Source organism: Kogia breviceps, chromosome 4 (assembly GCF_026419965.1).
Source record: "Kogia breviceps isolate mKogBre1 chromosome 4, mKogBre1 haplotype 1, whole genome shotgun sequence".
In the NCBI taxonomy this organism is placed as follows: Eukaryota; Metazoa; Chordata; class Mammalia; order Artiodactyla; family Physeteridae; genus Kogia; species Kogia breviceps.
The window spans coordinates 41,317,438-41,376,882 of NC_081313.1; the positions used below are offsets into that span (position 1 = coordinate 41,317,438).

General features: G+C 42.5%; 1 protein-coding gene and 1 pseudogene across 3 annotated transcripts; both read left to right on the forward strand.

The window, feature by feature from the left end:
• The first annotated feature begins 23,590 nt into the window (after positions 1-23,590).
• Positions 23,591-50,694, forward strand: HSPB3 (heat shock protein family B (small) member 3). 3 transcript variants are annotated; one of them, XR_010840135.1, is made up of 3 exons: positions 23,591-24,218; positions 46,078-48,022; positions 50,448-50,694. XR_010840135.1 is itself a non-coding variant. In XM_059062874.2 (2 exons), the coding sequence occupies exons 1-2, from the start codon at positions 23,783-23,785 to the stop codon at positions 37,986-37,988; spliced, it is 522 nt and encodes a 173-aa protein (XP_058918857.1). In that variant the 5' UTR covers positions 23,591-23,782; the 3' UTR covers positions 37,989-39,314. The 3 variants fall into 3 exon arrangements, 2 of the variants coding, with proteins under 2 accessions (XP_058918857.1, XP_058918858.1); XM_059062874.2 differs by lacking the exons at positions 46,078-48,022; positions 50,448-50,694 and adding an exon at positions 37,903-39,314; XM_059062875.2 differs by lacking the exon at positions 46,078-48,022 and having other exon boundaries at positions 23,592-24,218; positions 50,448-50,576.
• Positions 25,615-36,990, forward strand: LOC131756079 (AP-2 complex subunit mu pseudogene; annotated as a pseudogene).
• Positions 50,695-59,445: the final 8,751 nt, after the last annotated feature.

A 59,445-nucleotide genomic window follows, 5' to 3' on the forward strand; every position in this document is an offset into this window, starting at 1 on the left:
ACCATCACCACCCAGAGCCCCTTTTAAGGTAGGACCTGCTGCCCAGATACAAGGAATGTGATAGCAGACTGTCTTCAGCTGTCTGCTTCTCCAGACTCTGCCTCAGCTGCAAAGAGCCTCCTTACCCTTCCATGAGCAACCCATCCAGTGGCTGAGCAAGGTGGGTATAAAGGACCCATCCTCTCGTCCAATCCTAACCATAAATACTTGCTCCAGAGCTCCTGAGTGGGTTGGTCCGGGCTTTGTTAAGTCTGCATCATTGTTTGACTTCTCCCTCTGTCCAGTCCTGTTTCATCCTCCTTTCACAGGTCTTGATCCCCAATCAACATCTTGTACCCCAGACTCTGTCTCAGCATCTGCTTCTATAAAACCAAACCTCTGACATTACGTAGATTAAAACACATGAAATTACTCTACTTTATGAATCAAGGATCCTTATGCAATGGATAGAATGTTTGTGTCCCCAAAATTCATGTTGAAGCCTATCTCCAATGTGATGGTATTTGGAGGTGGGGCCTTTGTGAGGTGAATAGGTCGTAAGGGTGGAACCTTCATGAATAGGATTAGTGCCCTTATAAAAGACCCCAGAGAGCTCCTTTGCCCCTTTTACCATGTGAGAACAAAGTGAAAAGTGGGTCCTCACCAGACATTGAATCTGCTGGCACCTTGATCTTAGACTTCCCAGCCTCAGAACTGTGCAAAATAAATGTTTATTGTTTAAGCCATCCAGTCTATGGTATTCTGTTATAGCAGCCTGACACCTTAAATGCCAATTTTACTGACATGCTATTAATTTTTAAGGTAGGAAGAGTTAAACCTTGTTAAATTACCTATAACCAAGCATTTAGTACCTAGGTTATTTATAAATCGAATACCTCCTATAATGTTATTCATTTACTCAATTATCTAATACAATTAATTAGAAGCAATGGGTCTATTTCACAATATATTTTAAGTTCTAATATAACAAAGTCCAGGGTACAAAAACTTGTTTGCCTCAAAGTGGCTGAAATACTTCACATATGTAAGAGTATACAGCAAAACTGATGAGTTACAAAAACCCAGTCTTCCCTCTTGAGTTTTCCCTTTATTCTCACATGATTACTACACTCAGAGTACTTCACTTCTAACACTTCCAGTCACCAAATGTGTGGGTTTTTCCCCCATACCAAGCAATTCTGTGATACAAGCTGGGTGTTTTATAATTTAACTCAATTCTGATACTCCCTGCCTAGAGATAGTGTCAGACCCCATAGGTTAAGGGCTCAGTCTCACGAGGCTGCCCCCCAACTCCACTTCAGATGTCAGTTTCAAGTAGTAGGTTCCCAGGTTACCCACAACTCTGTCTGACTTGGCTACAAATCAAAAGTTCCCATGCTTGCTCCTCCCTTGGATTCGATTAATTGCCAGAGCAGTTCACAGAACTCAGGGAAACATTTACCTATGTTTATAATTTATTAAAGGATGTGATAAAGGATGAGCAGATAAACAGCCTGATGAAGAACTACATAGGGCAAGGTCTCTGGGAGGGTCGTGAACACTGGAGCTTCTGTCCCTGTGGAGCTGAGGTGCATCACCCTCCTGGTACGTGGCTGTGTTCCCCCACCTAGAAGCCTGCTGAACCCCATACAATTGAAATTTTATGAAGTCTTCCTCATGTGGGCATGATCAATTATTAATTCCATTTCCAGCCCCTCTCCCCTCTCTGAAAAAGTATATGTGTGAGGGGGAGCTGAAAATTCCAAGCTTCTAATTATGGCTTGGAGTTTCTGGCCACCAGCCCCATCCAGGAGCCATCCACAAGGCTGTCCAGAGTCAAAAGATTGTTCTAGTGCTCTTATCACTTAGAAATTTACAAGGGTTTTAGGAGGTCTGTGTCAGGAAACAGGAGCAAAGATGAGTGTATACATATACACATATATATGTGTGTATGAAATTATTTCACAACAAAATTGTTAATATTATTACCTAAATAAAACAAATTCAAGCTAATGGAAAGTCTATCAACGAATTGGCCAAAGATCCCACTGTTGAACTAAAGCAGGTTTAATTTGAAGGAGTTCAGAGTCTTAGAAATATTTAAGAATGTGAAGAAAAATTCTAGACGTTTCAAAACAACTCATCCCATTACATTACGTGTTGATGGCTTGGGCACTTCTAATCCTTCTATGCTACTAATAACATAGCCATAATAAGAAAGAAGAAAATAATCGACTTCTTAGTGATGAAAAAATTCATATTTTAAGGCAAGACAAGAAAAATTTAAACATAAAATTTTTCTTTGCCCATTTGGACCTCCTTCCTCCCCTCTAGTGTGCATTGTACACCTGCATTATGCATTAACCAGACCTCCCCATGGCAGAAATACCTATCTAACCATAAAGATCGAATTTTCTTCTTCTGGCACCAGCCATGTAACTCCTTAGAAGATAACATTCCTTTCTCAATCCTGTAAGGGATCACGATGATCCACCACTTGCCTTGTACATGCACACATCTTTGGTGAACTTTATACAATGATATTATATCATTTCCCTTAAAGACAGCAATTGGTGCAGAAAAGACTTGTCAGGCTATCTAGGGAGATACTGGACCACATCTAATGGGAGTTCTTAGCTTAAATACTTACTTATGACTTTATTAATGTTACTAGCTATATTGCTTATATTCTGCCTATTTTACAAGATTATTGTTTCTTGCATTACCAAATGTGTGACTGAGTCTTTGATAAAAATAATGATGGCTAGGCGACTTGAAATGATTGACCAAATATATAGTTCTGTAAGATCAACGACTGTAATAGTGTAACTCTAGGTATGGGAAGAAGCAACAAGAGGGAACAATTTCCTGGACCATAACAGACTAGTAAGACAGGCAGTCCACAGGCTTTTGGCTACTGTTAACAGGGCCTAGTCCAATGATAGCACATTGAGTGGCCTACTGATAAAATCCTTGCCTGACCTGGGAATCAACATTCTTAGCACGATGGCACAAACCCATAACAAAATGCCTCCTTAACCTTGGTCAAAATTAAGACTGAAAAGGGAAGGACTGTAAAATAAAGAATGTTGTCCACCATCCAGTTCCATAAGAATCAACTCATTGGCCAATGCAGTTGCTGACCTACAGTAAACCCAGAAAGGGATTAAGGGTGAAGATCAGGATGATACATTTTGTGCTCTAGGAAAACAGCAGAACTGGCCCTCAGATAGTTAGGTGTTTTCAGGAAAAAGTTTTAGGAATCCAGTTTCTTGCATCTTCCCATACTTAGAAAAGCACTAAAGCCATTAACTAAGATATCTGTTCCTTGTGAATGCAGTAACCTTCCACCAAGATGCGTGCCTGATTGCATGTACCCTTTTGCCAAAATCACATATATACTGTCCTCCCCTTACCTCTTTGGAACAGTCCTCAGAGCTTTCTGAAAGACTGTCTCCCAGGTTATAATCCTCAGGTTGGATCAAATAAAAATTTCCTTCTCTTTTTAGATTGTCTACTGATTAATTTTTTGTTGACATTATAATAAATGAAACAAAATAAATGGAAGAATGTGAGTTGAAAAGCCAGAAGTAGAAATGAAAAGGGACTAAAAGAAAGATCTCCATACTGATACAACTTTAGCCTAAGCAGTTTAACCAAAGAGGACAAGAAGGACAATCAAAACATGCAAGGTTCTCCTACATAGGAAATAGGGAGGTGATAGTGAAGCGACATGGGGTCAGGAAACCCCCCAGGGGTCCCATCAAGGGACAGAGTTAGCAGAGGACAACCTGAATAGCATCTCAAAGGACTCCAGAGTGGATGGAAGGGACAGACAGCCTGCAAGCAGCCACTCATGGGTTTGGGACATTCATGTGTGTTTAAATCAAGAAAATAAAGCCCAGTAAAAATATCCCCTGATGTTCTTATGTTTCCACTCTCCAACCAAGTGGGAGCAGACATCAACAATTCATAGAATTAGATGGGAAAGCCATTGGGTTTCATGCCTTTTTTTTTTTGTATCTGCTGCTAATCCCAAACTCCTAATTTATCCCTCCCCCACTCTCTTTCCCTTTGGTAACCATAAGCTTGTTTTCTATGTCTGTGAGACTGTTTCTGTTTCATAAATAAGTTCATTTGTGTCATAGTTTAGATTCCACATATAAGTGATATCATATGATATTTGTCTGTCTCTGTCTGACTTACTTCAGTTAGTGTGATAATCTCCAGGTCCATCCATATTGCTGCAAATGGTATTATTTCATTCTTTTTAAAAATTAATTAATTAATTTTGATTTTTGGCTGCTTTGGGTCTTTTTTGCTGCATGAGGGCTTTCTCTAGCTGTGGTGAGCGAGGGCTATTCCTTGCTGCGGTGCGCAGGCTTCTCATTGTGGTGGCTTCTCTTGTTGCGGAGCACAGGCTCTAGGCATGTGGGCTTCAGTAGTTGTGGCTCACGGGCTCTAGAGCACAGGCTCAGTAGTTGTGGCGCATGGGCTTGGTTGCTCCACGGCATGTGGGATCTTCCTGGACCAGGGCTTGAACCCGTGTCCCTTGCATTGGCAGGCAGATTCTTAACCACTGTGCCACCAGGGAAGTCCCTATTTCATTCGTTTTAATAGCGGAGTAATATTCCATTTGAGATATATATATATATGGCATCTTTATTCATCTGTCCATGTCTTGGTTATTGTAAATAGTGCTGCTGTGAACATAGGGGTGCATGTATCTTTTTGAATTACAGTGTTCTCCAGATATATGCTCAGGAGTGGGACTGCTGGATCATAAGGCAACACTATTTTCAGTTTTTAAAGGAACCTCCATTCTGTTCTCCATACTGGCTGTATCAATTTATGTTCCCACCAACAGAGCAAGAGTTTCCCTTTTCACCACACCCTCTCTGGCATTTGTTATTTGTAGACTTTTTAATGATGGCCGTTCTGACTGGTGTGAGGTGGTAGCTGGGTAGTTTTGACTTGCATTTCTCTAACAATTGGCAGTGTTGAGCATCTTTTCATGTGCCTATTGGCCATCTGTATGTCTTCTTTGGAGAAATGTCTATTTAGGTCTTCTGCCCATTTTTGATTGGGTTGTTTACTTTTTTGTTATTGAGTTGTATGAGCTGTTTGTATATTTTGGAAATTAATCCTTTGTTAGTCGTATCATTCGCAAGTATTTTCTCCCAGTCTGTAGGTTTTTTCTTTTTTTTTTTTTATAGTTTTCTTTGCTGTGCAAAAGCTTATAAGTTTGATTAGGTCCCATTTGTTTAGTTTTGCTTTTATTTCTATTGCCTTGGGAGACTGACCTAAGAAAACATTGGTACGATTTATGTCAGAGAATATTTTGCCTATGTTCTCTTCCAGGAGTTTTGTGGTGTCATGTCTTACATTTAAGTCTTTAGGCCGTTTTGAGAGTTTCATGCCCTTTAATGACATGAAGTTGCTAAGGAGAAACAGTATGGAAATTACCATTTTATTGATTTTATTATTGCATAAGTATCTTTAATTAGTTTCATGTAATCATAATTTACATTTATTGCATTCTTAGTATGTGTCCACCAACATACATAAGTTAACTTTTTAAGTCAGGTTTTCAAGTGGTTTGATATCAGAGATACTCATCTCTCCCTCAAGCCTACCTATTTTCCTAGAGGGTTTCTTGTCTGTAGCCCAGGAAGAAAGACAAGTTAGGATGTTAGAGTTAAGTCCACAAATATATGGACTGAAGTATGGGGGATCAGGAAGGTGTGGGAACAGGGACCCATTTTCCAAAGCTGATTTCTGCAGAAACAGATAGCCAATGTTTCATGGATAATAGATGAAAGCACAGCACAGGGGAACCCATTTTTCCAAGATGGACAAACTGAAAGATATAAAAAGAAGTGAAGAGAAATGTCTATTTCATATTATTAAATAAAAGTATATACATGTATCATTTAAGTACACAGATAACTTATATGTGGAATGTAAAAAAAATACAACAAACTAGTAAATATAACCAAAAAGAAGCAGACTCACAGATATAGAGAACAAACTAGTGGTTACCAGTGGGGAGAGGGAAGGGGGAGGGGCAAGACAGCGGTAGGGGATTAAGAGGTATGATCTGTTATGTATAAAATAAGTTACAAAGACATATTGTACAACACAGGGAATATAGCCTATATATATATATATATATATATATTTTTTTTTTTTTTTTTTTTTTTTTTTTTTTTGCGGTACGTGGGCCTCTCACTGTTGTGGCCTCTCCCGTTGCGGAGCACAGGCTCCAGACACACAGGCTCAGTGGTCATGGCCCACGGGCCCAGCCGCTCCGCGGCATGTGGGATCCTCCCGGACCGGGGCACGAACCTGTGTCCCCTGCATCGGCAAGTGGACTCTCAACCACTGCACCACCAGGGAAGCCCGCCAATATTTTATAATAATGATAAATGGAGCATAACCTTTAAAAATTGTGAATCACTATATTCTACACCTGTAACTTATATAATATTGTACATCAACTATACTTCAATAATAAATAAATAAATAAATACACAGGTAAGAGACTAAGGGATTCCCATTGTTAAAAGAATTTTAGGGCTTCCCTGGTGGCGCAGTGATTGAGAATCCGCCTGCTGATGCAGGGGACACGGGTTCGTGCCCCGGTATGGGAAGATCCCACATGCCGCGGAGCGGCTGGGCCCGTGAGCCATGGCCACTGAGCCTGCGCGTTTGGAGCCTGTGCTCTGCAATGGGAGAGGCCACAACAGTGAGAGGCCCGCGTACCACAAAAAAAAAAAAAAAAAAAAAAAATTTTAACATGCAGAAACACCAAAATTCGCTGTAACTTGGCCTCTATTTTCAGATCTTTAAAATACCTTTGCATTTTATATATCTATAATTACACAGTTAAATATCTATTGAAAATGTGGAGCTTTTTCACATCTTAAATAAATGGTGTCATATTGCACATATTCTGCAACTTAAATTTTCACCCAGTATTTCTGGAACATTGTTCCACAACGTTCACATGAAAAACCAAACCAAACCAAAGTAAACCAAAAAATTTAGCATGCTATTCCACAGTATGAATGTACCATGACAAATGTCATCAGTTCCCTACTGATAGGCACTTAGATGATTTCTAAGATTTCACTTATCGGTACTGTGGTGAACATAATTGTACGCTCCTCTTTGTACATGTGAGCAACTGTTTCTCCAGAGCAGTGTTTCCTATCATATACTATTTCTAGCACAGTATATACATGTATCATTTAAGGATAAGGATCCAAATTCTACTCTGTCCCTTTTCAGCTGTGTGTTGGGCAAATTACTTAACCTCTCTGTGCCCTTGTTTCATTTCCTCAAATTAGGTAATAATAAAATGTCTTTATAGGATTCGAGTGATGATTAAATGAGCTGATATAATATCCTAAGAACAGTGCCAGAGACATTTTGAGGGTCACAGAGCATTAGGTATTACTGTTACTGAGACAAATTATACAAACCTCTTATGTTTTAAGTAGATGATTCTGGGAAGGTAGTCAGGGGCTGGCTGTGCAGGCTTTGTTTGTTCAGCACTCTCAGGACAACAACAAAAAACCCCTTCCCATGACACAAGATGTGAAAGGAGAGGTGGCTAGACTTATTTTAACAATACTAACATGATTTTATTTACTCTGCAACCAATATATGCCAGGCCCTTTGTTATTAGACATCTCAGTGAATTCTCGAAACAACCCTCTGTGATACGGCCTGTTTTATGCCCATTTTACAGATGAGATAAACCAAGACCCAGAGTATCAGGAATGACACTAATTTTCTTCTTGAAACTTACTTTCCCTGTGCATTTACACACATCCATACATATATACACACTCAGATATATATGTGTGTACATGTATGTAGATTTGTTTATGTGTATACACATAAGTGTAACTGTAATATGTAACCTGGTAAGTCAGATTCTTTGCAAAAAACTCTATTATTTCAGTGTTTTACCCCCACCCCACAAAGGGAACAGGAGTTTGTCTCTGACCTGAGTATTTGAATAAAGAATCAGACAAAATGAAGAACAGTGAGAAAAGTGTGAAGAGATGCTCTTCTACAAGGACTGGGATGACCCAGAGGTCTGGCCTTGAGGTGCATGGGCTCAATATGGGCTCTTAGAATTCTTGACTTTCTCCTGTGCTGTGGGCTGCAAAGCCCTAGTTGGAGCTCAGAGAAGCCAGGATTGAGGCATTAAAGGAGCTCAGGGCAGGACCCTGACTTGCCAGATTACTGATAAAAGTAGCTAAAAGATATGCTGGGCCTCTAGGCCTGAGAAACAAGCATAGATTTTCCTGATTGGAGATCCCTGATTCAGGGTGTCATAAGGATCAGAGGATGAGGCTGGAATTGAGGAATCTTGCCTAGAGAAGTTTAGGCTGGGTTACCAGTAGGGACAGACATCTCTGCCAGGTTGGGCTAATGTTGTAGGGCCAGGCAGAGGTGGAAGCAGAATTTGGGTAGAACACAGCCACCTTCCTCTTGGCTGGAAGAGTCTGGCCTTGCCTCCATAATGACTGCCCCATATGATGAATCTCCTGCTTTTGCATCCTTCATTCAATGTGCCAGTTCTTAAACCAAACCTGATTTTTGAGGCCAGTTCCTTTTGGGCAGTGTAACCTGGAAACATGACTTTCCTAAACAGGAAGGATTTTGTTTTGTCTGCAGATTGGCCTTGACTGAGGTGCCTTGTTAATTTCTGCTCCAAACATGAATAGAAAGATACTTTGTGTGATCTCAGAAACCAATAGATTGTAAATCACCTATACTTCAATAAAAAAATTTTAAAGAAAGAAATGAATAGATCTTTCCGGTATTGTATGAAGAATGATTCCTAAAAATATTTTTATTATAGCATATTTGGTGGATAGATAGAAGGAAAGCAAAAGTAATGATGATACAAAACGAAAACACCCAGACTCCTGTAATGATTAATTGCAACACATTATTTCAACGCTTAGTGGTTTAAAACACTTATTATCCAGTGTCTGTGGGTCAGAAGTTCCATGCTTAGCTGGGTGGTTCTGTCTCAGGTTCTCTCATGAGGTTGCAGGTAAGGTGCGATCAGGGCTGCAGTCGTCTGGAGACTTCACTGGGGCTGGTGGATTCTCTTCCAAAACGGTTCATCCACATGGTGATGGTTGTTGAAAGGAGGCCTCAGTTCCTCCCAGTGTGGGACGGTGGCAGGATTCCCTCACAGGGAGCAATTGAAGAGAGAGTAAGGTGAAAGCCTCATCACCGCTTGTAATCTAGCCTCGGAAATCACACACTGTCATTTCTGCAACGTGCTCTTAGTTACACAAGGCAGCTGGATTGAATGTGACAGATTACCAGCAGTCAAGGATCTTTGAGAGCCATTTTGGTGGCTGACTACCACACTAATCAAAAGAAACTGAGATGGAATTCAAACAGAGGAGGTAGATCACGGTGGCTAGATTGTGTCTCCGGTAGTAAGGCTGGAAGGAATTGATATGGAGAGGTCCGTAGAGGGCTCCGGTTCCAAGGTAACCTGACCAGTGGTGCAGCCCACGTACACTTCTCAGGAGGAATTTAGGCCAGGCTTGGAGCTGGTGCTCTTAGGAGACACGGCTCAGGATAATTTCCTGCTGACACTGATACCCGATCTTTTTCATTCGTCTCTTGATAGATCTCAGTAGTTACATTCAGTATATGATTCTTCTTCATCATTTCAAAATGTGCCTAATTTTCAAAGAATTCCCATTCTTCTTTGAAAAATGTTATATTTTCTTATTGCTCCAATGCTTCAGTAACTGGAAAACTTCTCTTGTCCCTGGCTACTGCCTTTCTTTACTAAAAAACGGTACAACCCAAGTCGAGGACATTTTATTCTGAGTGTTTATCTCTAGTCTTCTTTTTCATTATTTGTCTCCTGCACTTATCTGAGATTTTAAGAAATGAGTCTTTTATCTTTGTATAGCCAGTGCTTTTTCCAGACCTGGCACATAGTAGGTACTCAAGTAATATATGTTGCTAAAATATATTTGAACATTCGAGGCCACCAAACATGGAAATATATTCTGTAGTTTATTCCCTCTGCTGCTTATAGAGCCAGTGAAGCACATTAAAAACAAACAAAACAAACAAAAAAAAACAGTTTATTTTTAATTGCTTCAAAGTTATACCTTTACATTTTTTTCTTTTTTGGTTTACTTAGCAGAAATACCCATTTCCTCCATAGAATAAGAGGATTTTCTCAATTAGTGTTAATGATCTCCTGCCCTGGCTCCCTTTTTCCACATTGTCTTGGGGAATTTTCTTGGTGATTTTCCATCCCTTTCAGACTTAATGTTGTGGATGGCGGGTGGGCTGGGGGTGAGTATTGGTAGAGCTATGTAGGGGGTATAATGAGGATGGTGGTTTCGTGGCCCTGACTCTCCCCTCTCTTTGAAGATGATATTAAAAAAATCTATGAATTACTTGTCCTTGTGGCAAAAGAGTAAAAGCATAGGTTAACTCAAGAAAAGATAAGAAATTTATTAATAGGCTCCCATGGAAGTCATGGATGAAAAAGAAGTCAGATCTCTGGAAGGGAGTGGAAACAGGTAGAGGGAAACCAACAATACCGGCCCCCCTCCCCCCCCACCGCAATCTCTACATAGACTGTTTTCCTCTTCTCTTCAACCGCCATGGATGGCCAAGTATGGCCACTGAGTTAATTGTGCCCTCTGGGAAGCAGACATTTAGATGCAGTTACGAGCATAAGAAGTTTATTGAGATGAAATTCCTGTGAAGGAGAAAAGGGAGAGGAATGGGGATTGGACAGGGAGAGCTTTCACAGCATGATGTAGATCTGACCCCTGCCACAGGAAAGTGGGGAGGAAACAGGATCAGGCAGGGAGAGCCTCAGACCAGGATGCAGACATGATGGGGGCTCCAGAGCGAAGACGATCTGTAAGATCCGTGTTCACAGAAACATCCAGGCTCTAGAGCCCCCATGATGCTTAGTCATGGGGGAGGGGTTGCCTAGAACAAGTGCAGCCCCAGCGCAAAAGCTGAAGGCTCTCAAAGTTCTCACTTCTGGAAGTCGTCAGCTAACTCCACGCTTGCATCTCCCAGCTCTGTCTTGGAGGGGAAATTGAATGGTACACTTCTGTGGCTGCCGCAGCCATCAAGAAATCAAATGTTTCCTTGTCATTGCAAATCAAAACTAAGACTATTCCTAAAGGTTGTAATAACTTTCTGCTCGGGTAGCCCTGGGGGCATTGCATTACTCTATACTTTTCCTCAATTCTGCCCACCTCTGTAGCAGTCTATTTTTTGAACTCTCCTTAAATGATTCAGCTTGCAGATGCCACATTTCCTGCTGGGAACTTGACTGACACATGTAAGGCAATGACTTGGGACAGTGTTTTGGAAATCTGGGGAAAAGTTTCAGTGGGTAAATGTCAAGCGGGGTGTGTGTGTGTGTGTGTGTGTTTGTGGGAAGGGTAGGAAGGAGGAGATGCAGGCAGTGAAGTTGTAAAGATAGGTTCCTTGGAGGTTACAGTCTTGAAGGCAGTAGAGTATCGAAGTCTACACTTTTCAGGGGTTGGGAAAAGTATCCTATAGTGTTGTGAGAAATGAAAGTAATACATTCCATAAAAGCACATCCTGTAACTACCATGACGTTATCACAAGGAGGTGCTTAAGAGATGGCTAGATTGTTGCAATGAGATGTGGTGACACAGTAAAGTTAATGTTTTGTAGAAGGAACGAAAGAAATGAACCCTTGAGTATTTGCCCTGTGCTGGTGTCCTGACATAGCATTTCTCTCAAGGAGACAAGCCTACTGACTTTGCTTCCTTTAAGCTATGAAGCCCATAGCTGGCCATGAGATAGTGCATCTTGCTCTGGGGCTTAGAAAAAGACATCTTCATAATAGTGTCCGCTGTGAGGATTCCCACTGACATATATAGAGGTAAAGAAACCATTGGGGTTTGTTCTGCCTTTTGACTATTACCGACCAATTGCTGTGGGTGGTGAGTTTCTAATATGAATTTTAATTAATTCCTACTGGGTCTCACTATCAAAACACTAAGCATGGCTTCTGCACATGTAGACACTCCACGCACCCATTTTCTTAGCTGTCTCTCTAGTTCCTCCTGTGACCAACAAACTGAGCACTTTATATGCACACAGGCCACCTTTTATTTTTACGTAAAACTACTTAGAACAGTGTCTGGTACTAGATGTTCTATATATGAACTCATTTGATGTTCAAAGAACTCAATGAGGTGGATAGTAAGTTACATGTCCAGGTCAGAGGTGGAGTCAGGATTTGAACTCAGGTAACTGACTCTGTAGCTTATGCTCTTGACCATCATGCAACGTGGCCTCTCCTGAGGTTTGAATGGGTGGGCCACATGAGCAGATTGCATCAGTTGGGTAAGCCTTCATTTTTCCTCCAAAACGGCCTCCAAAGAGGACTTTCTGAGTCTGGGCTATAAAAATACCAACTTGAGTGTTTTTTTTCACCTGCAAGATCTTTCACCTTAGATCTTAGTTGCTGTTTGTTTTGCAAGCAAAATAGAAAGTCTAGTCAAGTATGTACCTCTAGAATTCCCATCAAGGCCAGGAAAATAGCACAGGAAGCTGCTTATGGATTTGAGGAACCATAAGAAGATCATGCTGCCCCCAAATATGTCTCTAATAGCTTGGATTGTGTCTGAAATGCCCCTTTAGTCCGTCAAGTCATGGATCCATTGGGGTCTTGAGCCCCAGAATAAATTCCTCAAAGCTCCTTTGCCATAGGTATCTGCTTTTTAAAGGCTAACAGAAACCTACTCACACTAGCTCTAGAAATAAAGAGAATTTTATCCAAATGATACAAGTGTTGTTTGCCAAAGTACAAGGGCAGAAAGTGGCTTGGGAATTGGTTCTAAGCAATGTTTTGGTTTCTAGGGAATTCCTAATTCCAAGACAAATATTCTCGCTGAGGCTGCGGGAGCACCCTTCAGTGCAATTCCCCACAGGGAAAGGAGAGTGAGGTGAACACGAGGACTGGCCCTCTCCTCTTTGGCCCTGTCATGGCAGGAAATGCCATTTCAATGCCATGAACACCTCAGCCCAAGGGCCAACAGGGCCTGATGTCTCAGAATCCCAATTCCCCGTCTCTTAAAAATTCCGATTGGCTCAGCTCTTGTCAGGGGTCCACGCTGGGTCCACTCACCTGGCCTGGGAATCGGGCCACATGGTAGCTGCCAGGTCATGAGTGTGAAATGGACAGAAAGGGAGTTGCCAGGGCTGGGAAGTAGATGCACAAAAAACAGAAAATGTTAATGTTTTGGAGAACGCTTCAGCAGGCTGTATGGAATCAGCATCATACCTAAGCGTGTCTTCTTTTCTTCTCCATCTTTTTTCTTTTTAACTCGAAAGGGACCTTATAAATTTAGTTCAGTCCTTTTTTTCACTTTTCCAGCTGAGAACTGAGGTTCATGGATGTGGTGGTGACCTACCTGGGGTTACAGAGCTGGTTAGGACTCCCGGCTTCTATCTCTGCCCCTGACTGCTGGTCCTTCACACTACCGTCTGCCCTACTGTCTCCAATCCTGCATTTTCTCTAAGCTGACATCCTTATCTGACCTCTCAGTTAAACTATGTTGTGGAAGAAAGAACTCATACACACTCACCCCCTGCTAAGAACCAGTTGTGAGCAAGGTATATTTCCTTGGAATCTCCCTCAGGTTAAAAAAGCAGACTTGAGTTTCTCAAGATTAGTAGTTCAGCAACTAAAAAGTAATGTTAATACCACCAAAGGGCTTAAAAGCAAATTGTGGAAAAAGAAAAAATATCATTTGATCATAGCTGATAAAGACACTCTGGCATGATAGAGAAGCTTTAATACCTTCCTCCCAGGGTTTGGCTTGGTCTGAACCTTACCTGCACAGAATTAGTGGCTTGTATAGTTACCCAGTAACATCTCACATTTGCCAAGGCCTTGATTAATGTTTAAAGAAACTTGGGCAATGCCACATGCTATTCTCTTAAAATAGCCACTACTGAGTTGAAATGGGTCAATTTTTTCTCCAAAGAACTGTAATCCTATTGTGTATTACAAATAATAATATCTAATATTTACTGAACACTTTCTATGTGCCAGGTTGTAGTCTAAGTGTCTTATATCTCTTTTCTAATCCTCACAACAACCCTAAGAGACATAGGTATTTTCCCCATTTTCCTGGCAAAGAAGAAATTAAGCCTCAGAGAGGTTGTGACTTGCCCTATATCAAGCAGATAGTAAAGGGCAGAGTGAGGGTTCAAATTTAGGTCTTTATGTCCCTAAAAACTGTTCCTTCAGGACTTCCCTGCTGGCACAGTGGTTAAGAATCCTCCTGCCAACGCAGGGGACAGGGGTTCCAGCCCTGGTCCGGGGAGATGCAACATGCTGTGGAGCAACTAAGCCCGTGCACCACAACTACTGAGCCTGCACTCTAGAGGCCATGAGCTGCAACTACTGAGCCCACGCGCCACAACTACTGAAGCCTGCACACCTAGAGCCCATGCTCTGCAACAAGAGAAGCCACGGCAATGAGAAGCCTGTGCACCAAAACAAAGAGTAGCCCCCCTCGCTGCAACTAGAGAAGGCCCATGCACAGTAATGAAGACCCACCACAGCCATAAATAAATAAATAAACAAACAAATAAATAAATAGATAAATTCATTTAAAAGAAAACCGTTCCTTTAATCACACCGTTATGATGCCTCTTTAGGTGCTTTAATATAGAACTATCATAGTTTACGCTTGGTAGATTTCAATCAGAAAGCAAGGGTTTAAAATTTATTCTTCAAAAATTTCCCCATCCTTATCCCACCCCCTACCCCAATACAAATGATCTAAAAGCTGCAAGGGTGAGGACAAATAAATGGGCTCAGTGTATGAGGACCTTTATTTGGAATACAGAGTCAAAAGGCAAGAGGACTAAGAGTTGCTCATTTAGAATTTCAGTTATTATTAGTCTCTCATGAGTATAATTCTAATCTCTCCCACCAGAGGGCAGTTATCAAGTGAAAATATGAAACCACTCCTAGTGTTAACATGAGCCAAGATAGCTGCTTGGATTGGTCCTATTTTGGAGGGAGAAACCTTGCAACAAACACTGAGGGACAGTCAAAAGCATTCTTCTGTTTCCAAGATTTTATAATGTATTCCATTTAAATACCATCTGGGTTTCAGTAACCTGTATTGCCCTAGAAAATTAGATTTATATGCTTTTTCATGAGGATTCCAAAGAGTAGCTGAGAAAAAGGATTAAACTTTTTGATAGACAGCAAATAACTTCAAGTGTGCAATCTGCTTATGATTTGGAGAGACCACCAGAAACACTTCTATTTATTGATCACGTTGTACAATGCCTTATGGTGAAAATGCTTTATGGCCAGAATCAGATCCAATCTTCCTAAAGTCCCTGGCAGGTATGTTCTGTTAATTTTGCCCATTTTAGAGATGAGGAAATTGAAACATACTCAGGTGAAGCAATGTGCCAAAGAATACATGCTTAGTTTATATTCTTAAGCACCATGAAGCAGTGGATCTGTTGGAGATGTGTTGGGCCCAATTACAGAGACTTAGCACCAAGTTCAGGAGCGAGGTCCACTGGTGCTCAGAAAATCCATGTCAGGAAAAGGAGGGTGAGGCAGGGTAAATAGGAAGCTACCTGGTTGCTCTCGCCGGCTGCACTGCAGGCTCCACTACTAAGTCAAAAAGCATAGCTGCTTGAGTGATAGTTACAGACCATCTTTCCATGGTAGGTGAGGATCCCATGTGCTGTTTTAAACCAGAATTTAGACAGCCTGGTATGAGTCTAGCTAGCAGGTTGAGGGCATAGGAACTAGGACCCATGCCTACAGAACGAACAGGGTGGGTTCTCCATGGGTCCTCTGGACCCAGACACCGGCTGAGATTCAGAACAGGATCCAGGCCTTAAGAGAGCCTGTGGAACTTGGCAGGGAAGAAAGCAAAGGGAGCAGAAAATCTTGGCCAGTGTTCAGCTTTACGAATTGGGCCAACTCCAAGAGCCGGCCGATTCCAACTCTAATTTGAAGTCTGGTTGGAGACTCAGGAGGACAGGCAGACTCCCGGTTGTTGGCTACGCTACAGGCTCTGGGAAGGTAAGCTTTGATGTGGATCCCTGTGGTAGTAGCTGAGGCTGTTAATGAGTCGTTGGTTATAATAGACTCGGGAGCAGAATCAGAGCCAATCCTGAATGTGGGTGGCTTGGTGAACCCCACAGGAAGGACTCAGGGAAGGCAGAGTGAACAGTGTACACTCACTCCTGGTCCCCCATGAGCAGCACCAGATGAACCTGACCGCAATACTGCCACCAGGAAGCAGCTTAAAAGCTCAGAGTTGTGGACCTGAAGCTTCACAAGTACGTTATGAATCAATTGAACCAGTAGAATCTTTCAAAGCTTTTCTCATTCACCACTTGTGGAATACCTGCTCTATCTCCCAGGAGTCCTAGCAGCATGCCTTGCTTAATAATGCATAAAATTAGATCTAGGGGTTTATAAGGTGCCAGGTGAACCTCATACCCAGCAAACAGAGGAAAATTGCTTTCAGCTGAAGCAAGATGGGCACCCACAGGCAGAAGCAGCGTGGAGCTGAGCCTGAAGGGAGGACAGATTTTGAGCATCAGAAGTAGGATGAGGGCATGTGTGTTAGTTTCAGGACTGTTCTAACAAGTTACTGCAAACTGCATGACTTGACCCAGTGGCCTGTTATTCTCTCACAGCTCTGGAGGCCAGCAGTCCAAAATCAAGGAGTCAACAGGACGAGCTCCATCTGGAGGCTCCACGGGAGAATCTTGCCTCTTCCAGTTGAGAGTGGCTGCTGGAATTCCTTGGGTTGCGGCCCCATCACTCCAGTCTTCAAGACCAGCATCTTCAAATCTCTCTTTGCTCTGTCTTCATACTGCCTTCTCCTCTGTGTGTGTTAAATCTCCCTCTGCCTCCTTTCTCTTGTGATGACATTTGGGGCTCATCCAGATAATCCAGGGAAATCTCATCTCAAGATCCTTAATTTAATCACATCTATAAAGTCCCATATAAGGGAACATTTATAGATTCCAGGGTTTCGGACACGGACATCTTTTTTTTTGTGGGGGGGATATTTTTCAGCCTACTATAGCATCCTGACTACAAGAAATAGCATGAGGGGGAAAAAGAGAGAAGCAGGAGTGTTTGGAGGACAGTGAGTCTAGAACAGTGGGTCTAGAGGACAGGGATCAGACAGTGTAGCCCCAGAAAATATGGCTTCCACATCTACCTTTTTGGTCATATTGGTGGGGAATATGACTCCCAGACCAAAGAGTTAGGAATATGTGATGGAGGAAATTCCATAAAGGTAGATTTAGAAAGAATAGTCGAGATCAGAATGTACAACCGAACAGTTTTCATGTGAGAGAGCCTAGAACCACTGCTAGTTTTTGATCTAAGGAAGGGTGAAGGGATGGAAGTGGTGTCTCAGGAAGATGACCTCCTCCATCCTCTCAACCCTGTTAAAATGTGTTTGCACTTATGGCTTCTATCTAAAATGTGATCTCCTTCATGGCCGTAAGGCTAACATTCCAGAGCTGACTCTGGCCTCCAAGACTGCAGCAAGGTCCAATCAAATTACCATTCAAATATTTTTAGGATCCCCTTAGGCAGATGTCTATGTTCTAACTTGGTTGTCACTTTTATCTCTTTCCAGACTGCTGCTATCATCTGCTTCTGTCTCATTACTTCTTCCTCAGGTACTGGAGGCCCTTTGCACTTGTTTCCCTAAAGCCTGGTACAATCCCTTGCTTAATTCCCCTAAAGACTAGTTGACACCAGGCTGAAATGGTGAACAAAAATCTTACTCATGATTTGAGGATGACATAAGGAAATTACTTTGTTTAAAAGGAATATTTGGGCTTCCCTGGTGGTGCAGTGGTTGAGAGTCCGCCTGCCGATGCAGGGGACACGGGTTCGTGCCCCGGTCCGGGAAGATCCCACATGCCGCCGAGTGGCTGGGCCCGTGAGCCATGGCCGCTGCGCCGGCGCGTCCGGAGCCTGTGCTCCGCAATGGGAGAGGCCACAGCAGTGGTAAGCCCGCGTACCGCAAAAAAAAAAAAAAAAAAAGGAATATTTAAAGCAGGATATTGGCCATGTAACTTTCAGACTTGATCAACCATGGCTCCTCAGGGTCCCTTGCTAACCAGTTCTCTCCTTTCCATCAAACTAACAGTCACTTTTCTTAAAAACATCTTATTAAAACAAAATAAGCCTTCCAGACCTCATGTCAGCCTCTAGTGAATCCTTTCCATCCCCTCCCACCCAGATCCTTGAAATTGCAATATGCACTACCCAACCAACTGCAGTCCAACCTCTGCCCGACTTTGCCTCTGACTCTCCTTAAGTCAAAGACACCTCACTGCTAAGTCTGTGCTTCCATCCTTATCTTCCTTAACCTCTCAGCCCTTGACACAAGCCATGCTTTCTGGTCTCACTACACCTCTTGCTTTCCTACCTACTCAATGTCTCACTGCAGCGGCAGAAGAAAAAGCAGTCTAGACCATCACAGTCTCCCCGTAGAGGAGTAACTCATCCCACAAAGATGATAAACTGCCTTACTTAATAATGGAAAAAGTTAACTAAGAGTTGCCCAAACTGTGGGCTGTGAAATATATTTAGTGAGCTGCAAGGCTCACTGTTAAGCGAAATGGAATTAAACAGAGACCATCAGGGTGTGTCACAAGTAGTAAAGCTAAGGGTTTTGTACCCAGGATGTGTATGTGTGTTCACGGGTGATGCTGAGTGTGTTTCTTATTGTGGGTATAGTCAGAAAAGTAAAAAAGGCACTGATCTGGGTCTTCATGAAGTTAGCTTCTATATTTCAGAACAGAATTTAAACTTTAATTTGGAAAAAAAAACCCAAAACTTCAATAGGCCTTTTGATTACAAGGAGAAAGATTAGTGTTTACTCTAAAACAAGGATTCTGGTGTCACTCTTAGAGCAACTGGTAGATATTTGAAAACAAAAATGACATACAAGGCTCACCTCTCCAGCCTCATTTCTCCTGCTTCCTACTCTGTGGTCTGCATTGTGGCTACACCTCGTCCTTTTGTCCTCCAATCACAGGTTCTCTTCTGGCTCCAGGCCCTGGAATGTGCCGTTCTATTGCTGGGAACACTCAAATCCCCCCTTCCCTTTCCAAAGCTCCATTTGTCCCCCTCTGTCAGCTTATCCAGACTGAGATATCACTCTTTTTAGGGAAACTTCTGAGACCCCAAGCCTAGCTGGTACTGAAATCCCCCAAATGGGCCCCTGGGCCATTGGGGTCTGGATGAGCAATTCATGAAGCTGACTAGAACTGTGTCTCTCACCGTTTTTATATTATTGCTCCATCCCTCCACCCCCAGGGACTTTCAAGACATTTTTCACCTGATTTCTCCTCCCTCTCCAAAATGAAATTTTAATACCACAGGTATTCTTTATGTATGTTTATGTACTTGGGCCCTTTGGAGAGTCATAATCCATTATCTATAGCTAAGATTTGGTATAATCTTAGATAATATGATATGTATAAAATAGATAACTAATAAGAACCTGCTGTATAAAAAAAATAAAATAAAATTCAAAAAACAATCTTAGATAATATATTTTTTTTTTGCCCCATTGAGAACACATGGAATAGGATAAGAGAAAACTCTACTAGTCCTCTTGACAGTGCTAAGACAAAACTAGTTCGCATTCTTTCCTGAGAAGAGGCTTATGTCAAATGCTGAAGAGGTTAAGCAAAATGAGGTTAAAGTATAGATTTAGCAACGAGGCTGCCTTTGACCTCATTGAGGGCAGACTTATTTGGCAGCAACGTGGAGAGTGACCGTTGAATACTGGCTACCATTCAAGGAGCTGGGCCGGGAGGGGATAGAATAATTAGCTAGGGGATGACGTAAGGTCTAAAAGGTCTTGTTTTGCTTTAGAAAGATGGAGCACACTGGACTTTAGGCTGATGGAGAGGAGCCTGTGGACACTGAGGGACTAGAGAACATTGAGAAAGGGGTTAGTGGTTGGACAGAAGCCCAGAGGAGGATGGAGGGGACAAGGGAATCCCGAGCAGAGGGCTTGCGAGCACAGCCAGCTTCTCCCTGCTCAGACGTCTGGGTGTGAACGTGCAGGCAAGTCCCCTCAGCTGCGAGAGAGAGACCCGGGGCACAGGGAAGGCCTGAGGAGAGGAAGAAGTTTGCCATCTCCACTCTGGAGAAATAGGAGAAGCTGATCAAAATACACAGAAGGATGGCCAAGTGACATCGAGGGTCAGCTGAATGAAAAGCACAAAATTTGTAGCAGTTGGATTTTTTCTTTTTCCTAACACTTTCCAGGCACTGTCTTAGGTGCTGGGGCTACAGCAGGGAACCCTACGTTTCTGACCTCCAAGTGCCATTGTCTGTCTTCCCCAGCTGGAACTTAAATCCAGAAGTAAGATAGTTTTTTTGTTTGTTTTGTTCTGGCTACAGGATCTTAGTTCCCTGACCACGGATCGAACCCGAGCCCCCTGCAGTGCGAGCGTGGAGTCTTAACCCCTGGATAGCCAGGGAAGTCCCCAAGACTTTGTTTGGATTTTGGTTTTCTGGGGGACTCATTCCACCACATAGCTTGTATGTGGGATCTCAGTTCCCCAGCCAGGGACCAAACCCGTGGCCCCTGCAGTGACAGCACAGAGCCTTAACCTCTGGCTCAAAAGGGAAGTCAGAAGTAAGATAGTTTTAGATGCTGATAATGGCGATGGAGATAAATAGGGAAGTGACGGGAGGAAGACTCTGGCTAGATGATCAGGAAAGACCTGCCTGAAGGGATGACAACTGACCTGAATCCTGAATGGCTTCTGCCATTCTGAGGGCGGAGTTTTCAAAGCAAAAGGGACGGCAAGTGCAAAGGGCCTGAGGAAGAAGAAAGGTTGGAGTATTCGAGGACAGACAGGAGGCCAGTGGGGCTGAATCATATAGGATCCGGGGAGAGAGGCGGGGAGGAGGTCAGCAGGGGCCGAGAAATAGGTTCTTGAAGGCCATGGTCAGGATTTTGGATTTCATTCTGGTTACAAGGAGAAGCTTCTGGTTGGGATTTTTAAGCAAGGGAGTGACATAGTCTATCCTATGCTTTGGAACAGTGGCTCTGCTTACAATGGGGAGGATGGACAGTAGGGTAAGAGTGGGGGCAGGGAGACCAGATCAGAAGCCTGGGAGATTCTCCAAAAGGGTCAAGGTAGCTGATGAAGAGGAAGGCAGTTCAGGTGTAGGATTAGGGTCAAAGGGCAGTTTGGGGAAAACAATAGAAATCTCCGGTGCTCGCGTGGGAAATGTGAATACTCCTTTTTAACCTCAGCAACTCACACAAGCAACGTGGAAACACCACTCATATCTGTTCCTCCTTACCCATTTTAGAGACCCCTGGAGGCAAGAAACTATAAGACTAACTGGACATGTTTTTCTCTGTCCAGACTACCAGCATCTTTCCAGTATTTATTTTTTAACAGAGTTTATTTTTTAGAAGAGTTTTAGTTTTAGGTTTTTAAATAGACATTTTTTTTACAGCAGTTTTTTAGAACAGGGGTTGGGGGGAGGGGAGATGAATAGGTGGAGTACAAAGGATTTTTAGGGCAGTGAAACTACGCTGTATGATACTATTTTGGTGGGTACATGCAATTATACCTTTGTGCAAATTCATAGAACGGGCAACACAAAGAGTGAAGCCAAATGGAAATTATTGTCTTTGGGTGATTATAATGTGTTAATGTAGATTCATCAGTTGTAACAAATGGACTGCTCTGGCGGGGATGTTCATAGGGGAGGTTATGCATGTGTAGGGACCGGGAGTATATGGAAAGATCTCTGTATCTTCTTCTCAGTTTTGCTGGGACTCTTTCTAGGAATTTAAAGCCAAATCCTTAGTACCTTATCTATTTCCTACCACTGGCAGTGAGTTCTGTTTTTGACTTACCACTCAGAGAGGCACTGAGGAAAACATCTCTCAATGTTTTATGAGCTAGAGGACATTAACATCTCAAAGAATACATTTTTCCCTTGAGGGTCACCAGCCTGCAAAATGAAGGTCAAAAAAGCTGAGCGTGAACATGATTAGGGCATGTTCTTAAATATATACCAAAACGTCCATGCAGAGTTTTAGAGTAACAGAAAAGAGCTAAAGGAAACGGTTCCCTTCTGTTTTCAGATTTTTTTATTTTTTGTAGATTTTTTTTTTTCATTCTAAGAAAACGGATATGCGTTTTTTTTTTTTTTTTTTTTTTTTTTGTGGCACGCGGGCCTCTCACTGCTGTGGCCTCTCCCGCTGCGGAGCGCAGGCTCCGGACGCACAGGCTCAGCGGCCATGGCTCACGGGCCCAGCCGCTCCGCGGCATGTGGGATCCTCCCGGACCGGGGCACGAACCCGTATCCCCTGCATCGGCAGGCGGACTCTCAACCACTGCGCCACCAGGGAAGCCCCGGATATGCGTTTTAAGGAAAGGTTTTCCAGAGTCTACCCATTCTAGAAAATACTAACCTCTGTGGAGAGGAAGTGTTCTATGTTTAAAACCTTCTTGAGTGTATGCGCATTGCACACCCACTGCAGAAATGAAAAGCACAAATGTGTTTATAGTGGTAAGCAAGCCTCCCGCCAGCCCCTGCCTCCTGATCACTGTGTTACCCTTTCAGGAGGTACCTGCCATTCCCCATGACACAGCTTTCAGAGAGATTCTATTTGTACAAGCAAATACCTACTATAAAAAAGATAAACTGTAGTGTATTATATGCTGTTCTGGACTTTTCTTTCGTACCTAACATGTCTTGGAGATCCTTCTATAGCAGTGGATAAAGAGTTGCCGCATGCTTTTTCAATATAAGTTTAATGTTAAGGTATTACAGTTAAGAAATTATATGTTATTTATTTTTGCCAATGAAACAGCAGAGCTGCAACTAGATTAATCCTTAGTTTTCTGGGCTTTAGTATCAAATAGTTCAAAGCTTTAACATTTTTCTCTCCCCCGGGGCTCTATTTTCCTTGCTAAGATGCCCCATTCTATGCCTGTCCAACTCCCATCTGAGGTTTGACATCATTGTCTGGTTTAGTCCTAGGATCTCATTTTTGATGAGTCAAATGTAATAAACCCAGATGGCGTGGCTCAGGTGTCCCTTAAGTATAAAAGATTAAAGGATGAAGTGAAGGTAAATATATAGGACAGAGGGCTGAGGGTTTGTTGAATGTTTGATATTTGAATGTGTGTGCGTGTGTATCTTAATTCCTAATCAATTACAGCTAAATTCACCTCCTCCCAGCTTTGCACGTGGCGACTAGGATCAATGCAGTTTGAGCTCATATCGTAAGACGAGTGCACATCTCTGGGCTGTTCTGATCCGCTAGATCACTGTAGTTCACAAGGACAGAGCACTCCCTCAGATATTTCTCAAACACTGTTTCTGATTCTCTTTTCCTCTGGGGGTAAGCAAGGCAGACACACTTGCCAGGGATAACTGAGAATGTACGGGCAATCCTTGACTCGGCAGCTCGAGCAGGCTGTGTGCTAAAAGCAACTTCGAAACATGCCCTATAAATAGCCGTTCATTGTCAGCAGGAGTTAAAAGACAAGAGGGAGTGTGCGGCGCTGTGTTTCAGGCCTAATTAAAGGGTTGCGTCTGCGCGGGGTTATAAGCGAAGAGCGGCTCCAACAGATCCTCTAGTCAGTAGGCAACTGCGAGAGTTCAACACGGACAAAGTAGCCTGGGCGGAAGGCGTTCGATGCTGTCTTTGCCTCCACTATGGCAAAAATCATCTTGAGGCATCTCATCGAGACTCCAGTGCGATACGAGGCAGAGTTTGAAGCTCGAGGTTTGGAAGATTGCAGGCTGGATCACGCTTTATATGAACTGCCCGGGCCAACCACCGTGGACCTGGGGAAAGCCAGGGTGGCCCAGCCTGCCCCCGTGGACACCGCAGAGATGCTGCCCCAGAGAGACGAATCCCGCTTCCAGGTCCTGCTGGACGTGGTCCAGTTCCAACCCGAAGATATCATCATTCAGACCTTTGAAGGCTGGCTGCTGATTAAGGCTCAACATGGAACCAGAATGGACGAGCACGGTTTTATCTCAAGAAGCTTCACCCGACAGTATAAACTGCCCATCGGCACTGAAACCAAAGATTTGTCTGCCATCCTCTGTCACGACGGAATTCTGGTGGTGGAAGTAAAGGATTCAGGTGGGACCAAGTGAAATCTTAACGGTGCCTGTTCATACAGCACGAGGAAGATTCTAGTTCAACCCATGGTATCACGAGAATGTGTGTATTACCTACGTTTGAAATGATTTTTATGAAGATTAAAAATATAGACATAGTTCCTGGTATATTGAGGTTGTCTTTGTTACTTTTACTCAGAAAGGAAAATTGTTAAATATGTTCCTACAGCTCAAGTTGTTGCTATTCTTACACCTGAGAAACATGAACAGTCTAGGAGACCATAGTCTGATGGCAGAGACAACTCAGAATTATTTCTTCGTTACTCTAACAATGCCAGAGAAGCTGCATTTTTAACAACTGATGGCAAAAGAGCCACACTAATTTAAGAAATTCTTATCCATTTTATTAAAACTTTTTATATTGCTGAAAAGAGCTGTGATCCCCTTCGCTTGATAAGCTTTTCTTTTCAGTGTATTTTATTACAGTGGAGTGGAGCTTTGTAAACATAGAGTCTGAAGGTTAAAATATAGTATTTGAAAACTGGGTCTGAAATATATTTATGATTCACTACATTTGTTACTGCCTTAAACTTATGTTGGAATTTTCAGATATAAATCTGATTTTTAAAAGTTCCAAATACGTACCTCTTTTTTTTTTTAAGCTAAACTGGATCTTATCTGCAGTGTTTTCTAAAGCACAGCATATGTTCTGTGGATATTTATGAAACATTAATATGTATTAACTCATACTCATAAATTGAGTTTAGGAAACCACTTTAAAACGTACAATTATTGAATTCAAAAAATTTTAAACTATGCTTTTTAAAGGTTACTTAAAATTTTAGATTTCGGAAGATGGCAAAATGTACTGCATCTGTTCTCACTGCATAATCCTTGGCTTTAAATAGCCTGGCAGGCAGTGGAAGTTTGGAGGCCGGAGCTTAAATGGGAGTCTGAGTTTTTACAGCACAGGGGCTGCTTCTATTTCCCCCAACTGCTGCTTTGGCCCAAGGGAGCGCCTGACACACTGGTGATTAGGAAGATTGTGTTCAACAGCTGGTCTGTGACATTCCAAAGATTTGCTATCTCATTCTGTACATATGAAATATTTTTTTGAGGAAGTAGCTGCTTTTACCCCATACCCCATGTGAGGCTGAGGACAGCGCTATGAATAGAAGAGGAATTCGGGTGTGGAAGACACCAGGGTAGCTACTGACTGCTGTCAATACTGCTGAACTCCTCTATGGTGCTTTATTCGTAGTTCACATGCAAACACGAGAGACATGAAACAAAAGAAAAATAAATCAGACAGTTATGCAAGTGGTTTTGAAAACAGAGATGTTTGTTTACGGTCTAATTAAATTGAAAGGACTTTGAAGCTTAATGTTCATATGACGTTATGGCCCATGCAGTGATGTTTGTGCATGTAACTCTAGAATCACAAATTTTGTTTGACAAAGTGAATATTACAGACCACCTCTGCTACAGAACAAAGTTAATGGTAATTAATGGGATTGCATCTACTAATATGATTAGAACTGAGATACCATTTGTCCCACATTATTCTTTCCCATTGCTGGACAGAATAGTGTCAACACGAACTAGTGCTTTGAGAAACAAACACAAAAACCCCTCTCGGGCTTCCCTGGTGGCGCAGCGGTTGAGAATCCGCCTGCCGATGCAGGAGACACGGGTTCGTGCCCTGGTCCGGGAAGATCCCACATGCCGCGGAGCAACTAAGCCTGTGAGCCATGGCCACTAGGCCTGCGCGTCCGGAGCCTGTGCTCCGCAACGGGAGAGGCCACAACAGTGAGAGGCCCGCGTACCGCAAAAAAAAAAAAAAAAAAAAACCCTCTCATGTGGCCTTGATCTTACTCTAGATGAGATCTTACTTCTGAGAAAGTTCAGAAAGTGAAAGTCTTACCACCAGGAGCCACTGATAGGAAATGTTTAAAAATTATAAATAAAATAAACACATCATTCAATTAGCATTTATTTTTCCTAAGACAATTTTAAAGTAATATGCAGCCATTTTTTTGATTTGGAAGATAGATCAAACGTTATCAGAATAAAAACCATTTATTGGTTGATAACATTTTCAACTAATCTTCACCATGCCTTACTTTAAATACTACTCTAAAGTATAAATTCTTGTGGTTGTAGTTTGGTGATAGAAATGGTGAAAAAAAGATAACAAACCATTAATATTCTTCTACGACCATGAGATAGCTACCTTTAATTCCTACTTAAATCTTCTCTTGCACATAAATACATGCATCACTCTTCACAAAATTAGGACTATATTTGCAAGGAGTTTTTTTTGTTTTGTTTTGCTTTTTAACATCTTTATTGGAGTATAATTGCTTTACAATGGTGTGTTAGTTTCTGCTGTATAACAAAGTGAATCAGCTATACATATACATATGTCCCCATATCTCCTCCCTCTTGCATTTCCCTCCCACCCTCCCGATCCCACCCCTCTAGTTGGACACGAAGCACCGAGCTGATCTCCATATGCTATGCAGCTGCTTCCCACTAGCTATCTATTTGACATTTGGTGGTGTATATATGTCCATGCCACTCTCTCACTTCGTCTCAGCTTACCACTCTCCATCCCCGTGTCCTCAAGTCCATTCTCTACCCCTGTGTCTTTATTCCTGTCATGTCCCTAGATTCTTCAGAACCATTTTTTTTTAAGATTCCATATATATGGGTTAACATATGGTATTTGTTTTTCTCTTTCTGACTTACTTCACTCTGTATGACAGTCTCTATGTCCATCCACCTGACTACAAATAACTCAATTTTGTTTCTTTTTATGGCTGAGTAACATTCCATTACTCAGATATGTGCCATATCTTCTTTATCCATTCATCTGTCAATGGACACTTAGGTTGCTTCCATGTCCTGGCTATTGTAAACAGAGCTGCAATGAACATTGTGGTACATGACTCTTTTTGAATTATGGTTTTCTCAGGGTATATGCCCAGTAATGGGATTGGTGGGTCATATGGTAGTTCTATTTTTAGTTTTTAAAGGAACTCTCATACTGTTCTCCATAGTGGCTGTATCAATTTACATTCCCACCAACAGTGCAAGAGGGTTCCCTTTTCTTCACACCCTCTCCAGCATTTATTGTTTGTAGATTTTTTGATGATGGCCATTCTGACTGGTGTGAGGTGATACCTCACTGTAGTTTTGATTTGCATTTCTCTAATGATTACTGATGTTGAGCATCCTTTCATGTGTTTGTTGGCAATCTGTATATCTTCTTTGAAGAAATGTCTATTTAGGTTTTCTGCCCATTTTTGGATTGGGTTGTTTGTTTTTTTGATATTGAGCTGCATGAGCTGCTTGTATATTTTGGAGATGAATCCTTTGCCAGTTGCTTCATTTGCAAATATTTTCTCCCATTCTGAGGGTTGCCTTTTTGTGTTGTTTATGGTTTCCTTTGCTGTACAAAAGCTTTTAAGTTTCATTAGGTCCCATTTGTTTATTTTTGTTTTTCTTTCCGTTTCTATAGGAGGTTGGTAAAAAAGGATCTTTCTGTCATTTATGTCATAGAGTGTTCTGCCTACGTTTATCTCTAAAAGTTTTATAGTGTCTGGCCTTACATTTAGGTCTTTAATCCATTTTGAGTTTATTTTTGTGTATGGTGTTAGGGAGTGTTCTAATTTCATTCTTTTACATGTAGCTGTCCAGTTTTCCCAGCACCACGTATTGAAGAGGCTGTCTTTTCTCCATTGTATATTCTTGCCTCCTTTATCAAACATAAGGTGACCATATGTGCATGTGTTTATCTCTGGGCTGTCTATCCTGTTCCATTGATCTATATTTCTGTTTTTGTGCCAGTACTATACTGTCTTGATTACTGTAGCTTTGAGGTATGGTCTGAAGTCCAGGAGCCTGATTCCTCCAGCTCCATTTTTCTTTCTCAAGACTGCTTTGGCTATTCGGGGTCTTTTGTGTTTCCATACAAATTGTGAAATTTTTTGTTCTAGTTCTGTGAAAAATGCCATTGGTAGTTTGATAGGGATTACACTGAATCTGCAGTTTGCTTTGTGTAGCATAGTCATTTTCACAATGTTGATTCTTCCAATCCAAGAACATGGTATGTATCTCAATCTATTTGTATCATCTTTAATTTCCTTCATCAGTGTCTTATAGTTTTCTGCATACAGGTCTTTTGTCTCCTTAGGTAGGTTTATTCCTAGGTATTTTATTCTTTTTGTTGCAGTGGTAAATGGGAGTGTTTCCTTAATTTCTCTTTCAGATTTTACACCATTAGTGTATAGGATTTCAAGAGATTTCTATGCATTAATTTTGTATCCTGCTACTTTACCAAATTCATTCGTTAGCTCTAGTAGTTTTCTGGTAGCATCTTTAGGATTCTTTTTGTATAGTATCATGTCATCTGCAAACAGTGACAGTTTTACTTCTTCTTTTCTGACTTGGATTCCTTTTATTTCTTTTTCTTCTCTGATTGCTGTGGCTAAATCTTCCAAAACTATGTTGAATAATAGTGGTGAGAGTGGGCAACGATGTTGGCTGTGGGTTTGTGATATATGACCTCTTTTTTTGAGGTAAGTTCCTTCTGTGCCCACTTTCTGGAGGGTTTTTATCATAAATAGGTGTTGAATTTTGTCAGAAGCTTTTTCTGCATCTATTGAGATTATCATATGGTTTTTCTCCTTCAGTTTGTTAGTATGGTTTATCATACTAACATCAGATCAGAAATAAATGAAAAAGAAATGAAGGAAACAATAGCAAAGATCAATAAAACCAAAAGCTGGTTCTTTGAGAAGATAAACAAAATGGATAAACCATTAGCCAGACTCATCAAGAAAAAAAGGGAGTATGGTTTAACAATGGTTTATTGATTGATGTACATATATTGAAGAATCCTTGCATTCCTGTAATAAAGCCCACTTGATCATGGTGTATGATCCTTTTAATGCGCTGTTGGATTCTGTTTGCTGGTATTTTGTTGAGGTTTTTTGCATTTATGTTCATCAGTGATATTGGACTGTAGTTTTCTTTTTTTGTGACATATTTGGTTTAGGTATCAGGGTGATGGTGGCCTCATAGAATGAGTTTGGGAGTGTTCCTCCCTCTGCTATGTTTTGGAAGAGTTTGAGAAGATAGGTGTTAGCTATTCTGTAAATGTTGGATAGAATTCACCTGTGAAACCATCTGTCCTGGGCTTTTGTTTTTTGGAGATTTTTAATCACAGTTTCAATTTCAGTGCTTATGATTGGTCTGTTTATATTTTCTATTTCTTCCTGGTTTTGTCTCGGAAGGTTGTGCTTTTCTAAGAATTTGTCCATTTCTTCCTGGTTGTTCATTTTATTGGCATATAGTTGCTTGTAGTAATCACTCATGATCCTTTGTATTTCTTCAGTGTCAGTTGTTACTTCTCCTTTTTCATTTCTAATTCTATTGATTTGAGTCTTCTCCCTTTTTTTCTTCATGAGTCTGGCTAATGGTTTATCAATTTTGTTTATCTTCTCAAAGAACCAGCTTTTAGTTTTATTGGTCTTTGCTATTGTTTCCTTCATTTCTTTCTCATTTATTTCTGATCTGATCTTTATGATTTCTTTCCTTCTGCTAACTCTGGGGTTATTTTTTTGTTCTTCTTTCTCTAATTGCTTTAGATGTAAGGTTAGGTTGTTTATTTGAGATGTTTCTTGTTTCCTGAGGTAGGATTGTATTGCTATAAACTTCCCTCTCAGAACTGTTTTTCTGCATCCCATAGGTTTTGGGTCATTATGTTTTCATTGTCATTTGTTTCCAGGTATTTTTTAATTTCCTCTTTGATTTCTTTAGTGATCTTTTCGTTATTTAGTAATGCATTGTTTAGCCTCCATGTGTTTGTACTTTTTACAGTTTTTTTCTTGTAATTGATATCTAGTCTCATAGCGTTGTGGTCAGAAAAGATACTTGATATGATTTCAATTTTCTTAAATTTACTAAGGCTTGATTTGTGACCCAGGATAAGATCTGTCCTGGAGAATATTCCATGAGCACTTGAGAAGAAAGTGTGTTCTGTTATTTTTGGATGGAATGTCCTATAAATGTCAATTAAGCCCATCTTTTTTAATGTATCATTTAAAGCTTGTGTTTCCTTATTTATTTTCATTTTGGATGATCTGTCCATTGTGAAAGTGGGGTGTTAAAGTCCCCTACTATGATTGTTTTATTGTCGATTTCCCCTTTTATGGCTGTTAGCATTTGCCTTATGTATTGTGGTACTCCTATTTTGTGTGCATAAATATTTACACTGTTATATCTTCCTCTTGGATTGATCCCTTGATCATTATGTAGTGTCCTTCTTTGTCTCTTGTAATAGTCTTTATTTTAAAGTCTATTTTATCTGATATGAGAATTGCTACTCCAGCTCTCTTTTGATTTCCACTTGCATGGAATATCTTTTTCCATCCCCTCACTCTCAGTCTGTATGTGTCCCTAGGTCTGAAGTGGGTCTCTTGTAGACAGCATATATAAGGGTCTTTGCAAGGAGTTTGATATCCTGATCATACTTGTTCTTGTCTGTTGCCCTCCCCACCTCCCACTAACCCAGACCCATCCTCTGCCCTTCTTAGCCCCAGTCTGAGCCCAAGCAGGCTGACCCTTACGGGCCACGTCATTCTAGTTTCCAACTAGGTTCAGCCAATGGCAGGCACTGACTGCAGAAAGGGGCTGGAGAGAGGTGGTCGGTGGGCAGGAGGGGAGAAAAGTCAGGGCATTTCTTTCCCCACTGCCAGCCTGCTGCAGATGGAGGCTCTGGCAGGACCTGCATCCCCCCAGGACAGGAGCTCTGGAGAGACAACCTCTCCCCCAGGACTTGGACGCTGGCATTCTAGATCCTTTTGCCTCTTCAGCACTTGGGGTGATGATGTTCTCTGCCTTTTCTTGTTCCTGGTGCTTCACGAACCTCAATTGATTCCCTTTACTTTGCCCCCTCTCCCATAAGGATTCCTTCATTAAAATCCTTTTCAGGAGATAAAAGAAAATTTCACATATTGAGGTATGGTGAAGGCATTCTGGCTAATACATGAGTTTACCTGAATTTTAACTGCTAACTAAAACAGCTTGTTTGTACCCTATCAGATGTACATTGTACATCTGCTTTAATTATTAAAGAAAAAGGCACATTGACTAGAAGTAAAGAATGTCCATGTTAAAAATAAAGATCAAATGCCTCCCTTCCTGGCCTGCCAGTGCTAGAACTCCTTTGATGATAAGACTTCCTTCCCAGGTGCCAAGGCCATACTGACTCTCTATGTATCTGTTTTTCTGAAACCTTGAAGGAATGGATTCCTGACTTATTTGGCGTTCTTTGTTCTGACAAGATATAAAACTGTGTTAAAATCCGTGCTTTTCTGGAGCAGTTCTCTGGAGTGGTTATCTGAGAAGATGTCTTCCAGGCTATAGTCCTCAGTTTGGCTCAAATAAAACTCTTTTCTATTCCTATTATAGATTTTTTTAATTGATTGTTTTCATCAACACAGGAGATGGAATTCTGGCTGGTTTTCTTTGTTTGTTTGTTTTTGCCAGAACTCTGATTGATTGACTTCTTCTTCTTCTCTTCTTTTAAAAAAAATTTTTTTTGGAGTATAGTTGATTTACAATGTTGTGTTAGTTTCTGCTGTACAGCAAAGTGAATCAGTTATACATATACATATATCCACTCTTTTTTAGACTTTTTTCCCATATAGGCCATTACAGAGTATTGAGTAGAGTTCCTTGTGCTATACAGTAGGTCCTTATTAGTTCTCTATTTTATATACTGTAGTGAGTATATGTCAATCCCAATCTCCCAGTTTATCCCTTCCCCGTGCTTTACTTCTTAAGTGATTAAAAAAAAAAAAAAGTGCATTACTTTCTTTTGCTAGCAAACATGAACTGATTTGTGATGGTTATGCACTATTGCAACACAGATAAACCATATTATAATTTAACCATTCCTTTTCACTACTGGCCCCAACAGGAAGCAGATGGCACCGTTAAATTGGAATAATTCAAATTAGAATAATTTATTTACAAAGAGACTAATTACAAAGGAGTGAGCAGGGTGGAGAGGAGCTGCAAGGCAGTGTCATAACCTGAGGGTAGCATTGTGGAGCTCTTAGGTTCCCCGGTCCAGAGGGATGAGAGGAGGAAGCAGGTCTCAGAAATAAAAAAGAAAGTCAGATAGAGGAGACCATCAGCTGTAAGTTTCATTTGAGGGAACAGCCCTAGGTGACCTCATAGGCACCGGGAGAATAAATACTTTCTCTCTCCAGTCTCCTACCAGGGCACCCCATTGGCTGGACTTATCTGGTAGCCAGAGGGTGTGGGCTTCCTGTAGATAGAGTTCAACAACCTCCCAGGGCAGAGAAAATTGGAGCGTGACTCTTGGGGTCCAGGGGCAAACTCCAGCACTTCAGTAAAGTGAGGACTGTTGCCATAGCTCTCTCTTAGGAAAGCTTTTCTACAAAATACCGCCTGAGACAAGGATTGAAGAGCCAACAGTTCATTTGGGGCTTGTAAGCCCAGGATGGTAAAGGTGAGGAAATAAGGGGAAGGAAGCAAGAAAAAATGGGAAACAAAGTGATGCGATATGCTGCCATGTTGACCACTGTTTACAATGAACTACAAAGAGACTGCAGCCTCTGGGCAGGGATGTTGGCTCAGGACCTGGAACGTCTCCAGAAAATTTTCAGGAAGAAATCAAATCTTAGAGCAATTCACGGGGAAGAAAGGAAAGGGAATTTGCCCCATTCCGTACTATATCCTATATCTCTCAATCAGTCAAGGTTCGACTCACAGGGAGTAGACTTTCCTACACTCTGAGTTATATCATCCAACCCCTTGGTGGCTGCTCAGAAAATCAGACCCCATGCCCCACGGTGTGACATTTCATCCAGGCTGGGAGGAGAAGGATGACTCGGCATGATTAGGGCTCAGTCAGGGTGAGGAGTGCAGCCTCGGGGATTCCACTCGGACTCTAGCTACCTCAGGAGGCTAGACAAAGGCTCTGGCAAAGGTGGCAGCATCACAGTCTGGGAGGCAGGGGATACTTTCAAAAACAAGAAGGCAGGTGAGAAGGTACACAGGGTATGTAGCCACAACAACCTCAGATCCAGAACTGCAGGAAGAGGGTGCCAGGTAAATCACACAGCCTTACAGCATCTACATTGCCTTCAAACTATGGACTGTAATATCACCTTATATTTTGATCTAATTTTTCATCTGCTTAGGTGTAAAGCCAGTCCTCTTAAACTTCTTCGGATTTTTCCTTTTCTGAAGATAGTGGACCAATCCTGGAAGTCCAGAAGATTTTGATTCCACTGATCTCCCCAAGTCCAAACTGCCCTTATCTTATTTCTCACCTACTTGTGATGATCTGAAAATTGCTGTTAATGGGTCTTAGCACATCCAAAGAGTTATTTCAAAAAATACAAATAACAACTTCAGGTAAAAAAAAAAAAAAAAAAAAAGAAAAATCCAAAATACCTAATAATCATTTACTCAAGCTTAACAAAAATCATTTTTTCAATAATGACCACTGTTCTCTTCAGAGGCTCTCAAATAATTAGTTGGAAAGAAGAATTAAAATGTTGGGTCATTATGCTGGCGAATAGCTTAGACATTATGTTTTGAAGATAACTCTGTGTTAGCAATTGAGTTGGCTAGATGTTCTCCACAAAATAACAGAGAAGTATTTTAAATTTGAAAAGTAAGTGATTCTAAGTAACTATTTTCTTCTATATTTCCTTAGCATTGTTTAATATATAAGAGCATGTATGTTTGCATGTATATGTTTATAAAATCCTGTTTATTAATGTTTTCTAACTTCAAGGACAAATACAAAAAAACATATTGTGGTAAGATAAAATGGTCTGTATGATACCATTCTTTGTAATTTGTTGAGACCTTCTTCATGACTCAGTATGTAGTAACTTTTCTTAAATGCACTATGTATATAAGAAAATAATCCATGTGTATATTTTCTATTTGAGAATATATATGAACAATCTCCTAAGGAAGGAGACAGAAGCAAAAATAAACCAATGGGAGCTAAGTAAAAGCTTTTGCACAGCAAAGGAAATCATTGACAAAATGAATAGACAACCTACTGAATTGGAGAAAATATTTGCAAATGATATGACCACTAAGGGGTTAATATTCAAAATGTATAAATAGCTCATACAACTGAATATCAAAAAAACTCCCCAGACAACCCACTTAAAAATGAGCAGAAGACCTCAATAGAGACTGCAGTGAAAGCCAAGACAGCGGGCAGGTGAGCAGGGGGCAGGCGGACATCTGGAGATCCAAAGAGTGGCCAGGCCGGCTGAGCAGGGGGCTCAGACACTGTCTGATAACAGACACCAGGTCTGTTATCAGAGAGATGGGCCGTGGAGACTGAGCTGCCGCCATGACTGGAGGCTTATTCATCTATAATCACAAGGATGAGGTGCTCATCTTCCAAGTCTACCGAGATGACATTGGGAGGAACGCAGCGGTTGCCTTTCAGGTCAGTGTTATCCACGCCGGGCAGCAGCAACATCGCCAACATCGCTCACACCAGTTTCTTTCACGTTAAGTGGTCCAACATCTGGCTGGCAACCGTCACCAAGCAGAATGTCACTGCTGCCATGGTCTTCGAATTCCTCTGTAAGATGTGTGACATAATGGCTGCCTACTTTGGCAAGATCAGCAAAGAGAACATCAGGAACAATTTTGTGCTCATATATCAGCTGCTGGATGAGATCCTAGACTTTGGCTACCCAGAGAACTCAGGGACAGGCGCGCTGAAAACCTTCATCACCCAGCAGGGCATCAAGAGCCAGCATCAGACAAAAAAGAGCAGCCTCAGATCACATTGGGCAGATTGTCTGGTGGCAGGAGGGCATCAAGTATAGCCAGAACGAGCTCTTCCTGGATGTGCTGGAGAGTGTGAACCTCCTCATGTTCCCACAGGGGCAGGTGCTGAGTCCCCATATGTCAGGCCGGGTGGTGATGAAGAACTACCCGAGTGGCATGCCCGAGTGCAAGTTTGGGATGCATTCATCCCAAACAAGACTGTCATTGAGAAGCAGGGCAAAGGCACAGCTGATGAAACAATCAAGATCAGGAAGCAATCGGTTGCCACTGACGACAGCACCTTCCACCAGTGTGTGCGACTCGGCAAGTTTGACTCGGAGCGCAGCATCAGCTTCATCCCACCAGACGGAGAATTTGAGCTCATGAGGTATGGCACCACCAAGGACATAATCCTTCCTTTCTGAGTGATCCCGCTAGTTCAGGAAGTGGGATGCACCAAGCTGGAGGTCAAGGTGGTCATTAAGTCCAACTTCAAGCCCTCACTACTGGCTCAGAAGACTGAGGTGAGGATCCCAACCCCACTGAACACCAGTGGGGTGCAGGTGATCTGTATGAAGGGGAAGGCCAAGTACAAGGCCAGCGAGAATGCCATCATGTGGAAGATCAAGTGCATGGCAGTCATGAAGAAATAGCAGATCAGTGCTAAGATTGAGCTTCTGACCACCACCAACAAGAAGAGATGGGCTCGAGCCCCCATTTCAATGAACTTTGAGGTGTCATTCGCGCCTTCTGGCCTCAAGGTGTGCTACTTGAAGGTGTTTGAACCGAAGCTGGACTACAGCGACCATGATGTCATCAAATGGGTGCGCTACATTGGCCACAGCGGCATTTATGAGACCCGCTGCCAGCTGCCTAGTGGCAGCTAGCCCGCCTCCCCACCCACCTATTCCACGCGTCTGGGTGCCCTCCACCACCACACATCAGTGTCTCCTCCCTCCTGCTTTGCTGCCTTCCATTTGTACTAGCCCGAGTATAGGTCTGGACCAACCACATTGCAAGTGGGGCTCCCTGGGCAGGGCAGTTTCTGAGGCTCCTGCTCCTCCGTGCATCTACCTGCCCCAGTCCAATGCCAGGCTCTGAGTTCTGCGACCAAAGCCAGATGGGCCCCATCTGCTCCCCTCCCCTGTGGCCACATCTCTCTGTGGTGGGAGGATTGGCTGCCCTTCACCTTAGAGCTCCCCCAAAGGCCAGAAATGGATCTCCAGCCCTCAGTTCCTACTCTGCTTCGGGATACTGTGAGCTTCATTTTGTACATGTGTGACTTCATCCAGTTATAAACCTAATAAACTCTGTAGAACAGGAAAAAAACAACGACACCTGAATAGACAATTTTCCAAAGAAGACATAGAGATGGCCAACAGGCACATGAAAAGATGCTTAACATTGCTAATCATCAGGGAAATGCAAATCAAAACCACAATGGGATATCACCTCACACCTGTCAGAATGTCTATCACCAAAAAGATCACAAATAACAAATGTTGGTGAGGATGTGTACACTGTTGGTGGGAATGCAAATTGGTTCAGGTACTGTGGAAAACAGTACAGATGTTCCTCAAAAAACTAAAAATAGAATTATATGAAACAGCGATTCTACTTCTGGGTATATATTCAACAAAAGCAAAAACACTAGTTTGAAAAGATACATGTACCCTAATGTTCATAGCAGCATTATTTACAACAGCCAAGATATGGTAGCAATCTAAGTGTCAATCAACAGATGAGAGGATAGAGAAGATGTGGTATATATACACAATGGAATAATACTCAGCCATAAAAAAGAATGAAAATTTGCAATTTACAACATGGATAGACCTGGAGGGTACTATTCTTAGTGAAATAAGTCAGATAGAGAAAGACAAATGCTGTATGTTATCACTTATATGTGGAATCTAAAAAATAAAACAAACTAATGAATATAACAAAACAGAAAAAAAACCCTCTTTGTATTATCTAGTTATATTAAGATCCCATATTAGAGAATTAGAATTTGCACATACCACTTAGCAATATCCATTTCAAAACATATCTGAATAACAAAGCTTTTTATATTTGACATTTCCCCTCAGTTTTCAAAGCTATTCTTTCCCAATAATTTTCATCAGAACTTAAGAACACTTGGGAGCTGCTTTACCAAATGTTAAAACATATTGTCATGCTACAATAATTAAAACACTGTGTTATTGCACAAGAATAAGTTAATCAATGGAACAGAGTAGGAAACACTGAACAGAATCCCATTATAAAAATTTAGTTTGGGCCTCCCTGGTGGCGCAGTGGTTGAGAGTCTGCCTGCCGATGCAGGGGACATGGGTTTGTGCCATGGTCTGGGAAGATTCCACGTGCCGCGGAGCGGCTGGGCCTGTGAGCCATGGCCACTGAGCCTGCACGTCCGGAGCCTGTGCTCCGCAACAGGAGAGGTCACAACAGTGAGAGGCCCACGTACAGAAAAAAAAAAAAAATTTAGTTTGATAATGGTAGCTACTAAAATAAATAGGAGTATGATTCAATATATGCACCTAAGATAACTGTGTAGTTATCTAGAAAAATTAAATTAAAAGCTTATCCCTATTACACACTACAATCAAAAAGAAAAACTACAAATGAATTTTAAAAGTACTAAATGTAAAATACAAAAAATGCCATAAATATCCATTGTGCTGGTTATTCTTTATTCTCTCGCCTTTCACTGCCCTGTTCTGTGCCCCCAGGGGACAGCTCTCTGGTTTCAAGTTGGATTTACCCAACTGACGGCATCAGCAAGACAGCAGCCTGTGGAATGACAGACAGATTGGAGTATTTTTGATCTTTGACTCTTGCTGTTTCTATTCCAGGTTCTGGCAGAGGTTGCCTCTGTCTGTCAGCAGCTCTGATGAGGCTTCCATCTCTCCTCTGGCTCCAGCCCAGAATGGACCAATAGTTCTGTTTCCTTTTCCCTGTTCCTCAGGCTCAAGTGGGTAATGACTCCCATTGTTACTGGTCTCTGGGTGCCTATAAGTCGGCATCAATTCTGATGTGTGGGAGTTTTTCCCATATCACCAAGCAATTCTGCCAGCTAGGTATACTAAAATTCAATTCAGTTCTGACACTATCTACCCATAGATCCTACAAGTTAAGGGGTCAGTCCAACAAGATTGCTCCGCTAACCCCAACTTCAGACATCAGTTGCAAGCCCAGGTTATTACCTGTGTTTCTGATCAACTGGCTATAGACTGGCGATTCCAATGACCCCTTCCTTGGGTTGGATTAATTTGCTAGAGCAGCTCAAAGAACTCAGAGAAACATTTTACTTATTATATTACTAGCTTATTATAAAAGGGTATATAACTCAGGATGAGGAAGATGGAAGAGATGCATAGGACAATGTATGGGGAAAGGGTGAGGAGCCTCCATACTTTCTCTGAGTGCCTCTCTCCTCGAATCTTCACACGTTCACCAACGTGGAAACTCTCTGAACCCCTTCCTTTTGGGTTTTTATGGAGGTTTCATTACATCGGTATGATTAATTAAATCCTTGGCCATTGGTGATTGAATTCAATTTCTAGTCCCTTTCCTCTTCCAGGGATGAGGACTGAAAATTTTCCAAACCTCTAACTACATGATTGGCTCCCCTGGCAACCAGCCCCCATCCTAGGTTACCAAGGGGGTTTCCAAAAGTCACCATTAACCTAACAAAAGACAACTCTGTGACTCACCCCACTTAGGAAACTCCAAGGATTTTAGGAGCTCTGTAACAGAAATGGAGACTAAGACCAACTATATATTTCTTACTAGAAATCCCAATATCACAGTGCCTCAACATTTTTGTTGGTCCCTCAGCCCTACCCACATCTCTGTAAATAATCACTTTATTATATATTTTTTAAAAATCCAAGCTAAGTATGCTTTTTGTTTCCCCTCAGAACTCTGAATGATGTATCCACCTATATATTCTTCCTTTGGCACAAAAAAGGCATCTTTAAACAAACAAACAGAAAGAGAACAAAAAAATAGGAGAATATAAAAGGAAATTTTTATAAATTAAGGAGTATTTGCAATTTTGGGGATTTTGTCTAGTCTATGTTTGAGACTGAAAAGTATGATGATATTCAGTGTTGCTGAGTATGGTAAACAATACCTCTTTGTTGTTGATTTGTACCATAAATTAGCACAATTTTTCTGCCAGATAGTATGTTAAGGCTCAGTATAATTTTAGAAGTAGAAGAGCAAGAATTAAAGAATTTAATGATATAATAAAAACTTGCACAAAAATTTGTGAGGCATTCTTTACTTTGAAGTATTGAAAATATAAGAAATTTGTTAAGCAAACTAAAGTCTATCCATATTATAAAACACTATACTGTCAATAAAAATCATCTTCCAGAAAAATATTGAGTGAAGTGGAAAAATGCTCTCTAAATTTAAGGAGGGAAAGCAAGTTACAAAAGGTATATAAAATTCCCACCTTTATTTTCAGTGGGCATATCTCCATGTCAATAAGTTTTTGTTTAGAACATGATTCTAATGGCAGTATTGTACTTCATAATATGGATATGCCAAAACTTATTGTATGCTGAGAAGAATCAAAGGTTAAGTTTAAAAATGCCAAAAGAGGAGAGGGATCAAGATGGTGGAGTAAGAAGACATGGAGCTCACCTCCCACCATAAACATATCAAAGATATATCTGCATGTGGAACAATTCTCATGGAAAACTAACTGGAAACTGGCAGAACTCCTACACAACCAAAGCTGCAAGAAAGATTCCCCCACATATACTGGGATCCCCAGTTCCAGCTGAGTAAATAAGTGCATACCTATTGATAATTACTTTAAATGTCAATGGACTAAATGTTCCAATCTATAGACATAGGGTGGCTGACTGTATAAAAAAACAAGATACTCCAATATGCTGTCTATGAGAGACTCACTTCAGGGTAAAAGACACACACAGACTGAAAGTGAGGGGATGGAAAAAGGTATTTCATGCAGATGGAAACAAAAAGAAAGCAGGAGTAGCAATACTTGTATCAGACAAAATAGACTTTAAAAGGAAAGCTATAACCAAAGACAAAGAAGGGCATTACATAATAAAAGTGATCAATACAAGAAGAGGGTATTACACTCATTGACATACATGCACCCAGTATAGGAGCAAAACAAATACCAACAGACATAAAGGGAGAAATTGACAGGAATACAATTATAATAGGATACTTTAGTACTCCTCTGATATCAATGGACAGCTTTCCCAGACAGAAAATCAATAAGGCAACAGAGATCCTAAATGACACAATAGAATAGTTGGACTGAATTGATATCTATAGGACAGTACATCTAAAACACAACAAAAAAAAACCAGAATACACATTCTTTTCAAGCATGCATGGAACATTTTCTGGGATTGACCACATACTAATATACAAAACAAGCCTCAACAAATTTAAGAGGATAGAAATTATTTCAAGCATCTTTTCTGACCACAATGGTGTGAAACTAGAAATCAACCACAGAAAGACAAACAGGGGGAAAAAATGATCACAAGGAGACTAAATAACATGTTGCTAAAAAACCAGTGGGTCAATGATGAAATCAAAGAGGAAATCAGACAATACCTCAAGACAAACAACAATGAAAACACAACCTTACAAAATCTATGGGATGCAGCAAAAGCAGTTCTAAGAGGGAAGTTCATAGTGATACAGGCCTTCCTCAAAAAAAAAAGAAAAATCTCAAATAAACAACCTAACCTGTCACCTAAAAGAATTAGAAAAAGAAGAACAAACAAAGCCCAAAATCAGCAGAAGGAAAGAAATAATAAAGTGAGGAAATAAATAAAATAGAGATAAAAAAATAGAAAATATCAATGAAACCAAGAGTTTCTTTTTGAAAAGATAAACAAAATTGATAAACTTTTAGTCAGACTCATCAAGAAAAAAAGAGAGCCCAAATCAGTAAAATCAGAAATGAAAAAGGAGAAGCTAGAACCAACATCACAGGAATACAAAGGATCACAAGAGATTACTATGAACAAGTATTTGCCAATAAAATGAACAACCAGGAAGAAATGGACAAATTTCTAGAAAAAATACAGCCTACCGAGAAGGAGTCAAGAAGAAACAGACAATTTGAACAGACTGATCATTAGAAGCTAAATCGAAACTGTAATAAAAACTCCCAGCAAACAAAAGTTCAAGACCAGACGGCTTCACAGGAGAATTCTACCAAACATATAAATAAGAGCTTATACTATCCTTCTCAAACTGTTCAAAAAAATTGAAGAGGAAGGAACACTCCCAAATTCATTTCACAAGGCCATTATCCTGAAACCAAAACCAGACAAGGACACTACAAAAAAAGAAAATTACAGGTTAATATCTTTAATGAATATAGATGCAAAAATCCTCAACAAAATATTAGCAAACCAAATCCAACAATACATAAAAAGGATCATACACCAGGATCAAGGTGGATTTATTCCAGAGTCACAAGGATGGTTCAGCATAGGCAAAAGTGTTTACTCATTCAATGAGCATGTCCCATCTCTATTCTATTGGATTATTCTGAAGAAATCAGCATTTTTAGGACCAAAAATCCTAAGAGGTTATGAGCTATAAAACGTAATAAGCACAGATCACTTTTATTTCTAAAAGCCTAGTTTTCAGTGTATTGCAAATTATTTTCCAATTTGAACTGTAGACGCAGCCCAGAACTTCATTTAAGCTCAGACATTATTAGTGGGGGAGATCAAATGAGCTGTCTTGGCTGAACGGCAGGCCAGGAAAGCATGTCTCCTTTCTTCACTTTCCCCGGTGAATTTGACTGGATGGGACAGCCACCATTGTGTCCCTCTGTGAAATGCTACAATGGGGTTGCTGGGCTCTTCAAAGCAGCTGCCAAGCACATACCATTCTCCTGAAACACTACTCTTTGAAAGGGTGGAATTTCCCTGTGCTCTTGTTTCATCTCCCCAAGCCCAGTATTCTCAAATTCTCCAAGCAACGCTCAAAGTCTTGGAGAACTCAGTGTGGCTTTAATTTTCAGTTGCTATCAAATGGGATATAATTAATTTCTTGTGGAACTGATTATTTTTAATTTGCCAGGAAATTCTAAATAGGGTCTTTCGGTGCTAAGTCTATGAATAAACTTTATTCTTGGGACAAGGAAGAAATAACTAAACCTCTAAGGATTGTAATTTCATGGCAAAAAACCAGAGTAATTAGGAAAGTAGACTTCGAAAGCAAACAAATATAGACAGACGGGGGTTTGAGTACCAACTTTGCAACTTTCTAATCTGGTCGTTTTGGTCAGTTTGCTTAACCTCTCTATGCTTCAGTTTCCTCACCTGTAAAATGGGGATAATTATCGTACTGATCACATGTGTTTTGAAGATTAAATGAGATGAAGATATAGGGTGACCAACAGGCCTGGTTTTTGCCCAGGCCTGAGGGGTTTCTTGGGAAACTAGACTTTCAGTACTAAAGCTGAGATATTCTGGGCAGACTAGGATGGCTGGTCACCCTATAAGAGGTCAGGTACTTATATAATGCCTGGTATCCATAAATGATAGCCATTACTTTATGTATTACAAGTATCTTTAAGCATATTCCCATGGACATGTTTTCTACATAGGTTAATTAGACACATCTCAACTTTATGCTTTATAAAAAGACTAAAACATATAACAAAAAAATGCTTCATTAGTAGATCAGCATCACTGTCCATTTTTAAGATCTACTTGGTTATTTCTAAAATTCTACAAGTCTATTTTTTTGCTTACTGATGCCAAGTATTGAAGAACCTCACATTGCTCTGTGAAGCAGTATGTAAGCACATATTTCTTCAAAAGTGCACTGTGGCTAGATAAGAAACTTTGTCACAATAAGAAATGACTTGTAGGGCTTCCCTGGTGGCGCAGTGGTTGAGAGTCTGCCTGCCAATTCAGGGGACACGGGTTCGAGCCCTGGTCTGGGAAGATCCCACATGCCGCAGAGCACCTAGGCCCGTGAGCCACAACTACTGAGCCTGTGCGTCTGGAGCCTGTGCCCTGCAACAAGAGAGGCCGCGACAGTGAAAGGCCCGCGCACTGCGATGAAGAGTGGCCCCCGCTCGCCGCAACTAGAGAAAGCCCTCGCACAGAAACGAAGACCCAACACAGCCATAAATAAATAAATAAATAAAAAGCAGTTTCTTTAAAAAAAAGAAAAAAAAAAGAAATGACTTGTAGAATAATCTTTTTAGTACAACGAATAAAAAGTCATTTAGGGGACATCAAGCTTTTGGATACAATATTTCCATGTGAAACGTCTCTAGTTAAGACGTCCTACTGAGCATACTTCTTTATCAGTACTCTCCTACCTGTCAGTCCTATTTAATGACTTAAATTTCTCTTTTGTCCTTATTCTCTGGCATTGCAGAGACTAGGGGGGAGCTTATCAGGTGACCTCAGATCGTGGCAAACTCCTGGCTGACCAAAAGCTCTTGGGATCACATTGACAAATCAGGGGAAAGAGATGCAGAGACATTGTTTTCTAAGTTTGTCTGGTTTTAAGAGTCACCTGGGGGCTTCCCTGGTGGCGCAGTGGTTGAGAATCCGCCTGCCGATGCAGGGGATACGGGTTCGTGCCCCGGTCCGGGAAGATCCCACATGCCGCGGAGCGGCTGGGCCCGTGAGCCATGGCCGCTGAGCCTGCGCGTCCGGAGCCTGTGCCCCGCAACGGGAGAGGCCACAGCAGTGAGAGGCCCGCGTACCACCAAAAAAAAAAAAAAAAAAAAAAAAAGAGTCACCTGGGGCTCTTTTTTTTTTTTTTTTGATACGCGGGCCTCTCACTGTTGTGGCCTCTCCCGTTGCGGGGCACAGGCTCCGGACGCGCAGGCTCAGCGGCCATGGCTCACGGGCCCAGCCGCTCCGCGGCATGTGGGATCTTCCCGGACCGGGGCACGAACCCGTATCCCCTGCATCGGCAGGCGGATTCTCAACCACTGCGCCACCAGGGAAGCCCAACCTGGGGCTCTTATTAAACATACAGATTTTCAGGTTCCTCCAATAGAGATACTGATTCAGAGAGGGGGTGGAGAGCCCTTGAACCTGTAACTGATTGGTGTACCCAGAGACGTTTATGATGGGGCAAGTTTGGAAATGGTTCTCAACCAGGGATTGTCATTATGCCTGGGGGTCTCCAAGCACTTAATACCCTGGAACCAAGGATGATAAACATCCCGCCGTGTTGAGCCAACACAATACACAAAACAAACCCTGGAAACAGGACAACCACTGTATAGAATTTTAAATGGAACTCTACACTGCATTTAGACACTCCATTAACGTTTGTTAACTTAACAAAATTATCAATATCCCAAGGAGCTAGACTAAGCATAGGCTGACCTGGTAATTTTCCAGCAGATGATAACGTCTCCCTCTTGAGGGATAAGGGAAAATTACTTTCATACAAGCAATTATTTTTAAACTAATTTATTCCTGTTCTTATTTTCTTCAAAGATTATATAATGCTATGTTTTATATGTAACACCAGGAGAGAGAGTACTATTCCTTTCAGAAGGGACATTCTGAAAGAAAAGAAATAACCATGTGTAAAAAGATATTCTTTTTTTTTTTTTTTTGCGGTATGCGGGCCTCTCACTGTTGTAGCCTCTCCCGCTGCGGAGCACAGGCTCCGGACGCGCAAGCTCAGCGGCCATGGCTCACGGGCTTAGCCGCTCCACGGCATGTGGGATCTTCCCGGACCAGGGCACGAACCCGTGTCTCCTACATCGGCAGGCGGATTCTCAACCACTGCGCCACCAGGGAAGCCCAAAAGATATTCTTTAACAAGTCTTGTTCTTTGTTCCCTTCCTACTTACTGCTCATCAACGTGGCATGCATAATGCTTGTCTTTCTATTTACCTTTTTATTCTTTCTGCAGTGGTTCTCAAGTATAGTTCTCTATACCTGGAAGGTTTAATTTTCCTAGGGTTCTGTCTTCTCCTATTTTAAGTTTTCTTCTTGTATTTTCTTCTTCCCCAAGTGCCTTCATTTCCCCCGTGCTTACTTTCTGTCCATCTACTTCTCTTTCTTTCATTTTCTCTCTAGCATTTAGTCCCTCCTGCCTTTTGATCTAGAACCTTTAGTGCCTGTATTAGTCCTTGGATGTTACAGGCCAGCTGCCTGATGTGGGATGACCAGCTGTCCCAGTTTGCCCTGTACTAAGACCCCTCTGTCCCAGGCCAACCAGGATGGCTGATCACGCCACTTAACCAGTAACCTGGGGGAAATAATACACTGACACCAGGTGGAGGGAGGAGTAACTCTGTTATTGGTAGTACCCTGCTGGGTTGCTGTAGTTTTAAAATTAGTGATTGTTGGAAGAGCATGCAAATGCAAATAAACCAAATAGGGGTCAGAACCAATTATTAGCAAGAGTTTCTCTGGTCCTTTCTGTGAAGGACCAGAGAAACCAAGTATATGACTAAAAGAGACTTGGAAGATCAGTGTGAGAGACTGAGTTGGTCATTAGAGCTGAAGGCTGTGAAGCTCATGTGTAGCCCTGCCTGTGGAGAAAAGAGGATAGCTTTGGCACTGAGATGTTTGAGCTGAGTAAAAACCACTGATGACGTAGTCTATTCCAGAGTAACCGACAAATCAGGAGGACGCATTGAAGAGGCAGAAATGGCTCTTCCTGCTCCTGGGAAGCATTGTGGAGGCTGAGTCTTACCAGTCTGAGTTGCAGGATCAGAGACTTCCCACTGGCGAGCTGAGTGGGAGTTCTCTCAGGGGCTCATTGGAGCCCCAAACAGCCTTCTGTGGCTTTCTCCAGTGCTCTGGCTCAGAGCGAATTGGAGTAGTTAGGGGCTAAAATGTCTCACCAAAAACAAGCTTCACCACCCCTGTCATTCTACCATGAAAAGGACCATTCCTCTTTTACCTTCAGATTGTCTTTGAACGTGCCAATATCCTTAGTCAAAGGCCATACTATAATATAACTCATCCCCACTGCGATGCTAACTGATGACCCAGGGTTTGTTTTATTTTCAGGAGCCATAGGAAGAGCAGCTCTGTCACCTCTTCACTTCCCCTGTGAGAGAGGATTCCTGCTTCCAGGCGCATACAATGCCTATTTGACAAATTGGACAGTTTTGAATACATGACCAATTCTTCCGTAATTAATTCATTCTAGCGGAAAGCACAGAACTGTGAGATTCTTAACAGACGAAGGGAGTGAAATCCAAGACTCTCAAGTACTTCTGGGGGAAGTCAGACTCAACCATTGCCTCCTTGTCTTCATTCAGCAAACCGCTTATTGAGCATTTAGTACATACTGAGCACTCTGCTTGGTGTTGTAGATAAAACAATGAAAACAGTATAATTCTTGACCTCAAGGCACGGATGCTATGGTTTTTAGAGAGTTACATACATATGAATAATAAAGGTGACAGGTGCTAGAGTCAAAGCATATTCAGGTTACAAGGTAAGGGTGTAGTCCTTTCTCCCTGGGCTGTGGTCCCTGTAGAGATCTAGCCTACCAGCTCTGGAGGAGAAGGTCTGTGACTGTGATTGATTTATTCATCATTGATCTCTACTGCCTCACACTTGGTAGGTGCTCAGTAAATCGTTTTTCAACGAGCAAAAGATGGTGCTGCCATAAAGCATGGTGGATGTGCACAGAAACGATGCAAGTAGTTCAGCCAAAGGGTCCAGGTACCGCATGATCGGGCCCTGCCTCCCTCTCCAGCTGCCATCTCCCATGCTCTGCTCCCCTTCCGTCATGCTGAGCAGTTAAGGCTTTATCCTAAAAGCAATGCGGAAGGGAGGGCCCAGAGCATAGTTTTATGTCGGGCTCTGACATGGTCAGCTTTGTGTTTTAGAAGGATAATTCTGGCCGCAGTGTAAAGGACGGATTAGAGGGGGAAACTCTCGAGTAGGGAAGATCATTCAGATTAGCAGTCATTCAGTTGGGAGAATGCACACAAGAGTTCCCGGGTAACCGTCCAGGGCCCACCCCCAGACCATTTGAATCAGAATCTCTGGAGATGGAGTCCAGATATCAGCAGTTATAAATTGTCCCAGGTGATCCCGGTGAGACATGAAGTTGAGAATCAGCAGCATAAGATGGTTGCAGAATGGAAAAAGGGGGCATAGATGCTCGGGCTATTAAAGGTAGAGGAACGACACACTAAGTAGCAGAGCAGGGGCCACGAAGACAGGGAAGAATTGAATTACTCACAGGTTCTGGTTGGAGTCATCGACATGGGAAGAAAGGTGACGGATCTTCCTAATTTCCCTGGAGTATCATGCTTTCAGTACGGATGCTCCCTCATCCCAGGGCAGTTGATCACCCTACAGGAAGGATAGTGATAACTTTTACCAAAATAAGTAATAGGCATCAGAGTGTGGTTGGAAGAAAGATGATTCATTTTAAACATGGGCGACAGCTGCTAAGTATTGGTGACTAAGGCTGTCCTAAAGCTCACAGCTGAGGATCAAATGAGCTAAATTCCCCACATTCTAAAGTCCTAGAAGCACAGCTGTTAGGGCCATGCATCCTCAGCAGGGCTTGCTAAGAGAAACCAGGAAGCAGAAGAAGCACCACCACATCCCACCCTGATATACGATGAGGTTGAGAGGGAGAAAGCTGTTGCCTTTTGTAGAAGTACGTTACTCACTAAGTAGAACTACTTAGTTTCCAGAACAGGCCAGGGTGGCTCTGGGCTACCTCCTCAGAGCTGAGGGAAGGAGCTGACAAGAGAACTGCTCACAGGTGTGTGGGTCTCTGCCTGTGCCGGTCCCTGTCTGGACAGTTAGAGGGCACAGGCTCACTGCCCAGCCCCCGTGCTACCAGGGTAGAGGAAATGCACGTGGGGGAGAGATGCTATGGTGCAGGACTGCCGGGTGAAGCAGGGCCAAGACTGCCCCCACTCAAACCCCAAGTGGCTTGGAAGACGGATCCCACATGTGCCTGAAGATGCAGGAGTTGGCTGTGGTGAGTAGATCATATCTGGAGCGTTGTTCTTACCTGGGAAAAAGCCACAGCAAAGAGGAATGGGATATATGGCTGCCGGCTCAGGGGCTGGGCCTGAAGCTGAGAATGAAGCTCTCTCATGGGGACCCCTAACACCCAGAGCTGCTGCTGCAAGCTGGGTCCTGCAAGGCCCCTCTCCCTTCCTTATCGCTCCTTCCTGAGCTCTACCAGAGGGGTATGTGATGGAAAGACATGGGCAGGTCTGTGTGGACCCAGACCGCATCCACAGCCCTGTTCCGCTGCGGGGTCAGGGGAGGAGATGGGAGAGAAGAGAGACAGTGATTGGGGATGAAACTAGAGCTTTGAGACAAGATCACTGAATCTTGGGGGTAGGAAGTCATTGTTTTAACAGCTGGAAGTAACTGTACTAAGAACTGAGGGGGCCAGAAAGTTAGAGGATTGGGCTGAAATCACTGAGGAAGCCCACTTTCATGTCGTGAGCAACCCCGAGGAGGGACCCAGGTAGTGAGAAACTGAAGCCTTCTGCCAACAGTGAAGTGGGCCCTTCAGATTACTGAGGCCTCATGGGAAATCCTGAGACAGAACCTAAGGCACTCCTGCATTCCCAGCCTCCAGAAATGTGAGACAATAAATGTTGTTTAAGTCGCTAGTTTTGAGATCATGTGGCCATAGATAAGGAATAAGAGTTGTCCTGAGTTGGGCCAAGGAGGCCAGGCCTTTATATCTGACTCGCTGACTAGTCATGGGGTGCAGGCCTCTCCTCGAAGGAGGATGACTTGGATGAGGCCGTTTCCTTCAGCTAAGGCAGCCCCCGGAGAGGGCAGTCCGCTGAAGGCTATTTACCAACAATATTCTCACCAGCTGGGTGATTCAGTCCTTTACTCCTCAGGAGGTATCTGGGCAGCTCATCACAGCATTCACCATGAAGTGTTTAGTTTGGGGCTTCTACGGGCCTCCAGAAAGAAGCTTCTGGAGCACAAAAAAATGTGCTGGTAAGCTAGGACTCAGAGTTTGAGAGTCTGGAAGTATCCGCCATGCATCCTATTCTCTTCGTTACCACTGCTCTCCTTTTAAATGTTGGGGTTTCCTGGGGTGTCATTCTTGACTTCCTCTACATCTCTGAGTAGAAAAACCAGGGAGATTCGTGTCCATAAAGCAAGGAGGAGGAGAGAAATAGGAAGAAGGTGGTGGTCGCTGAATGTAACGGTTGGGGTCTCGGGAGAAAACAGACGACAGGCTCAAGGGGAGAGACAGAAAACGCTTGATGAAGGGACTCTTGAAAGAATTGTGGTCAGGGATGGGGGGAGCACCCATAGCGACCTTGAGGCACCACCTGCCAACAGGCCTGCAGCGGTGAGGGCAGGGAGGGCACGCAGGGGAGGATCATCGTGGAGAAAGCTGTCCTTCAGGAGCCGTGGCCTTCCGAGAGGGACTCAGCGATCCAAGGACGCTTGGCAGGGCCAAGGGCATACATGCTGGCTTCACTCTCCTCCTGCCCTCTAGTTTTCCGCCAAACCCACCTGGGAGTCAGACGGTCCAGGAGTTCTTTGGTGCAGCCCACACAAGTCAGCTCCCCGCTGGCTGCCCCCGTTGGCACAAGGAAGGGCGGAGGAGGTTGGAAAGTGGCTCTGCAAGGGCAAAAGTGAAAGGCGTTCGGCAGACAAGAATTAGATGTGCTCATGACCAGCTCCCTCTTAGAAGTGATTTAAAATAACTGCAAAGCTTGGGGGTATACTTAAGTTTTAAGGATGATATCTGAGAGAAACTACTCCTCTCTTCTCCCATAGTGTCCCTGATGCCACGGACAGATCGTAGATAAAGAGGCCACGGGTCTGATCCCTGGAGCATTACTTTCCTAGGAAATTATATTCAGCTCTGTATCTTGACTGTGGCATTGTACTAGAGTCCGGCAAGATGTCCAGAGGTAAACAGGAAAAGGGTACAGGAAAACTGCTTTTTACAACTGCATGTGAATCTTCAATCATTTCAAAATAAAACGTGCAATTAAAATCACATTCCCTTATTCATATTCCACTCGTTCCACTTCTGATAATTGAACTTGAAGCTTTAAAAGTGATGCAGAGTTCCCCAGGAATCGCTGAGCTGGTTTGCATTCTCATCTCATCAGAATGAAAACTTTGAGTCACCTGATCTGCTATGATTTGGATCTTGCGTCTGTCGAATGCAGCTGTTGCTGCCTTGAATAAGGAAGAATGAATCTCAGGCCCAGGAGAGGGGCCTGAGGCCTCGGAATGCCAGTGACCCAAATTGACCATAATTGGGTCTGTTTCACCTGCACACTTGGGTCTACTTCTTGCACTGATATTGTGATAGAACAGCTCTGCACGGCAGGCCACGCTTCTACGGACAGATCTTAAAATCCTTAGATGCTGTATTTATGAGTCTGTTTTTGTTTGTTTTTTAGATTGCCAGAGGGTGAAGGGGATTAAGAAGAACACACCTGCAGTTATAAAATAAAATAAGCCACAGGGATACCATATACAGCATAAGGAATATGATCAATAATATTGTAATAATTTTGTATGGGGACAGAGGGTTATCATAGTGATCGTTTTGTAATATACGCAAATGTCAAATTGCTATGTAGTACACCTGAAACTAACAGTATTGTACATCAACTATATTTCAATAATAAAAACTCCTTAGATGTTATTGCTTCCTTTCAGAGGCTCTTAGTTAATGGAATTAACTAGCTTATTTATCATTAGAATAAAGTAGTAATTTAAAAAACAAATCTACACTAACAAGCTCATTTGGGAAACAACAGCTGCTCCAAGATTCCAGAGGAGGAGGGGGAATTAAAAACCTGATCCCAGCTGAAGACATTTCTAGACTGAAAGTGCCTGATGTCTAACTCAATTGAAATGTGTCTGGAATATGTGTGGAATGTATAAAGTTTCCTTGTACTTCTTTTCTTCAGATTTTTTAGCTCTATGACATTACATTTCACAGGCTAAATATGGAATGGCTTGGTAGCCTAAGGTTACAGAACAAAAATGATAATTCTTGGCCCTGTATACAAAACAACTCTCACTGATAGTGTGTGCTCTTTATTCTTTTCCTTGAAGATTAAGGTTTAAGTAGTTTTATCTCTGGGTAGGATGTGCTTCATACAGGATGACTCTGGATGCCTTTTTCTATATACAATTGGTACAGTCAGGACTGAAATCTTATTTTCCCTCTCCTCATAGAAAATAATATAAGCACCTTATTTTTTTTTTTTTTTTTTTTTTCTTTGCGGTATGCGGGCCTCTCACTGTTGTGGCCTCTCCCATTGCGGAGCACAGGCTCCGGACGCACAGGCCCAGCGGCCATGGCTCACGGGCTTAGTTGCTTCGCGGCATGTGGGATCTTCCCGGACCAGGGCACGAACCCGTGTCTCCTGCATAGGCAGGCGGACTCCCAACCACTGTGCCACCAGGGAAGCCCTAAGCACCTTATTAAACAGCACCTAGACCAGGAAATGCAAGGGCGTTATAATAATTCTAAGCTCATTATGGTCTTAGTGAACGGGTTTAGATTCAGGACTATACCGGAAATGATTATCAAGTGCATGCCTGATCAATTTCAATGGAGTCATTATTTAGGGTGAGTTAAATTTAATGCACATCACTGTCAAATGCAGCCATGTTTGTGGAAAAATAGGAAGTCATTACAGTACCGCTTCATAACAGAAATTGTACTATCAAGACCCATAGGGGCCTTCCCTGGTGGCACAGTAGTTGAGAATCCGCCTGCCAATGCAGGGGACACGGGTTCGTGCCCCGGTCTGGGAAGATCCCACATGCCGCGGAGCGGCTGGGCCCGTGAGCCATGGCCGCTGAGCCTGTGTGTCTGGAGCCTGTGCTCCACAATGGGAGAGGCCACAACAGTGAGAGGCCCGCGTACCGCAAAAAAAAAAAAAAAGAAAGACCCATAGATGTCACCACTAAAAATGGTCCCTTTCCTAGGCATTTACACTTGTATCTTGATCACCCAAGAAAGAGTAGCTGAGGAAGGTCAGCAGAAGGTCAGGTCAAAGGCAGAAACACGATTCCTTTATGAAATAAACTGCCTTGTTTTATCTGGCCCCTGAAACGATCTCACTAATTACATTCAAGCAAGCAGGGTGGCGACAGATTAGATTATGTGGAATTTAAAACAAAGGGTCTAGTGCATCTCCATGGCTGTTTTGTTAGAATCTGTTAGCTATAAATTACATTTAGAGTCGTTACTATCATTCATCTTCAACTCCTCATAACTTCTCATCATCAGCGTGAACTGCCAGGTGGACGAAACTCTCTGGGCCTCTTCTCAGTTCAGGAAATCAGTCAGCGGCATCACGGAAATTTTCCTTTTGTATTCAATCCTGATTTAGGTTCAGAGCCTACATTAAGTCATTGCTGTGCAATTGTGTGACCTTGGGGAAGTTATATGACTTTCCTGAGCTTCGATTTCCTCACCTGTAAAAGGAGGGTAATGTGAGATTCAGAAGTAATGTATCTAAAGCACCTAGCACTTCTGTGCTGGGCCATAATAGGCCCCAGATCAATAGCTGTCTCCACCAAATAAAGCATATCAGTGGGCTTGACTTGAAATTTATTCCTACTTTAAATGATTTCCCGATAATAAATCTGAGACAGATTCATAACAGCCTTTTACGGCTCCTCCTACATGTGAGGAACATGTGGGAAACAAAGCAGAACACTTAGGGCTTGTTTCAGAGATAAAAGACTAGATAGTGCCCTCTAGTGGTAAACGGGTAAAACGCCTGAAGGACATTTATTTTTTTACTTGGATTCAGACAAATCACAGAAATACCTAGAATGTAAAACCATGGGGTCAAATATAATTAATATTTGGATAGGGTTTTAACTTTCACACCATCCTATAAAACACCGAAATGAAGGAAAAACCTCCTTACCTATTATAAAACAAATTGCAGTTTAATCATATGAGCAGCAAAAGAATCAGAGACAGAAACTATTTTCTTTTTCAATCAAAGGTGACCACTTTGATTCATTTTTGCACTCATGACTAAGTATTACATAAAGAAATTAGTTCAGTAGGATGAATTAACAGACTTCCTTCCAAGTTCATATAGTAGTACTAGTACATAACTGATTGTTTCACACGATTTCTGGTAGTCTCTGACAGTTTAGAAAACAGGAATTGGACTATATAATCTTCTCCAATGATTCTCTCTAAGCATTAGTTGATACAGAACTTCCCTGAACTGGACATTAACGAAGCTGCTCCCATCTAGCTCCCGAACTCTCAGAATCTCCACTTCTACCAGCACTATTGCCCTTGAAATTCAATCGGGGCAGTGTCAGCTAGTGGTTAAAAGCAAGAACTCTGAGGCCAGACTGGGTTCAGCTCTATGACTCAGTTTTGTCATCAAGAAAACAGCAGTGTTAATACCAGCTGCTTCGTAGGGTTGTTCTAAGGATGGATTAAGTTCATATGTGGGAAGTGATTAGAAGAGATCCTGGAATTACTATTATTGCACAGCTCTTACGTGCCCATCCTTCTCAGTATTACAGAGAATGCAGCAGAAGCTTAAGATCCAGGCTCTGCCCACAGAGAGTTTATGATTTACACGGGAAGACCTTGTTAGAGGGGTGGGTCTTTCCCCACTTCTTGGTTTGCAAGGGGAGGACTTTTCCTGAAACATATCCAGGGCCTCTCATATTCCTGTCCTCCCCGTGAGAAGTGGAGTGGCTCAGTTGGAGTGGGGTGGCCTTGGGGACAACCCCATGAGGAAGGGGTGCATCTATTTAATGCAGGTACAGGCTCATTTGACCCTCACTCTATAGCACATTCTCCAACTTAGCTCGGTCAACAGTACAGGAGATGACTGGATTCTGCCAGCCAACCATTTGGTCTAGTTCTCCATTTGTTCAGAACTCAGTCTGAGAACTGGACAGCTATTTATTGAGGGGACCCCCTTGGAGACCCCAACAGAACATGCTGATCCATAAAAGCAATTCAATACTAAGCTGTATGGTGTGGACCTACCATATAAACATGTCCAGAAATGAGAATCTGGGGTAGCTTGAAGCACCAGAAAAGAGTTTCATGGAAACGGGACTTATGCTGGCTCTTAAAGAATGGGATAGAATTTGGTGGGGGAGGAGGGGGGAGGAAAACAGAATCCTTCTGCAAGCAGAGCAATTTTTTCCTAAAACTTGCAGCAATTTGCACTTCTATGCAATTGGAATAAAATATAAAATATTGGTTAAAATTAGAAAGTCATTTTCTGTTTGATGCCTACATGGTACCAGAGCCAAGCTGTGGCGGAGAAATAGGTGACAGAGTTCCTCGCTGCCTGATTTTCCAATCACATGTGACCCAAGTGCCGGGAAAGTTCTAAGTACTTTACACATATTAGTCACTTATTCCTTACAACAACCCTATGATCTAGATATTATTATGTCCCCCATTTTACAGCTGAGGATACCAGAGCACAGAGAGTGGTAATTTGTTCAATATCAGTAAGAGACAGAACAGGGGTTTGAACCCAGGCAGTCTGACCCCAGACTCCATTCTCTCACCTTACTCTGCTTTGTGATTTCTCAGTCCAAGGGAGGGGTTTGGGGTGATCCTTCCTTGTGAAGGTGGTCAGTAAAGAGACCAGCCTGCCCAGAGTGAAGGTTTGGATTTTGGAGGCTGCCATAGGAGGCTGAGAGGTAGGTGGGGCTGGTTGATAGAGGGGTTGGAAAGCCAGGGATTTGATGCAGAGACAAAAAGAAAAGGCAGGATTAACCCTAACATGCTCCGCCCACTCAAGAACAATTCTATATTGCTCATCATATTAGTTCCAAAGAAGGCTTCAAGGGTTTCAGTTTGGTTGAATGGACATTATGTAAATATGATAAATATGAGGATATGGCAGAAGTGCATCGGCTGGGCCACCGATGGGCAGGGCCCGTGAAACACGTCCTCATTCATTCTTGCCTCCAGCTGTCTACCTAGAAGACAAGCAAGCCTGGACGTATGAGTTTGAGGTTTCATACATATTTAAGAGCTGAAACCACGACATGTGAAGCTCCCTGAAAAAAAAGTTGCTGAAGGAGGATGGAGAGAAATACCGAAGGAAGAGGGAATTTGGGCAACTCAGTGCTGTGGAAGTCAGCTGATCTGCACAATGTAAGAAGTTCCCGGCCGGCTACTCTGAAGGGGTGGTAGAAGATGAGTACAGGTACGGAGCCAGGAGATTTAACAGTGAGCTGAAAAGTACTGAAGAGAGGAAATGAAGCTTGGCTTCTTCCCTTCCATCACTAGTACATTGGGTAAGGAAAGGAACACCTGGTTTCTGACATGCTTCTCACTTCTGCACCCTCCCAGGGCACAGGGCATCTTGTAAGTTGGCTAAGATGATGTGGTGGTGGTGAGGGGGTACACTTTTGAGACGTTGGGCAATAAAAAGAAATCAGGAAAGGGAAGCAGATTTTTCAAAGGTCTTTTAAGATAGAACTTAACAGAACACACAGCCCATGGTACCATAGGTGTTTGATCCTTCCTATATAAATGCCGTGATTATGTTATTAAGATCTCTGTATCAGTTCGGTTCCCACCAGCAAAGCAGAAACCACCATGACTACTTGAAAGAGGGGGATTTAATGCATGTAATTTGTTATGTAGGTGACAGAAAAAGGTCAAAAAGCCAAACTGAGGACAGTGAGGCAACCTAGAAATTAGCAACAGCAGGAAGCCACTTCCTTGCCAAGTCTAGAGGGTCAAAGAGAAGAGGCCAGATCACTGGAACTCAGAGGCCAACTTCACCTGTAGAAACTGGGAATGGTGGGCCTGTCGGGAAAACTGGCTGAAGAAGAGGTGCAGCTGCTGCCCGAGCATCCCGGGAATGGCGGGGCAGATAGACTCTAGCTTTTCCCTTCCGCCCACTCCAGTCTCCCTCCAGCACCTCCCATGGCCAAGTCCAGCTGGACATTCGCTGACAGGGGAGCCTGGGAAATGCACCGAGGAGCGGTCAGGCCCCAGGACACAGAGCAAAGCAGGGGACTGGTCAGGGGGGCACCTGAGGTCAGACATGTCCCAGACCTGCTCGGTGCTCTTATAACATTTGACCCATCATGGGGATGGTCTCTTCCTTGTACAGAAGAGCCAAGGCCCACCTGAGGGTGAAGTCATTTCTCCCAGAAACCAATTAGACTCATTCTTCAGCCTCAGTTCCAGAAGAATCGAGACGCCTAATGGTGGCTCTCGTGTGGTAGGCCACACGGTTTCTCCTAGATGGAGGGAGGCGGGCTGAGAAGTAGAGAGTGAAGGGTCAGGGAGAGGAGCCCATGAGCACCTCCCACCACCCTTTAGAAGCTGTGAGAAAAATACCGAGATGGGGAGCAGAGTGGAATAAGGCCAGGCAGGCTGGAGGCTGAGTTATGGTAGGAATAGAGACCTCTACCATGTAAGCCAGAGGGTTTACATGTTTCACATACTTTCTCTTTTGTTTTCTTTCAGTATTTTGTTAAATTAAGAAAGACATGTGAAACCCCTACATGTGACACTGGTGTTACGATTTTGGGTGGGGTGAGTGGATCTCTGTCCAAGCTTATGCCACAGCTTTAGAGAGGAGGTGGATCCCTGGGGCTGCTGGTCATGGGGGGATTGACATGACTGAAGCCCAAGGGGAAGTGAAACCCATAATAGAAGCTTCAGGTAGGGAAGCAGTTGCTTGTGTGCCCTGACTATATAACCCTGACAGTAAGCTTAGTGATCTGGAGTTTTAATAGCTAATAGTTATTGAACACTGTCTAACTCCATGACCTCTTCTATACACTGCCTGTGTCAATTAATTTAACCTGCATAGCAACCCTATGAGGTAGGTGCAGATTATAGATGTGGAAATTGAGGCTTAAAGGTTAAGTAACTTGCCCTGGGTAAATTGTGGAGCCAGGAGTGAATACCAGGCAGGCTGTTTCCAGAGCCTGCCTGTTTAGCCACTATCGGCAAATCTAAGAACCTTGAAAAAAAGAAGAGAAGATGTCTTTTGGGAAAGAGAGAAGATTCTGGAAAAGATAAAATGAGGGAGGGAGCTCTTAGAAGGAGATGGGAAGGGCTGGAGAGGAGAGGACAAGTGACTGGTTCTGTGAGAAAGTCTCTGCTACCTTAACATGACATCAGCCAAGCTTGAACATTTCTGCGGGGACACTGTGTTGTACAGTCTGTGTCTGATGATTCCAATAGCTAGATTCCCTGTGGATCTGTTGTCTGTTGTTTCTGTTGGTTCTTATTCAGGGCCTTGTCTCCTCATGTTTCTGGCAATCATTGAGAGGTGGGGTTGTATATGAAAAATTAGTTATGGAAATATGTTGAAGCATAGACTTGCGTTAATCACCCTCCCAAAAAGACTTTTGTTTGTTTCTGGGGAGTGCTGTCAATCTGGGATCAGCTTAATTCAAGTTCAAGGCCTGAGGTTTTCTGAACTACCAGGTGATGATAAACCAAGCCTGGTATGAGCTGGGTTATTTCTGATTTACTCTTTTTCTCCTCTGGTTGTGGGAGAGGACTTTTGGGTCTTAGGCAAAAACAAAGGATTACTTACCATGGAAAAATGTTATAAAAATAATGAGAAAGCAACGAATGGATTGCTATTTTTATCATGAGTTCGTTCTGCATTTCCTCTCAGATGGTTGCTTTCTCTGCTCCTATCAACTCCTGTGATTCTGGGCTATGGACCGAGGCAGGTGGCAAGGTGAAAGGTCAGGGTGAGGACACAACCAGTAAACTGGACAGAGAAGTACGGAAATGGATGAGTGGAAATTCAATGCTGAGCTTTTAGCAAGACCCTGAACAATCTAACCTCACTCTCTGCTTCAGAGAGTGAACATTAGTAATGAGGGTACCACAAGCTGTGACATTCTGTCACATCATGAAGAGACAATGAGGGTGGGAGGAGGGTCCCTGCTCAAGCACAAAAGGGCCCAGGCCAGTGGGCTCCCTGACCTTGTTTTTCCCACCAGACCATCTCTTGGCTGCTAAGGGGGCTCCCAGGAGCTGCGGAGGGCAAACTGAGTGCCATGACTCAAAATTGCCAGGGGTGGGGATGGTCAGGGTCTGGGATTTGATTTGATCCTATTTTCATAATCAATTAGCTTAAAGAAGGTAATTTGGATAAAGAAGATGTGGTACATATACACAATGTAATATTATTATTCAGCCATAAAAAATAATGAAATAATGCCATCTGCAGCAACATGGACAGACCTAGAGATTATCATACTGAGTGAAGTAAGTCAGAAAGAGGAAGACAAATATCATATGATATCCCTTATATGTCGAATCTAAAAAAAATGATACAGGGACTTCCCTGGTGGTTCAGTGGTTAAGACTCCGTGCTTCCACTACAGGGTGTGTGGGTTTGATCCCTGGTCGGGGAAGTTCCGCAGGCCACGCTGTATGCCCCCCACCCCCCCAAAAAAAGACTCCACACTCCCAATGCAAGGGGCACGGGTCTGATCCCTGGTCAGGGAGCTAAGATCTAAAAAAAAAAAAAAAAAAAGATGCACATGAACTTATTTACAAAACAGAAACAGATTCACAGACATAGAAAACAAACTTCTGGTTACCAAATGGGAAAAGGGGGGGAGGGATAAATTAGGAGTTTGGGATTAACATACACATACTACTATATATAAAATAGGTAAGCAACAAGACCTACTGTATAGCACAGAGAACTCTACTCAATATTCTGTAATAACCTAAACGGGAAAAGAATCTGAAAAAGAATAAGTATAAACATATGTAGAACTGAATCACTTTGCTGTACACCTGAAACTAACACAACATTGTAAATCAACTATACTCCAATATAAAATAAAAATTGGCAGGGGTGGGGATGTTCAGGATCTGGGATTTGATTTTATCCTATTCTTAAGCTAATAAATTAGCCTGTTATTATTTCACGAATGCTGGCAAAAGACATCGACTTGTGCTTCAGAGAGAAGGGACTTTAACACTCATGGCACAGCATGACTACTACCACATCGGCACGGACTCTGCTTGCCACCGGCAAGTCCCCTGGGGGTAACATAGGGGACCTGGGGTGGCCACCTGCACGTGCAGTGAGTTGCATTACAGGAGAGAACACTGAGCTTGGGGAGTCCAGTGTTTTAGAGCCAGCAGTAAACAGCCTCCCCTTTGTCTCAGGGGGACACGTTATCTCATTCCCCAAGGTTGCCCTTTGCAGGCACAACCCTGAGAAAAGACCCAGGAGAAGCGTGGCCTTGCCTTCTTGCCACACCCAGCAAGAATGCACAGGGCCTTTCAGGGCTTATGGTAGAATAACTTTCCCCACAGAGGTGGTGTTGGGGGATAACTTAAAATGTGTATAATTTTAAAAAGATTATTATTTTCCATTTGTAGTCTCCAACAATGGGGGTCCAAGCCCCACTTGTTAGGGT

What these genes read in the sequence shown, in the direction of transcription:
- HSPB3 (XM_059062874.2), top strand. Translation starts at nt 23,783, where the DNA reads ATGGCAAAAATCATCTTGAGGCATCTCATCGAGACTCCAGTGCGATAC. An exon ending in GGTGGAAGTAAAGGATTCAG is followed by an intron (nt 24,219 to 37,902) that starts GTGGGACCAAGT and finishes TTTCTATTCCAG; the next exon opens with GTTCTGGCAGAGGTTGCCTC.